The sequence below is a fragment of the Artibeus jamaicensis genome, unplaced genomic scaffold (genome assembly GCF_021234435.1).
Source record: "Artibeus jamaicensis isolate MK-2021 breed Jamaican fruit bat unplaced genomic scaffold, CSHL_Jam_final contig_233, whole genome shotgun sequence".
NCBI lineage: Eukaryota > Metazoa > Chordata > Mammalia > Chiroptera > Phyllostomidae > Artibeus > Artibeus jamaicensis.
In genome coordinates, this window is record NW_026521486.1 from 69461650 (window position 1) to 69533738 (window position 72089).

The following is a 72089-nucleotide window of genomic DNA, read 5'->3' on the forward strand; positions in this document are numbered from 1 at the left end:
TTTAATCATCTATTTTTTTTAAAGAAAATTTGTCAACGTATTTACTTATCTTACAAAATAAATATTTTACAAAAATTCAACACAACCCTGTAAAAAATAACTATTGGGATTTTAGTTTTAGAAAATATGTCTAGATCAACTGAAAAATGCTATTATTTACTTTTATATTATATATATATACATACATATATATACATATATATATAAAGTAGGGAACTTTTAAATTACTTTTCTCAATCTAAATCTAGGCCAGGTGTCACGAGAAAGCTGAAAGCTGGTGAGAACTTTGCAGAATGGCTTGTACAGTGACGGCAAGGCGGTGATATGCAGGAAGCCAGGAACCTGAGTTTGCCACGTGTCCTCTGGGCAGCATTCTTGTCAGGACTAATGAGATGTATGTACAGCAGCACACCTCACGAGGTGATTTTGTACAGGTATATGTATATACCTTCACCATTATTTTATATTTGAACCTAACAAAAGTTATCAGTCCCAATTTGTATCAGTCCAACCCAAATGTGTACTGATATATAAGGGGTGCTCACTGTACTTTTTATTGTTTTTTTCCTTGTTTGTCTGTCTGTTTGTTTGTTTAGTAAGAGTGCAAATAACAAATCCCAATGAGTCTCCATCACCTAATGTCACCAGAATTTAGGGTCTGCACTTTGACCCGTGATATGCAAGAAGCTAGACTGCCCCAGAACAGAGTCGGGGACTGAAAACCTACCTCTGTCATCCAGCAGGTGTGATCAGAGACAGGCAATTGCTTGGCTGAGTTTTTGTTTCATTTACTTTAAAAACGTTTTATTAGCTACCCTTTTATTTGTAAGTAAAAGAAGTCGAGCTCCAAATATAACGGAAGTAGAGCTCTATAAAATAAAGAATATTTGCTTCAGTGTGGCTGCTTCTAAAGTGAAAACACTGTCTTGGGGTCCCTCTCACTCTCCCTCCTCCTAACCCTTAATTTGCTTTCCTCTCTGCTCGTATCATCATGCAAAATAATGGTGATATGAATCACATCTTCCATATGGCCAGGGGAGGGCGCTGCTGGTGGCTTCAGCCTTAAATTCATCATCAAAGAGAAGAGAGGATGTATTTTCTGTCTCCCGAAGCTGAGCTGAGTCGTTAGAGTTCCATGCCCACTTCTGAATCAGTTATGACGATCGGGGGGTGTACAGTTTGCACGGAGTCGTCACTCCTATGGCCCGAGCAGGGCACATTTTGATTTCAGGCCGAAGAACCTGCAGAATGCCGAAGTGGTTTCCCAAAGGAAAAAGGGAATGGCCAAAACATTCAAAAGTATAGGTGAGAACTGTTTTTAATAGTTCCCAGAATAGAGGGATCGTATTTAGAATAGATAAGTTCATTAATTCTGAGACCACAGGAAAAAGTCATCGGTGTACAAATGTTTGTAGGTTGTACAAGGGTAAATAGCTGGTGACGTGTATCTCCCTGACGACATCCATTTCTCATGGGAAACAGCAAAGAAATTTTTATGGTAAAGGGTTAGAAAGCCAAAGGAGGTTGTGGAAGATTTTGATACTTGTTCTGAGTTATGTGAACAAACATGAGTGGCCACAAACAGGTGAATTACTAAGAGTCACTGAAAAGTCCCATGCACTTATGAACCATAATTTTACAGGGTTGCAAAACTATTCACTTGAAGGATTTTGACTAGTAATTTTGTGTAAAAAATGACATATTTAGGCAAGGAACAGGATTATTTGGACAGCTAAAATGAAAATATTTATCTTAGTTTAATACATTGGCCACACATTGGTTTTCCTATATTCTTTGACCATTGCTATGGACCATTCAAGGGCAAATCTGTGTGCAGGGGTTGGGGGGCAATATATTTACACAAAATGAATTCCAAATGGTAAATGGCGGCTGTGGTCATGGAAGTAAAAAAAAAAAAACTCTATAAGAAGAGATTTTGTAATCTGATTGTAACTAAGAAACCTCAAACACGACACTAAAACTTCTGAACTTTAAGCTTTGTGAGTATAAAATGAACATAATCTGAATAAAAACTGTGTTTAACATCTGATCATAAAAATCAGATCGAGACCTCACTCTTTAGGAAGCAGTAATCTGATATTTCAGTAAGCAACCTAACTTTACTTTTTCTTAAATTTATAAAATCTTTCCCCCAAATTCTTGGACAGACATTTTCTTGACTAGTTCTGTTAAGGATTCAATTTAGTTAATCCTGTTTCTTTAACTCGTGTGTGAGTGTGTAACAATACAGCATCTCTTCTCTGAAGGATAAAAGTAGCCCCATACAAAAGTAATAAGTGCAATAGACTCGGGTCAGTGCAGTTCCTGGGAAGCCAGGGGATCAGATGATTGGAGAAGAGTGATTACAAGGCTGTGACCCACAGTAGCCACAAGCCATCTAGTCGTGTGCATTCATGAGGCAGCCATCATCCAGCAAGAGCTACAGTCACCCACTGGGCGAATGTGGAGGAACACGTGGCAGCGTGTAGGGAAAAACTTGGATCAGATTTGTTTTTACAGACGAATTGTCAATGCCTCATATTTCTCACAGAGCTAACCAATTGTTTTGTATAAAATATAGCTGAATACCCAATTGCTCACAGTTATGTTTTTGTCCCAATTTGTAGCTCAAAAATTACCCCTGTATAAAATTGTCATTGAATTTTCAAGTGCAGGAAAGAAACCAGAGGCATAGGCTTATATAATCAATATAACTTCTAAATGCTGCATCAAAGATTAGCAAGCCACCCAGCACACATGTAGGTTAAGACTACAAAAAGGTCTAACATGCTTGAGGAGCTACACTGCGGTTGCTGTGGAAACAGATCTGAACTTTAAGGTTTTGCACTGTGATAAATTGAAAATTTCAAGCCAGTGGTACACTGTCAGATTTTTCAGTGAATATACAGCATTAGCTATAGGAAATGAATGAAAGATAACTTGTTCCTCAGAATGACAACACTAAACATGTACAGACATGTTCACACACATACATACATACTTTTAGAAGCACAATTATATACATGTGTAAAATATATATGTATACATATGTATATACATTTTACTATTTCACTTTTCCTTCTCTCAGAATGTTTGAGCTGCCATAACAGAACACCGTAGACTGTATGGCTTATACACAGCAAACATTTATTTCTCACAGTTTTGGAGGCTGGGAAGTCCAAGATCAAGGTGCTGGCGCATTTGGTGACTGGTGAGAGCCTCCTTCCTGGTCCATAGATGTCATTTTTTGCTGTGTCCTCACATGGCAGAAGGGGTGAGGAAGCTCTCCGAGGACTCTTTTATAATGTGCCCTGACCTTGGGAATTTTCTTCAGCCATAACCTTTGTGTATATTGACAGTCTTTATTTCTATGATTAGTTTCTTATAAAAAATGCTTCTTTTTCACCTTAAAACTTAAAATAAAAATTTTAAATCTACCTTTGAATTATTTATTATTTACTTTTTCTTTCACTTCTAGATAACCCCTCGTAATGTTTCAATTCATTATATTCTCTATATAACCCGCTCTCGTTTGTTAGTTTACAATGCTTGAATTCTTACTACTGCCCCTATTATGCCACTAAAATTGCACTCATTAAGCCTTGTAATATTGCTCAGATTGCTAAATCCAAAGTCATTTTTATATCCTCTCCTTATTGGATATAGCTTTCATTAATGGTTATTATCTTTTAAAAATACTTGATTCCCTTGAAATTCGTAGTATAATATTCTGATCCTCACCTGGTTCTCCCCTCAGGTTCTTTGGAATCTCAATCATGTCTGTTTGCCTTACCCTACCCTCTTCTCCCAACAGCCACTTTTTTCTCTCACTATGTGTTATTTTGGGGGATCTCATATACTCTCATATATGGTTTCCACAGCCAAGAACTGAACCAATTACCTTCACTCTCCTTCGCCAAACTACATACTCTAGTCCCATCTCTATGCCTTCAGTGGTAAAAGAACAACTTAAAGGCCAAGATAGAATACTGAACATAGGGATGGATATATTCTTTTGAATTTGTCTCTTGGGTTTCTTTGGATATATCCCCAAAGTAGAATTGCTGAGTCATAAGGCAGTTTTATTTTTAATTTATCTTTATTGTTGATGCTCTTACAGTTGTTCTGGCTTTTTCTCCCTTTGCCCACCTTCACCCAGCCCCAACGCCTCTACCCTCAAGCCAATCCCCATGGGATAGTCTATATCTATGGGTTGTGCATAAACATTCATTGGTTAATCCCTTCACCATCCTTCAACGCTTGCCCACTGCCCTCCTTTCCAGCAGCTTTCAGTCTGCTTTATGTAGCTAAGCTTGTTATTATTTTGTTCATTAATTTATTGTGTTTACTAGATTCCACATATAAGTGAGGTCATGTAGGTTGCTTTTTTTTTTCTTTCCCCGACTGGCTTGATTCACTCAGCATAATTTCCTCCAGGCCCATCCAGGCTGCTGCAAAATGTAGGTGTTTCTTTTCTTTTAATATTGTTTAATATTCCATGTGTAAATGTATCACAGCTTTTTACGCACTCATCTACTGATGGTCATTAGGCTGACCATCCAAATGTTGGCTATTATAAATAGTGCTGTTATAAACATAGGGTTGCAAATATTTTTTGTGTGGGTGTTCCAGGATCTTGGGGGTTTATTCCCAGCAATTGGATCACTGGGTCAAAAGGCAGTTCCATCCTTCATTTTTTGAGGGGTCTCCCTGTTGTTTTCCGCAGTGGCTGCACGAGTGTGCATTCCCACCAACAGTGCACTGGGGTTCCCCTTTCTCCACAGCCTCTCCAGCACCTGTTCATTGATTTATTAGTGGTAGCCATTCTGACAGGTGTGAAGTGATATCTCATTGTAGTTTTTGTTTGCATTACTCTGAGGATTATTGACTTTGAGCATCTTTTCTTTTGTCTACTGGCCATCTGTATGCCCTCTTTGGAGAAGTATCTCTGCAGGCCCTGGGTTTCTGTAATTCTGAATCAACCAGTCATCGGATGTGGGCTGCCTAGGCCACCCCCACAGAAGATGCATAACTCTGAGTTAAGAAGCACTTCTTGTCAATGAAAACTCTGAGCCATCATCATTCATACTTCTGGTAGCTGGAGGAATGAGCTAGGTCATTTACCCTGCCAAGGACTGTTCAATTTTCTGGTGAATGACTCATTTCTCTCTTCCTCTATAAATGCTATCTTTTTAAATGTCCAACCCTCACATGAAACGGCAAACTTTCTAAAACTCCCTACGACCATCAGTTAATCCACTCATTCTGGAACACACAGGTCTTTCAAAAATCACAAATATGATTTATATAAATAACTTTCTTTTCTCCTAATTACCAACTGATTAAATCATAGACTTCTATCCCATCATATATAAAGTTCTCTTAGGTTTCCCTTCTTTGTTATGCCTTCCTGTTCCTCATGCCATTTTTTTCTTACCTTTTTCATACCCAAGGTAAAAATGACCTTGGGCTAATCACTCTTTTGCACATGTTGCCTCCACCTAGAACTGAAAATCTTCTCTTTCTTCACAAAGCACCATAAAGCTCTGTCTATTGTAAAGCCCTGTCCAGCATCCTCAGGCAAGATCAAACACAGTGTTTCTTGTGTTTGCATTGGCGTGTTCATTAGCACTGTTAAAATACTCAGTGTTGTATTTCCATAAACTGCTTAAATGATGCTCTGCCTTCCTGTCTGAATCTCTGTAACATCAGTGTTTCCCATATTTGCTGACATGTAGTAACTACTAGTTATAAGTTTACTGAATTAATAAATAAAAAATCACAACCTATTGGTTTGTTATACCATGTACATTTAAATAGCAAATGAGCAAATAGACCTAAGAGATTTTTGTAGGAGTGTGTGTCAAACACACTTTCTCTGTTTTGCTTTTGTTTGTATTCTTTCTCTTCCTCGTCACTTAGAAAGCTGGAGAATCTATTGTTTCCACCTACATTTCCTCAGATGCCTGAAAACCACTACATGTATGAGTAATATTTTTTAAGCAATGATCTAGCAGCAAATCACTATACCAGTTCATTGAAGGACTTTTCTGATATTGTTTCTTTTGTGTTATAATCCCTGATTCATTTATTCCTCCTTATAAATGCCATTTACTTATGCTCATGTATACTTTTTGTTTTGATCATTGTATAGCTGGATATCTGTGTTAATATACATTTATTTATAATATAAAAATAATAAAATATTGTACTATTAAATATACCTTTTAAAAGCTTCCTGTAAAAATCATTCAGTTTTTTACCCAAATATATTACAGCCTTGACAAGCTTCAGATGTTTTTCCTGGTACTCCCTACCTTTACACAGCAAGTATTAAAACAATTTTTATAAGAATTAACCATATTTTCACCTCTGTTCACCTTAATCATAAGAAGCCCAAAACTCAGCTTATATCTACCTTTCATCAGAAATCCCTCAGCTCTACCTTAAAAAAATGTCTACAGCTTGACTACCCCTTTAGCTCCATTGCTAAGGCTTTAAAAGATGTCACAGTAATCTTTTCCCAGGATCCTAATAAAGGTTAGGAGACCTATTAGGTCTCCTAACCAGCCATTCTACTTTCTATCTTTGACCTAGATTGTTTACTGAGTGTTAAAAAATTAATAATTGTGAATCTTCCTAAGATTTATATATTTTATAAAGCTCTGTAGTATATGTGGTGATGGAGATTCTTTTTTATGTACTAGACCAAAATTTTACATCATTTGGTCACAAGTATTACACTGAACATCTTTCAAAAACCTTGATCGGAAAAACTAGGCATTATTTCTTTGTTTTTAAATTAGAGAAGTGTGTGTACTTATGGAATGAGAAGAATTGACTGGATTTTGAAATATTTAAGGCATAAGACAGCCCAAATAATTGTTTAAATACATGTCTAGAGTTTTGTGTGCTTAGAACCAATAAAAAGCTAAAAAATTTGCTATTTCAAGAGGAGAAATACCTAGTCCAAGACTAGGAGGGGAACTAGGTGCTGAGGGGTGGTTAGACTTTATACCCTCTCGTTGTGAACTGTGTCAGAGGATAAATTATTCAAACACTCTAAGCATCAATATTCTTGTTATTTGTCATTTGTTCAATAAGCATTTATTGATATTATGGGGGAAAGTAGTACAGATCTTTAAATCAATTTATCTTATATTTTTGCTGTATTGGAACAAAATAATTACAATGTGATTGATTATCTTTAGAGCTGTAATGGGGGAAGGTCAAGGTGTTATGAGAGCAAAAGAGACAGGCATATAACAGGTGTAAAGGTCAATACAGCACTGCTGAAAGATTTGCAAGAGGAAAAGACACTTACGAAGAGAGTTTTACTTTGATAAAGGTACACGATGTGACACAGCAGTCACCTGGGATCTTGTTGGAACCTAGATTTAATTTAGGAGGCTGGGGTGGGGCCCTAATATCTAATAAGCTTACACATAATGTCAATACTACTGCACCATTAACCATACTTTGAGCACCAAGTATTTAAGTCATATTCAGGGGGTTGAACTTTATAGATGTTCCCACATAGACTCAATAATAATAAGTTTAAATAAGAATGTAACTTCATCTAATGTATGTTTTCACAAGATCCTTCTCATGCTTTTTGAAGATTGCATTAGAAAATGAAAGGTTTTAGGTAGGGAGATATATTAAGAGGCAATATATTGCTCTAACTTATTTAAGTGTCTACGAGATGATTGTGGAGTAAACTTGGAAAGTCACAGTGGGGATAACAAGGTAAATTTATTACCTAGAATCAAGAGGAGATGATAATTAAATAGAATGCATGTAGAGAGGAAGGGAGGTGTTAGGTGTGGTGTCCAATTGTATGGTTAGAGCAAATTCATGGAGAATGGTGAAAATAATGATGTTGGTAATGAAACAACTAGATTTTAGCATATGCATGATCCTAAACCTCCATAACCAAGATCCTCTTGTGTCTCCATTTTATGGATGAGGACACTGAAGTATAGGTTAAGAAATTTAGAATTAGTAGAGTGCGTAGCATAAAACTAATAACCATTGTAGAAATGGTTATTATTGTTCTTATTATTAATATTTAAATGAGGCTAGAGTTGAAAAATGAATAACTGATGGAATTCTTTCATGAAAAGACCTTTTTTTTTGATGTTGTGGGTGGCAGAGTCACTCCCTGTAGGAGGAAGGTGAGGGTTGAGTATGGAACGCATGAATGTGATGAAACAGTCAATGAGCAAATAGGACATTTACACAACAGGAGACAATGTTTGCAAGCTCTGTCACCAATAAGGAGTTCATGCCCAAAATATATAAGAAATTCCTACAACAACAACAGCAAATGATAATAATAATAATACCCCAATTTTAAAATGGGTAAGAACTTGAGTAGATATTTCTCCAAAGTAGACATACAAATGCCCACCTGGTGTATGAAAAGATGTTCATCAGTCATCATCAGGGAAATGCAAATCACAACCAAAATGAGATATTATCTCATACCTGTTAGAATAGGCAGTTTTAGAATTGTTCATTTTCATGATTCAAGTATTTAGGCTTTCTAATTTGCTCTGTGCTCATTTAGTCCACAGATGGAGTTCAGTAGGGAAAACTATTTTACTATTACTGCACCAGAAGAAAGCCCAATTATACCTTCGAGCTAAAATATTTTACTTCCTGTTTCTGACAAACTGTTGGGGATGTTTACTTATTAGGTAACACAGTGAAACCGTGACAGGATTGGTTCCTCCAAACCAGCTTCTCGTTTTTGTTACATCTCATTTTAGTGTTTTCTTTTTTCATCCCCCACCTAAAGCAGACTGCAAATGTGTGCCATAAGTTTATTTTCCATTCAGAAAAATAATTTTATTTTATTACTTACTTTCTGTTGAACTCATCATCTCTCCTCTTTCCCTGCAAAGAGTGATAAGAAAAAGTCTTTCCCGAGATTAGAGTTGAATCCACAAAGGGTACCCTGTTTCCTAACGTGACATGAGATGCAAATTATTAAAAAAGCAAAATATATGGATATGTAGCTCTTTGGATGATGCATTACATGCAGTTTCATTTCCTGCATTTGGATATCATGGATATCCTTTCTTGGATATCATGGATATTCATGTTTTTTCCTCAACTGTCCTCCATAAATATTAACCTTTTCTAGTACAAAGCAAGTGTCCTTGCCTTCTTGCAGAATCTTTTTTTGCATCATAAGTTTATCTATATTGCAAAAGTAAAAGACAAACCCTCTCACATAAATTACAGGAAATTAATGACATGGATAAATGATTCACCCACTTTAAACAACTGGTTGCTATAATTGTGATTCCTTTGTTCATAAATTATTCTGGACAATTTACAAAATGAAAAATAGGTTTTGTTGTATTTTCTCACATCTGATAATTTGACAAGTCATTTCTTAACATTAATAATGTTACGTATCATATAGTTTTATTTGAAATATATGCATGGAAATTAATGTACAGGTAATATTTTTCTCTGTATCTTATATGTAAGCCTGACTATAAAAATGTTATTTACACAAAATAATATTGTTTTAATAATTTTTATTTCTAAAATGTGTTACAGATGTTCTACATAATGTTAGAATATTAAGACTATAAATGCCTGCTTCTACACTGAATATTGTAAGATACATAGTTTTGAGCTATGAAATTACAATAATATTTATTAGATCGACTGCTTTTTATGAATTGTAATTTAATATGTAATCACTACATTAAAAACAAAGTTAAAAGTAAGAGCAAAATGAGATAAAAAATACTCTGTGTGGATGCTCTGTCTGTATTCAGAATTGAATGACTCTCTTATTGCACCTCACTTGGTGTGTGCTCAGTCAACAAGCTCCTGTGGTTCACATCAGTCAGGTCCCACTCACCCAGCACTGCACAGTGGAGGATACCAAGGAGGACACTGTTTTCACCTTTAGAGAGCTAACCTTCTTTTTGGGAAAGCAAAGAAACAAGAAATGATGAGAAAACGCATATTCTCAAGGATTTAGCATTTAGTAAAAATGCACTAGCAATTGAGAAAGAGAAAGCTTGATGTGAAATGGAATTGTAAAAGTCAACTAAGGGCAACGATGGAGATTGTGTAAGATTTCCTACCCTGATTTTTAAATCTCTTATCTCCTCAGCCTATCCACATTTTACTTATTCTTCACTGTAAAGTCGACTCCAATTTTTTATTTGAAATCAATCTTGATTAAGTTTGCTACTTTGTTTACCTGAGCTTATCATTTTATAACCATTTTAGTATTTATTGTCCCTGATATGCTTATTTCTTGTTTGAAAATCCCATTATATCTTTTCTTCATATTATCCTTGAAAATTCCCTGAAGTGACATTTCTATATACTTATATGTGTGAGGATTGTAACACTTTTCCTAAGTAGCTCTCCAGGAAGTCTGTGTCTGCTCATACTTCCACCCATCAGCGGTCATTGCCTTCAACATTTACAGTATGTTTGCCAACAGTGGACATAAACCGTGGTTAATACTTGACCGTTGTATAGGAAAATGGTACTTCATTGTTATTTCCTCTGCAATTCATTGATAATTAATAAGATTAAATAATCAGCAGATCTGTATATTGCTCATTTATATTTTTGCTGTGTGAAAGGCTTTTTTGTGTCTTTTACACATCTTTTTGAAAAGTGTACTTGGTTCTTTATTAATTTATTTAATAAATAAGTATTTACTTGACTTATTATTTCTATAGTTCCTTATATTTTTCAGTTCATTAATAATGACTGGCCTTTAAATTTTAGCCTTATGTTAACAATTGCTATAATTTTAGTTGTTTTTCTTGGGAAAGGAAAAGGACTGTTGTTCTTAGATATACTTTTACTTTTCTTGTCTTTCTTTGATAGTTGACCCACATGACCAGCGATTATTATATATTAGGTACTAAACAAATATTTGTTGAACAATTATCCTACTTCTTACATTGGTTAACTGAAGCTCAGATTCAATTGAAATGAAGCTTTTTTCCTGTTGTTTTGTGGAAAAATTGGCCTACAGAGTAAAAATTGCTTTCAGTCATCTGCAATCATCATAATTAATGAAATACAGTGACTTACCATTTTGGGTACACCATAAATTATTATTAAGTTCTTATTAAGTAAAAATAGACTTATTCTGTACAAAAAGAAGAAAATGACGTGATAGTTTAATTCATAAGGTGGTGTTTTTCAAATATGTTTTTTACAATTTTTGATCCTTCTAATTCAAGGTGGAGTCAGTAGTCTCCTCTGCCCTTGAACTTAGTCTGGTCCTTGTGGTATTCTCAAAGAATAGAAAGTGGTGGATAGCTGCTGTGTGACTCATCTAAGGATGGGCTGAAAGTCATGCAGCTTCAACCAACTTCTCTTGGAACATTTACTCTGGAAACCTTCAGCTTCCATGTACGAAGTATAACTACACAGGATGACAGAAAGAGAGAAGGAGAGAGAATGGCTAAAGGAATCTTAGATTTTGTCTTTCCAGTCTAAATGTCAGACATACCAGCAGAGAAACCCCTGAAATTACCCCAGCTCCAGTCACCATCTGACTGCAGCCACATGAGAAAGACCCTAAATGAGAAAGACTTACAGCCCAGTCAACTCACATATTCATAAGCAAAATAAATGATATAGGTCAAGATGATTCTATAAGGTGGTTTGTTATTGAAATGAAATAATTCAAACATTTCATTATATTTCCCCCTGAAAAATATTGTGTCTGAAAATGTCCTAACATTTTCTTACTTGTGTCAGAAGTATCTCAAAGTTAGACTTATACTAGCCTGCAAGGAGGAAGCCCATTTAGATTAGATGTACTTCAATACAGCTTTAATTTTTTTTACATTTTAGCTCTGACTGGTGTGGCTCAGTTGGTTGGGCATCACCCTGCAAAGTGAAAAGTCATTGGTTCGATTCCCAGTCAGGGGACATGCCTGGGCATGTTCAGTCCGTGTTCAAGGGCACTTAACAAGGCACGGACTATTAATGTTTCTCTCTTGCATCAGTGTTTCTCTCCCTCACTTTCCCTCTCCATTCCCCTCTCTCTAAAAAAAAAATCTTTTAAAAAAGTTTTATATTTTATACTAAATGAAGATCACATGGAGGGTTAGCAACAGGGGAGTGGGAGGAGGAGAAGGGGGGAGAAGGTACAGAAAATAAGTAGCATAGACGGTAGGTAGAAAATAGATGGGGGGCAAGAATAGTAGGGGAAATATAGAATCTAAAGAACTTGAGACACGTGGTCATAAACTAAAGGGGGGGAATGGTGGGGGAGGGGTGTGCAGGGTGGAGGGGAATGAAGGGGGGAATAGAACAACTGGAATGGCATAATTAATAAAATATATTTTAAAAAGAAATTAAAAATCTTTACAATTTTTTGAAAACAATAACTATCGTTTTTACATTTTTAACACTTGGTCTCTTTCAAATAAGAAATTCATTTAAACTAAACGAATAGCAGCTTATTTTATTTTCAAGCTAAAAACACATTCATTACAAAGGAATGGTTTTTAGGTTGACATTTATGGAGAAATAGAAATAAACATGGTGAATATATAGCTTTTTTGTTATAAAAAGTCTTTATTTTCCTTCTTCTTTAATATACATTCAAAGGTATCAAGAAAAAATACATTCAGCAGAAAAATTCAAATTTAATACTTACATCAGATTCAGGTATAACAAACCAATAAAAGAGCATAAGGAATTACCCCACTCTCTCAGTTTCCCCATTATCATGATTTGGGAAATTGATAGAGCATTTAGTTTAGATTGTGACTTTGCTCCTGGTATTGCACAGTATCCAACTACACAGGTCAAAGAGTTTTATGAGTGTCTCTCTAACAAATGTGTCCCTGCTTTTTGCGGTTGCATTTTGTTTGGCATAAAAACATGACCTTTCATGCCTCAATATAAATGAAGAATGAATAGAAGTTACTCATACATTAATCGTCCTGGCTCCGCTTAGTGAATCTTACCATGAATCCATTGCCAACTATAATTCATGAGGGAGAAACTTATGAAATAAATGCAGCTAGGAAACTTGAAAATAAAGAACAATAATTTTTAAAAGATGAGCACATATACTTTTCTTTATTTCCTTCTTGTTACATCCATCTTATCCAGCTTCTGCAATAAAAACATTTAAAGATTGAATTAGGTTTTATGAACCTGTAAGAGAATTTGAAAAGAAAGGTATTAAAAAAAATCTAAATATTTTTGGAAAGAAGGATCAGATGATTCAAAGTTCACTGATAAAATGAGAGGCATAAAAAATCCAGATAAGAATTTTGAAAAATTGATAAGGGCAAAGTAGAATATGAAATATTGTAAGTAATAATATGGAAAAGGGAATGAATTTCATGAGGAAATCAATATTTTAGGAAATCTTCTCATCCCTCAATTTTCATCTCTTCTATCAATTCAAAGCAAAATGGATAAGATCAGTGTCTACATCTGCCATGCAGGTACACTCCTCCCTCATTTGACACAGGATCTCCACCACTCCCCAGATGATCCATACACATTTTTGCTGCTGAGAAATCATCAGTATGCTTTCGTTCTGGGCCAAACACCTCTTGGTTCCTTTAAGCTCTGCATTTCAGATTCCAGCCCATGCACCAACTCCTCTGACAAATTTTTGTCCATCACTCCAAGACCTGAATTTTCACACAATTTTTAGTTATATCATGTAACTGGGTTTTGCATAGATAATTTTATAATTTATGAGAACTCTCTAAGCTTTAACTTTCATATCTGTAAAACAGAATATATAAGACATACTTCATAGAGGTCATGTGACAAAAGAAAAAGATAATATAAATATATAAATACAATAAGTTCTAATCGATATAATTTTGTCATAATATTATTTATATTTTCAGTATACACCCTACTTAAGCAAATATAATTCAGACCATTGACTATTTGCTGTGTTTCCAACATAGTTTTCATGGACTGTGTTCAATGATATGTCGCCATTCTTTTCCATGTTCAATTTTGTGTTCCTTATGTATAATGGGTCTTTATGGGTCTATTTTGAGTTCTGTTCCTCTTATCCCTCTACATTGTACCAGGGAAATATGATGCAAAAAACCAGCAAGCTGAAACTCAAAGTCGTGCTGCAGCTATATCATAACAGAGCAGTTTCCTCTGCATGCAATTTTTTCTCCATTTCTACAAACAAATCTTACTGTTCAGTCTTTTTCCTCGCTCAATTTTAAAATAAGTAGGATATTGGATATTCATGTTAGCTCCACAGAATTCTACTTGAATTATTCATAGATAAATTTAGGCTCTAGCTCATATTACTTTTTCTTTCTTGGAAGGCTGGTAACTGATGCAGGGCCAGGCAGCCTCGTCCAGCGGAAAAACCCCGCATTCGGGAATCACGTGGGGGTGCATTTCCTGACTGTGTTGCTCACTGGTCATATAACCTCAGAAGAACTACTCAGAATCTCTTTGCCTTGCTTAACACATTATTATAAAAAAATAAACATTTGATCATATCTGATAAAAGTCATTGATCTTTATTCTAATGACAATCCTCTAGTAAATTCTCAAAAACACGACATGCAGATTCTATGATGCATTTTGTTTCTGCGGAGGCATGGGCCTCTTTTGCTATAGTTTACTGTTATACCTGGAGGCTTATGAAGTCCCCTCTCTGGAAAATTTCACTGTCTTAGGTCTTGCACATAACACATCAGGTTGTCCTACCTAATCAAATGAAAAATTGGGGGCTCTACTATAAGCTTTTGACTTAATGATTGTATAGGTTAGCTACTGCCAGCTAACAAATACTCCAAAATGTAGTGGCTCAAAAAAAATAACAGTTATTCTAAGTCCTCTGGCTATGGGTGTTCCACGTTATCTGTACTCAAGGTGTCATTGTGTGCTGCAGTCACCTCAAGACGTGAACAAGGGATTGATACACTTCCAAGATCACTTATAAGCTAGTGACAGGGTTCATATCTTCATGGGCTAGTAGACTGAAGGTCTCAGTTCCTCACTGCCTATGACTGAACGCCACCCCTACTTTGCACCTTTTTTGGGGGCAGCAGAGCTTGCTAACAAAAATGCAAGAGAGAATGCACAAGCAGTATTTGAGTTCTTTTGAAACCTAATATCAGGAGTGACATCCCATTTATTTTGCTATATTCTATTTTATAGTGTCAAGTCACTGGGTGCAGCCCACACAAGGGTATGACTCTGACAAGGTGGGAGTCACTGGGAATCATTTCCGAAGCTGCCTACAACAGAGATATTCTCTTAACATTTAACTTTCTGAGGTTAGTTCAGTTTAACAGCAGTTACGAAGGTGTATATGTGTCAGGAAGTAGACCAGAATAAAATGATGAATAATATAATGTCTGCCTTATAAGAGTTCATAATCTATTTTGGAAACCAATGAGTCTGATTCTATCACATACAAACTACTATGGGAAAATAGATTCTCAGTCCTGCCTGTGATATCAGGAGAAGCTTTCAGAGCATTTTTAGTTAATTTTTGACACATGAAAGATGGAGAAGAGATAGCATATCAAGCAGAGGAAAACAGCTATGCAAATGTACTAGGACATGACACCACATACTATATTACAGTCCATGTTCACAGCAGTGACCATGCTGAGCCTTTCAGGAGGTGTTGCAGCATAACTGATTTCTCCCACGTGTGCAGAAAACACTCTGCGCTAGAGCAACATGAGGTATTTGTTCTCTTCTGCTCACGCTCCTTTGGCTCCCGCGAGCTCTCCTGCTCTTCCGGGGGCATTCCTAGAGGGTTACTCTGTAGAACCTATTGCTCAAAATCATTGCAATGTCCAAACTTAGGCTCCCAGAGAAATTGGCAATAATCACCAATTATTTTCCCACGCAAACCCCAAACTATTTGTAGAGATGAAATGCTGTTATGAGGCATTCAAATTAAGGTTTAATAATGTTAAACAATTTCCCTATAGGAATGTTTACATTGGCACCAATTATAAAACTGTTCTTGTGTTGTCAGGACAGTGTTTTGATGAAAGAAAAAACATTGGAAATAAAAAATTCACCAAAAACATGTATAGAACCCCATGGGCAATTTAAACATTCTCTTCTTATGGCTCCTATAACACAATTCTTTATTGATTTATGTCCTTCATTTCTGGGTGCTCATTTATTTCCAGGTCATTTATAAATCAGTGGATGCTAGTGTCTGGAGTGAAGCCAACTACCAAACATTTATTTAATCTTAGAATTTAGGAAATAAATCTAGATATATTAAATGCATGCCAGTGGACAGAGGAGTCTCCCACTTCCTAGGAGTCATTAGGGTTTTCCACATGAATGTGACTCTTTTTTTTATGCAGATCTGCTTGGTCTGGACAGTTTGGGGTTTTGTGTCTGTTTGCTCCACCGTCCATGTGGTTCCAGAATTCCATAGTATCAATGATGTCTCTACCCCTCTGTAATTTAATAGCTAGAGGACTGCTGGGGCTATGAGCAAAAGCAGAAATTCAAAGCACTGGCAGCAAATAGGGATATTTATCATCACAAAAATACTGAGCATTAACTAGTGCTTTCTATTTTAAAAAAAAGAATACAAATTTCCTATGAGCGCTCTGCAAATTATTGTATCTCCAGAACTAGAAGGTACAACACAATATAAAGGAATACACTTGATCATTAATCAGTTTGAAAATTGTTGCTCGTAGTTTTATCTGTTCTAACACTAAAGCAGACCAATTGTATGGCCCCTCCAATTATCAAAACTTCTGTCATTATAGTGTACAATTTTAGTGATTTTACTAAAACATAATCACAAAAGTATAAAGAGACAGACAAATAAAGCAATTTAACTTGGATATGAGGCAGATAACATTTGGGGACACAGACTAAGGAGGCAGAATGTCTTAGTGCAAATTCAGATCTGCCACTTAGCTGAATGATTTTGGACAAATTACCTAGCCACACGTGTTTTTCAATATCCTTCCTCTTTTGCAAAGTGGGGAGAAATGAAACTCATCACAGATAATTTGATGTGAACCAAAGGAGCTAACACTTGAAAAATGAAAGAAAGAGCATCCAGGACACAGAGAGTTATATGCTTAAAAGATTAAAAATAAAATATTTCCTTAGTAGATCATGATAACTCTTTTTGAAATCATGAAGGTAATTGTTAAGATGACATAAAACAATTTTGATTTATACTTTAGAGGTCCCTGGGGCATTATGATCTTGGCTGCAGTAATTTCTTTACTAGGAATTTATATGTCAGCAGTAGTAGCTAAAGTGGGCAATTATCTACATTAACGCTACCACTAATGTTTATCATTGCTGTCCTGCTAAAACAGAATTGAGGAATCCATTCAAAGAGATATAAATTTTCATAGTCACCAAATCAATAATTTATATGTAAATAAAAAGTGACATTTTATAGATTTTTCTTAAATCCTCATTTGGATCTTTTTTAATAAATTACTTTTATAAAATAAATAAATACCTGTTGGCAAATGTAAATCTTGTTCAAAATATTACAGATGTAACACCTAGCTAAGTTTTCCTCCGAGGAATTCTCATGTCATTATTTACACAGATTATTAATCTTTTCTATGGTTTCTATTATGGCCTAAAGTATGATACAGGCACTCTCTGTTCAAAGTAAACGATGAGAGTTTGTTTCAGAGAACCAGCGTGGGCACACAGCAATCACTGTTTGTAAACCAAAAGCTCCATGAAGACTCATTGCATCTCCAGTGCACACTGCGCTGTCTAGCTTATAGTAGGAACTCACTAAGTGTGTGGGAAATTGATTAATGAATGTTTTTTCTGTTCTTATCCGAGGCTCAAATTTTCCAAAGAAATTCTTGTTTCCCTGGGTGACCAGAAAGATTATTTCATTTTATTAGTTACTGCCATCTCATCTTTCATGTCTACCACGGTCATGTTCAATTCATAGTGCCACTTTCTTTCAACCCAGCCTGTGCATTTGCATGGGCTCTTGCCTTTCTGACAGGTCATATCATTATTCCCCTGCTTCCAACTACTTTACGCCTCTGAAATCTAATCTTTTTATTGACAACTCTTAGTTATCAGTGATAATGATAGAAAGGCACTGATAAATACATTAAATTGAGATGCAAACTGGCTTCTTAAACAATTGCTTTAACCAAAAATCATATTTGAGAAAATGGCCGAGGCTTCTTCTCTCTCCTAGTTTGTCACTCATTTATCAAGAAATGCTGTGAAGAAATAGCTGGGAGTGAGAGACAAGAAAAAGGAAGGCTGAAATTAATAATTTATTGAAATATTAAGATATTGACTTACATTATTTTGCAAAAAGATTTTTTGCAAAAATAATTAAAATTCTTTTCACTCGTCTTTTTATCTATCTTTTTATTTTGCAACTCATGTAAAGTTGCAAAAATAAAAGAAATTGGTCATTGAACTTCAAAGATGCTTCATATGGACTATGATTCAAGTTATGTATTCTATATAACACCCACATCTCACCCTGCATCCAAACACAGTAAGTCAATAAAAGCAGATGAGTACTAAAGGGCTAATGCATTTCCTGCCTCTGAGAATAGTGCTATCATGTCAAAAACAAATTTATCAAAACCTTAAATGTTCTGAGTATTTTTGGAACTCAAAGAGATATTTACATTGATATCGATTATTTTAGGTAAATACTCCAAAGGGGGAGTGATGGATCATGTAGTAGTTCCACTTTTAATTGTTTCTGCAACACCCATAATGTTTTTCATAATGCAGCTGTACTGACTTACACTCCCACCACAGTATACAAGAATTCCGATTTCTCCACTTCTTTGTTATATTTAGGATTTTAAAAATACTCTGCATCTTCATTGGTGTGAGGTGATATCTCGTGTTTTTGATTTGCATTTTCCTCATTATTAGTGATGTTGAGCATCTTTTGTTATACCTGTTGATGCTCTGTCTTCTTTAAAGAAATGCCCATTCAAGTTCTTTGTCCATTTTTAATCCAAATACGTGTTTTTTAATGTTGAAGTATGGGACATTTCTTATATTTGGGGAGTATCAAACCTTTAAACAGATATATGATTTGCAAGTATGCCCTCCCATTATGTAGGCTGTTTTTTCACTCTGTTAATTGCCTTCTGTGCTGTGCAGAAGATTTTTAGTTCAATGTTGTCCACTTGTCTATTTTTGCTTTTGTTGCTTGTGAGTTTGGTGTCATAGCAAAAATATTCTTTGCCAAAATCAATGTTATGAAGTCTTTCCCTTAAGTTTTTGCTTAGGAGTTTTATAATTTTAGGATTTGCATTTAAATGTTTAATCACTTTTGAGTTAATTTTTGTGTATGGTTTGAAATAAGGTTATAATTTTATCCTTTCACATGTGGATATCCAGTTTTCCTAATGCCATTTGTTGAAGAGAGGATCATAGAACATAGACAAGTGTAATTTATCCCTGAAGCCCAAGGATGGTTCAACATACACAAGTCAATTAATGTGATACATCCTTTAACAGTAGGAAGGATAAAAATCACATGGTTATCTCAATAAATACAAAAAAAGAATTTAACAAAATACAATACACTTTGATGAAAAAGACTCTAAACAAGTTAAGAATAGGATAATTTATATGAACATGATAAAAACAGATTTGAAAAACCTGAGCTAACATCATAATCAACAGGAAAAAGCTAAAAAATTCTCTAAGATCATGAGCAAGGCAAGGGTGCCCCACTCTCAACACTTCTCCTCAACAAAGTACTGGAACTCCTTGCTAGAGAAATTAGACAAGAAAAAGAAATAAAAAGCATCCATAATGGGGAAAAAATAAATAAAATTATCTCTGTTAGAAGGTGACATAATTTTATGTATAGAAAACCCTAAAGATTCCCCACCAATACTTTGAGAACTAATAAACAGATTCAGTAAAGCTTTAGGATAAAAAATAACATAAAAAGATTACTTACATTGCTATACATTAACAATAAACTATATGCAAAATAAATTAAGGAAACAGTCCCCTTTATAATAGTGTCAAATACAGTAAAATACTGAGGAATAAACTTAACCAAGGAGGTTAAACACTTGTACATTGAAAACCACAAAACACTGAAAAAGAAAATGTGAAAAACAGAGAAATGTGAAAGGATGTCTTGTGTTCATAGGTGGAGAGACTTAGTATTGTCACTACCCATACTACCCAAACTTAACTAATTCAGTTATAAAAATCTCAATGACATTTTTTATATAAATGAAAAAATCCTAAAATTTATTTGGGTATACCCTGAGTAGCCCAAGCCATCTTGATAAAGAACAAAGCCAGAGGCATCACATTTTCTGATTTCAAAATATATTACAAGCCATAGTAATTGCAACAGTAAGGTATTAGCATAAAACAGACACCTAGACCAAGATAGAACAACATAACTGGAGGTATCATGCTGCCTGACATCTAACTATAGTACAAGGATATGATAATCAAAACAGCCTGGTTCTTGCATAAAAACAGACATATAGATCCATGGAACAGAATAGAGAGCCCAGAAATAAACCTGCGCCCCTATGGTTAATTCATATTTGACAAAAGTAGCAATAACATGCAGTAAAGACAGTCTATTCAATAAATGGTGTGGGAAAATTGGACAGATACATGCAAAAAAATGAAACCAGACTACTTTCTCATACTATTTATAAGAATATACTCAAAGTGGATTAAAAACTTAAATGTAAGACTCAAAACTATAAAACTCCTAGTAGAAAAACATAGGCAGTAAAATCTTTGACATTTCTTTTAGTATTACTTTTGTGATACATTTCCTCAGGCAAGGAAAACAAGTGAAAAAATAAACAAATGAGACTATATCAAACTAAAAAGTTTTTGCACAGCACAGAAAACCATCAACAAAATGAAAAGACAAGTCACCAAATGGAAGGACATATTCTGTGTAATGCATCTAATAAGAGGTTAATATCCAAAATTTATAAAGAACTCATACAACTCAACACCAAAAAATCAAAAATTCCAATTAAAAAATGAGCAGACTACTTGAATAGACAAACTCTAAAGAAGACATAAAAATGGCCAATATACATATGAAAAAAAAAGCTCAATATAACCAATCAGATAAATGCAAATTAAAGCCACAGTCAGTTGGGATATTACCTTACACCTGTCAGAATGGCTATTATCAATAAATCAACGGATAACAAATAACAAGTGCTGGCAAGGGTGTGGTGAAAAGAAAACCCTTGTGCACTATTGCTGGAACTGCAGACTGGTGCAGCCACCATGGAAAACAATATGGAGGAATACTTTGTAAATTATATGATTGTCTCACTACTATGCCATACATGTAAAACAAATATAAAATATTGAGTATAAATTGTGATTTTTTTAAAATTAAAAATGAAATGACCTGATTAGTGTGGTTTAGTTGGTTAGGCATCATCCTGCAAAGCAAAAGGTCACTGGTTCAACTCCCAGTCAGGGCACATGCCTGGATTGCAGGTTTGGTTCCAGGTCAGGGCACAGACAAAAGGCTACCAATTGATGTTCCTCTGTCACATCAATGTTTTCTCCTTCTCTTTCTCCATTTCTTCCCCCATAAAAATAAATAAATAAAATATTATAAAAAATAAATATAAAAAAGAAGACTCATAGACCAATGGGACAGAGTAGAGAACCCATAAATGAGCCCAAGTATATATTGTCAACTGGAAAGGGTACCAAGGATACACAATGGGAAAATGAGAGTCACCTCCACAAAGGGTTTTGGAAGACTGGCCATCCACATGTAAAGTTACTTCTACGTGACCTGTTCCAAGCTGCATAGCTGGTCATTTCAAAAGTAAAGTTACTTTAATTTGCAGAGATATCAATGACATTTACCTCTTAAATCATCTTTACAACATCTTAATTTCCATCCCAGAAAGAATGGTATGATAATGTCTGTTTTGCACATTTATTTGAAAATTTTAAGCTGAAAATTTAATAATTTAGATTATTGATCCATTGCAAAATATTCCGGCAAAATGTAAATGTCAAAGAGACTGTTTTAAAGAATCATGACCCTATGTAAGCTTGAATTATTGCCCAATGTGAACTTCTAAAATGAATCCAAAAGTGAGTTATCTTTTCTCCAGTACATGCTGTAGTAATTTACACTTTAATGTTTAGGATCATGATGTATTATCTGCTCACAATTACTCCATATTTTTGCATATTTATCATTCATGACTGTTGATACTTGCCATGCATCTAGGACCCACTCAAACACTACCTCTCTTAATGATTCTGGGCACAAATTACATTGATACTACTCAGAAATATTTCATTATTTAAAAGGTCCTTGAATGTCATACCTGACCAACTAGAACATTAATTCCATGAAAGCATCATCTGTTTTTTACCTTTCCACACCTTCCACAATATCCATCACTTCCTTTACTTTCAATATGTTTCACCTATTAATGAACTTAAGGATATGGGAGAGTTATGACCTCCAAATTGAATCTGAAGCTGCTGTTTACCACCAAGTATATTAAAATTTGCCATATCTGATTACTGAAATGCATCAACCTGGAGAAATCAAGAAATCCAGGGAAAATACAAAAAGAGTACATCCCAACCAGGAGATAGTGAGAGAGTGAAGAACCATTTTCAGACTGAAATTTAGAACCCAATGTAAAGTTGAATTTAAAGATAGGGCCAGGAAGGTGAAAGTATGTCATGAAACCTGGTTTTAAGAAGGCAGTGGATCATTAAACTAATCATGTAGACAAAAAACAGCTCAAAATATTTCTTGTATGGAAGGGCTATTGTACAACGACAGTACAGTTCTAAAACTTAGTTCAAAACAGTCCATATTGACCACTGAAACCATCCTATATTCAGCATTTCTCAGTGCCGTGAAGTTCTATATTTTCTAATGAGAAGCTAACAGTGACAATTAGGAGATGGAACTAATACTGCTGAATGCCTTCTATATGCCGAACACTTTCCGCATGTCACTTCCATTCATTTTCTTAGTAGTTTATGTTATAGGTTATATTAACTCAATTTGACAGAACAGGAAACTGAGTTTCAAACAAGTGAAGTGATTTTTCAAAACTAGTAAATTAGTGTATCTGCAATGGCAAATCTTGTTCAACTCCAAAGTACATTTTATTCCCACTACACCAGGTTGTCTATCTGAAGGATGTTATCTCAGAGATTAAGGTACGCTTATGTTTTTGTTTATAGTCAGACATGCATACACTCCACAAACCATAGATGTTTCATGTCTCGATTTACACATTGCTGTGTTTGCATGATTGTTTTAAGCTGAGGCTGAATCTCTCATTTTATTTTTTAATTTAATCTTTAGTATATGTTTTTCCATTACCATCCTGAATCCCTAATTTTAAATCTTTGGCCTGGCATTCCTGTTTTCAACACTGATTCTACCTGTTCTACGTGTTGTACTGTACCACAGGGTATCTGACAGCAGACTCATCTCCTAAGGAAAGTCTTAACTTTTCTGTTTAGCATTTATACCAATTAATATCAATACAAAGAAGACAAAGGTATGTGTAGTAGTTAATGTAAAATAAGCTGATATGGGAATTAATATAACCTGAACATACTGGACATCTTTGTAGCTAAATATTTTTGTGCAAGAAGAGGGAGCAAGTTGAACAACCAACTTATTCTTCCATCTCCTTTGCTTATGCAAGGGCCTTTCATTGTTACCCAAGTGATTTTGTATAAAGTTTTAAGTAGTCAGCCATCATCTAGGAATTCCCCAGCCCTCACTTCATCTAACAGATATGTGATGAACATGTCACAAAATGAACCTGTCTCAGAAAATGAAGTAGTAAACAAAGATTAAAATTGGTTAAAAATGCTACCATAGTATTTCAATAATGTTGATCCATTTCCTTCCCCCAGGGTCCAGAGGTTATAATTACTTACAAAAACAATAAAAATAAATGTCATTTTTTAGAACCTTAGGGACGTGGCTAAATCTTTACAAAGCAAATGTTTCTAGACAAAATTTTGAGCACAATGAACTTTTTGGAAAAATAATTTTATCCAGTTCCTGTTTCTAGGTTCTTACCCAAGGGAAGGGTAAGAATCCTGCTACCAATGTGTTCACCTTGGAAAAAGAAGAGTGGAGTTTGCTAACAGACGCTGTTACAACTGCATTCTCTTCCTTGCCATCTTATGATGAGCCTGTTTTTTATAGGATAAACATATTCCAAGTGTAAACAAAGAAAAATTAAGCTGAAAGCTGCTAATGTTAAGTTTAGGTCTTGCAGAAAATATCAGCTAGTGTAGAACAGCTGCCAGAATAAGACACATATACTCATACAGATGATTTTTCTTACAAAATTGAAAGAAATTGTAATGATGAATCATAAGCTCTTCTATAAATAAATTATGACTGCAAATTGCCAGATACAGAAATATTCTCATTAAAGTCCATTGTCTTTGAAGACAAAATTGTCTCATGTATTCTTTCAGTAGACTCAAACCAATTTAGGACAATTAAAGCCTGCATTATCAAGCATGCTTGATATGCATTGAAAACACATTAAAAGGGAAACAGGTGCTGTTCCAATCTAATGGTATCAATCACTGTCTATCAACTATAAGAAGCATGCTATTTTGTTGTGGAAACAAGTTAAAGTGTCTCACTGACTGAATGTCAATTTCCAATCAGCCAAGGACAATGTAGTATCAGCCTGTGCCAACCAGTTTATTTACTCACCCATTCATTTATTTAGTCTATCTTCTGCATTTCTGCTGCACCTATTATGTGCAAGGTAATTGGCCAAGCATGAAACCCAAAGTTGATTAAAAACAATGTCATTTATGTTCATGCATATTCTCCATGGGAACAGAAATGACAAGTACTCAATTAAGGTGATTTAAGACTTAAATTGGATTGCACATTCAAGGTCTATCCAAAAAAAGTCCAGCCACTGTTAATATAACAAGAACGGTTTGTGTGACATCAGTGCAACCTGGCAGCCAAGGAGAATGCACTGGAATGCTCATGGGTAAACAATGACAATTTCACTGCACCAGTCGTGGGGTGGTAGACTGAACTGAGTATGTGTACTGTGTGGCCATCGTACCCAGAATGACTGAGCAAGTAGAGCAACAAATCTACATCGAATTTTGCATTAAGCTTGAACATTTCTCCATGGAAACTATTGGGATGATTCAGAAGGCCACAGCTATAAGCAACTAGTGATTAGCACCTTCATCACGACAACATGCCAGCTCATGCATCACATCTTGTGAGAATTTTTTGGCTAAACATCAAATCATCCAGGTGACTCAGCCCTACTACAGCCCAGATTTGGCATGCTGTAACTTCTGGCTTTTCCCAAAACTAAAATCACTTTTGAAAGGGAAGAGATTCAGACAGGCAATGAGATTCAGGAAAATACAACAGGGCAGCTGATAAAGACTAGAAGAACTGTGTGACGTCCCAAGGTGCCAACTTTGAAAGGGACTAAGGAATCATTGTCCTAAGTACAATGTTTCTTATATCTTGTGTCTTCTTCAATAAATGTCTCTTTTTCATAGTACATGGCTGAGTACCTTCTGGACAGACCTCATATAGTGCCTAGGGGCTGAAAGAAAGGGAAACTTAATTTTAGATTGGAGAGGTCATGATGCGGACCCCAGCTCGTGGGGTCCGCGACATTGGGAATGGAGAAGAGACATTCACATGGACTACCAAGTCCTGTGGAGGAAAATTGACAGCATGGCTTTTTCTTACAGGGGGAGCCAAAAGCTTCAGCCTCCACCATGACAGGCCTTTATTGGGTTTCTCAGCACATTACATGATGGTCCTCATTTACTATGCACTGGTTGGCTTTAGGTGATTACCTTTTTACAGAAAAACAAATGAGCCAATCACAGCAAAGGATGCTGCTAATCACATCACAGAAGAGGGATATTTGCAAATGAAAAGGGAAAAGTAGTCGAAATGGTTACACTCATCCTTGGAAGGTTTAGCATGGATTTTAGGAAGTTACTTTGCAGTAAATGTTTTCTGCTTCAGTTCAGGGTGATGGAGTTTTAGCAAAAGCAAGTCTCATAGTGGCCTAGATACAGTGCAGGCCTGATTCCCCTCAGGAGAACCTATCCATGGGCATGATGGGTCCTGTGCATCTCCGAGTGGGAACTGGGCCCACACCACGTAGAACCATCTCCTGCAAGGTTAGAAAAATTTGTAGAAAATTGACATGATGTGAAATGGAGACCAAAGATTACTAGAGTTAGATATTAAAGAACAACATTTCAGGTGAAATGAAGAGTGAGAAATAAAGCAAATCAGGAGCAATAGTGATGAAATTGGTCTAGAACGTTGGAATAGAAAAGACAATTATGGTGGATATACTGTAAAAAGCAGAACCATATCAGAAGTTTAAAATCAAATAAATCTCTCTAAATCTATTTGGTGATATTGGGGCACAATTAAGTATGTGTAAGTGGACTAATAGTGCAATCAGAGTGTGCAGGAATATATTAGAAGAGTTATGCATATTGTAATAACTGTGATAACCTTTAAAATACTAGAAACAGTTTATAACTTCTATATTATTGTCTGGATAAGTGGGGTGTGATAGTAAAAGTATGCAATTAACCTGAAAAAACAAAGGAAAAAGAATAAAATTTAAAAAAATGAAGCCAATGAAATGTAAATCTAATATATATTACAATTGTGGGATGATTTTAAAATACTTTAATACATATACTATAAAAATGTTTTAAAAACCAGAAAATTAATGAGCTTAGATCCCACCCCAGAATTTTAAAAAATAGCAAAGTAAACCTGAGAGTGTTGAAGAAAGAAAATTATACAGATAATAATTATTTTTTAGATCAGAATGAATTTTTAATAGTTTATTTTTTATTGTGTTTTTCCATTACCACTTATAGCCCTTACACCCTCATCTGCATCCACCCACCCCCTCCCTTCTGCAATCACCACACTGCTACTGTCCATGTCCACGAGTCCTTTTTCTTTCCTGAATCCCTCCACCCCCCCCAAACCCTATATACAATAAAAAGGATCAACAAAATCTCATTTTGAAATGTCTGGTAAAAATGAGGTCATTTTACCATGAGTGGGTAGTAAAAATGTGAGATAAGAATCAAGTAACCAAAGTGAGAAAAGACAAACCCTGCTAGAGGTGCTCCAGTGTGAGGCAAACCAACAAACCAAAAGATTGTATAAACAACTTCAAGCCAAAAATTGGAAAATGTAAATAAAATTAACTAAAAATATAATTTACCAAAACTGACACAGGTAAAAAAGCAAAACCTGAAATTTCCAAAACTATTAAGTAAATTTAATATGTATAAGCAAATAAAACTCTTCACAAATGCACCTCTTAATCAGATGTTTCTATCAGTCAGTTCCACCAAGTATTTAAGGAAGACATATGTATTGTACGTAATATGTAAAAGTATGCAAAGACTAGAAGAAGTATGAACATTTTGTGATTCATTATATGAATCCATTTTAATCTTGACTCAAAATATAAGAATAATTCAAGTAAATTACAAGCCAGTATTTTCCCATAAACCCTAGACAAAATATAAGCACAACATATGCAGCAGTAAAGGCAAATTATATTACCTCAGGGTGAGCTGTGTTTATCACAGGAATTCAAGGTTATTGTTTAAACTTCAACTAATAAAGTTATTATTTTATGTAGAAAAGACATATGATAAAATTCATAATCAATGCATGATAAAATTCCCTTGTAAACTAGAAGTACTATGTAACTTTCTCAGCCTGATAAAAGGTATATGTGTAAGAAACTTGAAACATAAGTATTAACTAAATGTTAATATTTTCTTAGAGACTGGTCACAAGTTAAGGGTTTCTACTTACACCATTGCAATTTAATGTTAATGAAGAATCTAGTAGTCTAACAGCCAAGAAGAAGAAATATATACACGCACATACACACACTTAACACGTTCAAGTTCACCAAGTATATAAGATTTTAAACCAATATCTAAAAATTAACTGTATGTCTATATATAAGCTCAATGAGTTAGAACTAAAAGAAAAATCACTATTTAAAATAGCATTAAAATACCACATACCTAGGAATAAATTTATTCAGAGATTATGAAATATTTATATTAAAGTATATGAACTTTATTGGCATTAAAGAAGACTCAGTAAAGGGAGAGTTATTTTCTATCAGTGAATCGATGTACTTAGTATTTAAGTGATGTTAGTTTTTTTCCAAATTGCTTTATAACAACAGAATTTACGACACAACTATTATGAAACTGAACAAGCTCTGTGTGTCTGTGTAGGAATTTATAAATGCGTAAGAAACATTAAAGATGAAAATCAACTTAATAGTGGTTTAGTCAAATTTCCCTAGAAAGTAATTTGAAGAAAAAATTAAGTACTACTATAATTCTTCATTATAAGTTTGCATCTCAGAGAAGAAAAATGTTATTTGAAGCAGAAAAATAATAAAAAGCAAATATGATGCATTCTGAAGCTGGCCACAGCTTCACAAGAAGACATAGCTAGTTACTCAGCCAACAGAATATCTCTGAATGTGCTGTTTAAAAACACCATGCTTTCAAAGGTCCATGCAGTGGAGAACTGAGAAGGAACTTCCCAACATATTTCTCCCATTGGTCATTGGTCAAACTTAGTGCCATGAAAATATAGCCTGGTCCTTTTGACAACTAGTGGGAAAGCATTATCTTGTGCCCTACTAAATGATACCTACATCAGAATCTAGCCAGTGGGAGAAGCCAGGGACTCCAGATGTGGACCTCCGGTGGTGGACTTAGGTGCCCCACACAAGTCAGTCACCTGCAACAAAGTAAAGTTGAAGCAATCCTCTCAGGGGCCAAGGAACAGATGTGACTGATAGAATCCAAGAGAGAGTGTAAGTTAAACACAGTTCAACAACATGAGAGGAACTTTACCAGATATCAAGACTTCGTACTAAGCCTAGTCATTAGGATCCTATGGTAATGGGACAGGCCTTTCGTCCAAAGGACCAAAAACAAGGTCCTAAAATAAAACCAGAGAGATATTGGTGCAATTTATGATAAGGTAACTTTTGTGGTGTTATAATCCACATATTATAATACGGGTACAAATTACAATAGTACTTACTTTATTTTTTAAGCTGAATTTGTCAAATTGACTTTGTTAAATTGTGTTTGAATGTTATATTTAATTAAAAAAATAAAACAAATACAAATGCTCCTGTCAAAGTTATGCACTGACATTTGCATCAGAACCACTTCTGAATTTTAGAAATCAACTTGTCTAGTGTACTATACTGATTTAGTATAGTATATCAAAATTACTGTGGGATTTTGATTAGGTGTGTACTGATTCTATAGATTAGTTAAGGAAGAAGAGACATTTTAATGACATTGAGTCATCCAATCCACCAACCCTGTATATCTCTCCATTCATTTGGTTCATTTTAAATTTTTTTTGTCAATGTTTCACATTTTTACCATGCAGATTCTATTTGGATTTCATAAGATGTATACCTATTTCTTGGACCACTCAGGCTTCTGTAACCAAACTCCACAAGGTGGGTAGTTTATAAACAACATGAACTTATTTCCCACAGTTCCAGAGGCTGGGAAGTCCACTGTCAAGGTGCCAGCGCAGTCGTTTGTGGTGAGAGCGGTCTTCCTGGCTCCTCGGCAGCACCTTCTCACCTTGTCTTCCCATGGTCAAAGGCACAAACAAGGTTCTGGGGCCTTTTTTGTTTTCTTCTTCTTTTTATTAAATAACACACTAATATCATTCATAAAGATTCTGCCTTCATGACCTAATCACCTTCCAAATTCTCTACATCCTAATTTCATCACCTTCAGGGTTAGGATTTGAATATACAAAACTTAGACGGAAACAAACATCCAGATCATTGTACTAAGTATTTTATTTCTTTGTGTAGTACATGGTATTATTATTATTTCTGAAATATTGAATTCCAATTTTTCATTGCTGTATGAGATAGGCAACTAATATTTGTGTTTTGAACTTATGGCCTGTGACCTTGCTACATTCACTTCTTTTGGGAGCTTGTTTGTTTTTGTTTTTTGTAAATTCTTTGAGATTTTCTAAATAGACATGTCATTTATGAATAGTAACACATTTCTTTATGTTCTAATTTGTTTCAATGAATCCTTGAAAAAACAATTTTCATTGGGTGTCTGAACATGTTCATTTCAATATTAGATTAAAAGAAATGAAAAGTATCTTTTAGGGATTTCCTAAAGAGTGTTTAATTTGACATGAATATCAAATGCTAACCATAAAGGGCTACTCTGTGAAGACCCAAGCAGAGTGTCTTCCCTTGGCCAGTTAAGAACCTCCATGAAAATAGAGGTCACAAAACTTTTGGGAAAAATATTTAATAGACCAGCAGCCTGCCTTTGCTTTTGGGTCATGTTATCTTGATAGTTTCTGTTATTTTTTTATTTGCTTTGCTTACAGATCCTTATAATTTCAAGCACATCAGTTATTTCCTTACTGACAGGACTCATCAGGAGATGAAAGTAGGTTAGGTGACCGACGATCTGGTTTGCTGCAGACATTCCCTAACGTAGCCCTGATAGTCCCACATCTTGAAAAAATTCTCATCGCCATACTAACTAGCATTTCATCATCCTTGAAATAGGATGATATGTATTTTAAGAAAATACAGTTCCCACTATGACAAATCACACTAAATATTTCTATAAATGTTAATGCTAATATTTACGGTTTAATGAATATGAAATTCCACTCATCAATTTTTCCTGTTCTATCACTTTCCAAGTCAGTTCATTTAATTTTTAGAGCCCTTCCCTTGTAAACTGGTATATTGCAATATCTAATTATAAAAGTACGTAAAATATCCAGTGAATCCTCTATGTGGCAACCTAGAAAATTTAAATTTTTCTTCACAGAATCTCTGTGCATGGACATTGCTCTGAAAATCTCCATACAAGTTATCAGAGGACTAGCTGGCATTCAGACAAATGTATCTGCCATTTGTCACATCTCATTGAGAAATGAGCTTCATTAGAGGGGAGGGAATCTAAGGGGAAAAGGGGGGAGGGATTTGGAGGAACAAATAGGAAGGACACAAGAACGAGAACTAAGGGGGGTGAAAATGGGAGGGAGGTGGGGAGCAAGGGGCGGGATGGGCTGGGATGGGAGAAATAGACAGAAAACCGTACTTGAAAAATAATTAAATAAAATTTTAAAAAAAGAAATGAGCTTCATTAAACCCTACCGACTTTGCCTTCTAAAATTTTCCATCTTCTTCGCCTCTTCCCACCTCCTGTGAGAAACAGCTAAACAATATGTTCACTCCTGAGGTTCCTAAAAACTCAGCAAGAAGTTAAAATCTAAGGTTTTCTGTAGTTCTAATTCTGATTTAGGCGATGGAAAAGTTTTCTTTTTCTTTTTCATACAGATTACTCCTCACCACAGGATATAGAAGGTCCTTTTGTTTATCTGACATTATTAAACATAGTGAAAAATAAGTAGGAAAAAGATTCTATAAATGATTGTGAAGAATATGGAAAGGAAGCCATGGTATATTATGAAGTGGAAAAAAGGAGGAGGTTATAAAGCAGTATGTGAATTGCCATCATGTTCTATAATACATATAAGTGTTCCTGAGTCTGTGACAAAATGCACTTCAGTAGTAACATTGTTGCTAGATGATGCGACATAAGGGGAGAATTTTACTAACTTCATTTTGCCTTCCTATTTTTAAATGTCTATAATCACACATAGTTCTATATAAAAATAATAAAAATTGTCCAAGTTATTAAATTGTCAAACTTATTAGTTTCTGCATATTTGCTTGGCCAAGGTCAAAGCCATACCGGGTGATCCAAGTGCACTGGACGGTAAGTCAGCTGACTTGATTCAAATTGCATCTCTCATTCTTACTGTGTAAGAGACATTCAATCCTGTGCCTTGGGTTTTTCGTTGGCAGAATGAAAATAAAGCAGTCTCCTATAGTTTCTAGATTAGGAAGAGTTTACATATGCCAAACACTCTGAGATTTCAACTGCTATATAAACACCTAACATTGTTTTGAAATAATTATTATTTTGAGGTTTTTACGCTAGACTAGTTTTTCTTAGATTAAGATTTTAAGCATACCACAGGTTGGTTTGTGCACTGGAAAGAAAAACAAAGTCTATGTTAAAGGCAGAAAACTTTGTGTAACTAGGCTTTACTTAAATCCTTAGTGGAACATAATATGCTCGATATAAAGTATAAATGTATTCCTTTGTTTTTTAAATCCTAAGGATATTTTCAAAACTTTTTTCTAGTATTTATATACATTTTACAGCAACATGTGAATGAATAAATGTCTTCCAGAGCCATATGGTTTTAAAACAAAAATAAGTCAGAACAATTTAGACTTTTTATACAATTTCAGGTTAGCAAAAAAAAGTATGAAAATTTGAAGCATATTTTCAAATTTCTTCAAAATTGTTATCTTAAAAGATAGCTATCACTTCTTCCACAGCCGTGTTGCCTGGTACTATGGGCTGAGACTCACATAGCTCTGCCATTTGTATAACTTTTATGTGTTCAATTCTAAGTGACTATGAATGTATTATGTAACAAACATTGGTTTGTAAGTGTTTAGAAAAAGTGTTGGTTATACCTGGAATATGTCAATATTGTGTCTAGTTAAGCTTTTAATATTCTAGACCTATGGAAAAAATTTCCTGCTTTCTGATTTTATGCTTTTTTCTCCTAATTATTAATTGCTTGAAAACATGCACTTGCATCCGCAGGCACTAGAGTCCTTTACTGAGTTTATGAACAAAAAGGAACAGAATAACATATGACTGTCATTGATTAAGTTACAGGTCTAAAACAGTCAGATTTTCCCCGTCTAATTAAGGCAAAAACATCTTTGTAGTCTCTTGACGTGGCACTTCATAAATCAGAGCTAGTTCTCCGTCCCATCATTCACCTTTCTGCAGAGCATATATGTAACCCTAACTGTGTTAGCTGCAATGTAGGTTCTACTTACTGGTCTGGGACTAAATCTAAATCCCTTCTGCAAAGGAGGCCTTTGAGGATGCCAAAACTCCTAGGAGGCTGTTTATATACTTTCTAAGCCATGCTCACTACAAGCCCTATTCAGCAGTATTTTATCAGATTCCCACCAACTGACCAAACTGGGTTTCTTGATGTTTACACAAGCTTAAATCAACTCAATACACTAAGTAAATATTCTTTCCACCTTGTAAACAGTTCTTTCTGATTAAGATCATATTCTTAACATGATGTGAAGGTGATAAATGTTATTTTTCTATAGAGTAAAATGGTGAATTGTTCCCCTACCCACCTCTATCTTTAACTATACAGCAGAATCTTTATGATGCAAAGTAGCTGTTCCCACTGTCCTGAAACCCTTCACCTGCACTAATTTTTACCCTTTAATAATGTGCCATTTGATTCACCTCATGCTTAAAATAGAGATGCAATGAAAAGGAACAAACATGGTTACAGCTAATTATCCTACTTGGGCATTTAAGCATAAAGAGACTTCGTGACTTAAGGGAATAAAAAAAAGTACTAATGAAATCTTTGAATCACAGCCTAATTTTACTTGTTCAGAAATTTTCATCGTTTATAGAAAGTTTCTTGAATGTCACACTCTATTCGAAAAGGAAGGCCTTCTTATTTTTCTCAGACACATTCCAGATTCCATTTCTTTGCAATGTTGTGCCTTTACTCCTCTTCACATTAGAACGCATGGCCCCCAATAGCATCAGCAGGCCAGGTGTGCAAAAGTGGTCAGCAGTTCATGACGCAAAAAGGATGCGCATTGATACCTGCATTCCCTGCATCTAGAACAGTGCCTGGCGCTTAGCAGAATAAACGAATTCATCGTAGTTCATTTGAGTTGTAAAATCCAATAGTGCCTCCTGTACTCCGGGGATATTACAAACTGTTCAAACTCAACATACATATTTTCTGTATGGCTGAACTCTGCTTAAAGCTATTCGGTACGCTTAGCTTTTCATCAACATGTGCTCACACATTTTAGTTGTAATTTTTATTTAAGTTTTTCCTTAGATTGTGCCTGCTCAGTTTATTCATTGGCAACTCCACAGGTAATACTGGTTTTATAAATTAATCATATTTTCATAAAGTTTTAAATGGTTTTAATAGATTCTTCTGAATCATAGCACTTCAACTCTCAAGTTTGACCTTCTATAACTATCTAAAAATTATTTTTGAGAGTTCTCAAAATCTTTTTTCTAAGCAGTTTTGGTAAAATTTTACAGCTCAGTGGAATCTCAGAGTCACAGACAGTTTTCTTGTTAAACTTTCAGAATGAGGCTTATCCATATTATTAGTATTCCATCTGCAAAAGGAGCTCTACACCTAACATTTATTTCTTTAAATAGAAACTAAATTTCTATATAAAGCAAGAACAGGTAAGATATGCATTCTGGTCTTGAGTCTTGGAAATTTTGTGCTTATTCAATGGTATTTTCAATGACAGAATATTTTTACATTTTCCTAACACCCTGTCCTACACATCCTAATAAAATAGAAAACATGCTTCCTAGAAAGAGCTGTTTGAAACATGGCTAGCAAATGGAAGAGTTTATTTTCAATTTAAAGTATCTTCTATCAGATGTTTGCTACATGAAGGCAGCCAGGTTTCAAACCTCAGGTTTAGGAAGCAATTGTTCTTACTCACCCTTCGAATTACAACACATGAAGATACAGTCTTCTTAGACATTGGGATACCATTTAATTATGTGGTCTTCACCTTGGCCTCCTGATATGGGCATGTGGTATCATGAAATAAAAACTGTGTTACATACTGTAAGTGTATCACTGTAAGTGATACAAAGATGGCTTTCCTTAGGCGATATCCTGTAAACGGAGGCCATAGAAAGAGAGAATATGTATGCAGCAGGGGATATAGAGAATGCCAGCAAAGTGCCAGACAGTCCAGGGAAGACAAAAGAGGAACCTAATGGTCACCATCGTGGAGTCATCTGAACCTAGTGGTGAGGAATGAGTTGGGAACACGTACTGTGGCAGGCGTGCTCGATGAATCTCATGTTTAAGAGAAGGAACTGTTGTAAAAAATCACAGGGGCGTTTTTTTCACAGGTAGAGTCACGAACCACGTTCAGGAAAAATAACAAGCAACACAGTTTAAAGAAAACATAGCACAAGAGGAGTTGAAAAATAAAGTAACTAACATGCAAAATAATGTTCTTTTTGTAAATCAAGTGATAAAAATAAAAACATTATATATAAATATCTCAATGTGGAATATATATACACACGTGAGTGCAGAAAACGTGGTAGAGAGAAAAGAAAGGCTTCATCTGAATAGGTCAGCTGATTAAACGGTATGTGGAAAAACTTTGGTTCACAAGCCTGTTCAAAAAGCTCATTCTGTCCAAAGCAAAGGGAATGATGGGATGCAACAAAGGAAAATGAGAGATCTGAAAATAGCCTGGTACTTGGCCAGAGAGTGGAGCAACGCATGGAAATGTGGAAAAGAGAGAAGAAAGGGAAGGACAGAACAGTCTAGAGCAGCAATTTTCAACCAGAGGGCCACAAATATTTTTAAAACATGAAATATCTGAGTATTGATTTAGGGGCACTGACCTCTTTTCCCTTAGACTGTCAAATAAAAAAATGGAAACAGCCAACACAACAATAGCCGCCCAGTATGAATGAATCAAAATCATGCCTATTTTTGTCAGATTGGCAAAATATATAATATTTTTGGTATGTCACAGAATTTTAGTTATTAGTTTATGTGCGCCATGAGATGAAAAGGTTGAAAAGCGCTTATCTAGAGTAATACCATCAATTCTACACACACTAAACCATCCAGTACAGTCAGAATTAGATAAGATTTATCAGGAAAAATTTCTTTGCAAATGACAATATTAAAAATCTGGCCCTGGTGCCCCATGAATTAATAAGGTCTGTCGATCTCAAACATTGGTTCTTCTCACAAATTATTTAAATGAACCCAAAACAATCAAGTTAAAGAGAAAGGGGAAATGTCTCACCATCCAGAAAAAGAGGGTGTGATACTCTTGCACTTTTTTGTTAGTAAATAAAGTTGTTACTGAGAAAAATGCAGCTGCAACTGTCAATTAATTAAACGGAAGGAAGGTACACCTTCCCTGAAGCTTCTACTAAATGAGACAATAAGTATTTCACAGACCAGAAGGGCTCTCATTTGAAGCCCAACAAAATATAACCAGAGACAGTGAAATTAAGAACAATCTGACAATAACCAGAGGGGTGGGAGGAGGGGATAAAAGGGGAAAAGGGGAAGGGTTTTCAGGAACATGTATAAAGGACACATGGACAAAACCAAAGTGGGGCAGGATTGAGAGTGGGAGGTGGGGATGGCTGGAGTGTGGGGAGGTGGTGAGGGGAACATGAAGACAGCTGTACTGAACAACAATTTTAAAAAGTAAAAAAAAATAATAAAGCCCAGCTCCAAATTTTTATCTATATACAAGTATATTTATAATAATGATGTCTGACTCAGCTCTCCAGCCAAGTGCTTCCCACAGTCAGTAAAGAGGAGTGCCTAAAGGTTGGGGCAGTCCCCACACACCGTCACCACCTAAATTAGTGAGAAATATCTCTCAGCTTAAAATAAGGTGCCAAAGGGGAAAAATCCTCAGAACTTCACAATTCAGGGTACAGTTCTGGGACTGCGTATACTATCAAATGTTCAATTAATAGAAAATAAAAATGAAATATTTCACACATGTAAATATGTGCTCAATTTTATACAAATGTTAGGTTTCTGGTAAGGGCTTATTTAAAAGCACAATAAAAATTTAGAAAAAAAACCCCAAACACCTCACTTGCATCATCTTGTTCAGCGGAAGCAGTAGTTAGCTTTTAATTTATGCTAACCATATCTGTGAATCCCTAAACACGTGAATACAGGAAACCTTCACTAACTAAAGACGGGAGTAACGGAAACACTGCCATAAGTACAAATAACTCCAAATCATACAGTAATTTTAGAAGAAACAACTTTCCCAACTACTCTATGTTTTAGAGGCAATGATATAAATTGTCGAACCCATGTAAATTAATATCATGTGATATCCACACATGACATTAATATATCTTTTCACCTGATATTTATTTTGTTTAAGAAATTTCTTAAAATGAGTACCAAACAGTATCTTTTATATGTTGCACAGAGCTGTGTCTCTCTGAGGAACTGCTATAGATCCACTAGTGGGATTACGACACTATGAGAGAGTGAGTATTATTGATTTCATGAATGAGACATTAAAAACATAACTGTACATGAACAACAATAAAAGTGTGAAAAATATACAGGTAATAGTTGCACTTTTAATATTTAAAATAATGTATTTTCTTTTCTTTAAATAATCGTTTAATTAGTGAAATTAAATTTGAGGAGTGTGCTAGTCCAAGGAAAGGACAATAAGGAATACATAAGCTGCTGTGTATCAGAAAGGATAACCAAGTAACAAATATCTTCAAAGAGTTTTCAATAATCAGTGCTTCTGCAAACATAAGAAAAGCCCTTGGTTTCTTCACTTGAAGATTGAGAAGATTGAAGATTGGAAATAAAATCTGACTTTAAGACAGTCTGCAGGTTAAAATGAACACTCTGATGCCAAACCACCTAAGTTTAAACCCTGGTTCTGCCAGTTACCTCTGTGTGTCCTTGGGCACAGTGCCCTGTGAAGCCACACTGGGGTCTGAGATAGAAGAAAAAGGTTTCCTTATGTACACTTATCACCTATATTTTGAGCCAGTGAAGAAAGCTAATGCAAACGGTTATATACACACATTTTATACATATGAATATATACATATATATGTATATAAACATATGTATATACATGAGCATAAGTGCTTATGAGGTCTGTCCAGAAAGCACCCAGACTTTTAATATTAAAAAATAGAGACACTTATTGAAGAAGATACAAGAAACATTGTACATAGGACAATGGCACCTCAGTCCCCTTCAAAGTAGGCACCTTGGGATCTCACCCAGTTGTCCCAGCATTATGAGCTTTTTGAGGAAATCTGATGCATTGGTAGGCATTTGAATTAAGGCATTAGCAACTGCAACATGATGTCCCTTCCAGTCTGGTAGCTAAAGCTGTGGAACACATTTTGTGATGACGTATTTCATGCCAAAATCCTGCATCAAAATCTCAGACACAGGAATTGTGGCAATCCTCAGGTCAGCTTCTAGTTCTCCCAGTGTCAGTCGCTGATCTTTGCTGACTGCAGCCCACACACATTCAACATTCTCAGGTGTTCTGCTTGTTGCAGGCCTCCTACAATGTGGATCACTTCCCACAGATTCTTGACCATCTTTCAGGCACTTGTGCCACCCTTTTATTCAAGCTGCACTCATTGTATCATCCCTGAGCCTTCTGAATCATCCAAAGAATTTCCACGGAGGTATGTTCAAGCTTAATGCAAAATCTGATGCAGATTCATTGCTCTACTTGCTCAGTCATTTTGAATGTGATGGCCACACAGTGCACATGTTCACTCAAGGGAGTCTACCACCCCCACTGACTAGTACAGTGAAGACATCACTGTTCACACATGCACCTTCCAGTCCACTCTTCTTGGCTGCTAGGTTACATCGTTATCACCAAACTGTTCTCATTATAATAATAATGGGGGGACTTTTTCCAGACGGACCTTGTATACTTGTGGGTATGGATAGATATGGATGGATGGATAGATGATAGATAAATGGATAGATAGATGATAGATAGATAGATAGATGATAGATAGATAGATGATAAATAATAAATAGATAGAGATAGAAATATCTTTCATTGCCAAGTCTGTTTGCACACCCCTGTCAGCCTCATAAACACATAGGGTAAAGGCTCATGACCATTCATACTCAGAGAGAGTGAGGTGATTGGAAACAACTGCTCTCGTTGCACAAAGAGGCTGGGTTATAAACCAAGTGAACAGCAATCTGACTTTATTTAAAATTTTGAGACTGCTTGTTATGAATTTATTTAATTCTGATGTGAACACATTGCATGAAATATTATTAACTTTGATTATTGAGCTTTTTGACATCCTTAGACTTTGCACTGACGTCAGGTTTCTTACTTGACTCACCCTCCGCTCACTCCAACTCAGGCAAGTTACTAACCTGTCAGTGCCTTACTGTCCTCATCTAAAGTTGAGTTATTTCTTATAAATAACTGAGAATGATATCTACCAGCACGTGATTAAGTACATAAAAGTCATATTATTATGTTATTACCATTAACCTTTTTAATGATTGCTATAATTTTTAGAAAACTTGATTTTCTCATTTAATATCTTCCTGGGATTCTTGATGGAATGGCAATATGACCTGAGGTGGAACTCACTCAGGGCAAAGATTAGGATACACTGGTTATAAAGAGACAATATACTTCTGAGCCTGATGATAACATGTCTAGGAAACAAATCATAAGACACTGAATTTTCACAGATGTCTTTTTAATATTTTTATGTATATATGATGTGCTAATTATTAATATTATTATAACCAAACAAAAAAAACACAGAAGTTTGGCTGCCTGATGCCACGAAAGCCAAACTGGTGAGGCAGTTGCTCATGCAAAAGGAAAGGGGTTTTATTAGGGTGCTGTGTGATGTAAGTGAATGGCAGACTCCTGTCTCAAAGTCCATGTCCTCAGCAAGACCAAGACAAAAGCCAGTGTCCAGAGTTCCTGCTCCAATTTAAATGTACACCCCTTTGGAGCTCACGTGTGTCTGCTAAGTGGTCATAGTCCCTATCCAGGTAGCTCAGTTTGTTCCCAGCGGCTGTTCAATTCAGGCCCCCCCTGGAGCCCACATGGAGTGTGGAGCCCACATGACAGTGGACCATGGGGCTATCGGGGCTACACGGTAGCATGCTTCCAGGCAAGAGACCATGCAAATGCATGGGCCAGTGCATCACCTAGTAGGCAAAAAACAAGAAGAAGCTCTCTCCTGGAGGCCATAGGTCATGCAGCTGCTAAGGCCTCTTGCCCCTGGAAAGCATCGGTAAGTATGACCTACATGAGTATAGGTCACAAACAGGAGTGAGCCAGAGCCAGAGAGAGCCCCTTAGTTCTCCTGGAACTATATTAGCTTGAGTGTGGGATGGGCCAGGTGCTTCTTCAAAATGACCAATCAGTTTCCCAAGTTTTTTATGCTTCAGGTTGGTCCACCTCCCAATGAATCTCTTCTTTTCCCAGACTAGACTGATAGTATCTTTGGTCCAGAACCAGCCCTTACACCTTTTTGACCACTATGATGAATGCACCCCCCCTATACCACCAAAATCTAGTGCAGGAGGGCAGGAGGGCTTCTTCCGCTACCCAATGGTCTTGTAAACTTTTTGCACTCCCAGTGTAAGAACCTGCCTCTGCTGCCATCTTGGCCAATGGAGGAGACTCCCTAGTGCTCTGGACAGACTGTCTACCAGTAACACTGTCATGTAAAGATGTTATGAGAAAAAGTGTAAAAACGAGAAAATGACACACTAAAAGGAGGTGGTCAAAGTCTGGCATCTCTGCGTGCTAGCTCCTTCCCCTCCCCCCAAGCAAGCCTGGCTCAGTGATGTCAGAGCCTGGCTATGCCTCTGTACAGGAATTAAAATTAGCGGGGAAAGCAGTTCCTGTGCATTTATGACATGATGATCAGGATGACAAGAACACTTAGTGTGATATCGACGAGATATTATTTTCTAAATGTATTATTCCTAGGAATTTAGACAAAAATAAAAGTGTTATTTAAATTTTCTGGCATATCTTACTTCTTTATTTTCTGAACTTTTAATAGCAGAGTTTCTTTTCATGAATACTCTAATCAGCTTGGAGATTTCAGACACAGCAGAGAGTTCCCAAAAATGGCAATACCTGAGTAGATTAAAACAACCAATATCTGCCTCTGGAAGCAGGAGAAACTTCTGTTTTTCACAAACAGTTCTGGTGCAAATTGGGTATTCACATCAAGAGCCCTAGAGAAAGAAAAGTTGTCATGTTTCGCCTCCACGTTGGCACTTACACCAGTCTGAGTCTTCCTTCTCTGGCTCTTCTCTCAGTAATTAGTTCATTTGAATATATGAAAAATGTATGAACTAACCTTGTGAATGACTGAATAAATGAATGACCCATTGACAGAAAGACGTAAAATGTCTGATATATTTTCTTATTCTTGACACCCTCAGTTAACTTTCCATGGCAATAAAACTTGCTCAATGGAAAGACAATTTTTGGACTGACAAAAATAAAATTAGCCTAAAATGTCGCTGGAACATTTCTTAACTGGGAAAAAATATGCCAACTCGTGGGAACATTTTTTTCTGTCAAAATATTGTTAAAAGAAATGACAGAACCAACCAATAATAAATCATTGTACAATTTATTTATTTCTTTATTTATTGTTCAAGTAGTTTTCTGTCTTTTACTCCCATGCCAGCCCACCTCCCCAGTGCTCCCCACCTCCATCCCATTCCCCCCGCCTTAGTTTTTGTCCATGAAAACACTGTACCATTTTAAATGATAAAATAAAAGTTCTAAATATATAAATGGGCACTGAAGATGGTTACAAAAAAACAAGTACTTTTAAATATTTAATTATAATAGTCATTTATATTAGTCTGACTCAGTACAGATTATAAAGGACATGTACCCTAGTGAGAATGTCTAGTTTTGTTTCTTACACTTTGAGGCAGATAATGACTTGAGGTTTTTAAAACATATGATATTACCTTGTATCAGTCATGTCTGCTAAATGGTTACTTCATGGACATTGGCAAATAAAACGTATTTTATCCTCTAAATGCATTCAAAGTTTGTATATATAAATATGTGTGTATACACACACATGCAAACTTTCCATGTGGCACACATATAATGAGAATAAATCTAAGATAATCATAGAGTAGGAATAAATACAAAACAACCATCTGTCTTCAATTAATTTATAGTCCAAAGGAGGAGACACCCAGGTAATTCCAAGCCTACCTGGTATGTGTTGTGATGGCACCTAGTAAACACCTGGTCTTGGAATGGGAGGGTAAGGAAGGTTCTCTTGGTGTATGTGGGAGCTAGAAGAATAATAACAAATGAAAATCTAATCATGATCCTGGTTAATAAATGAATAAGAGTCTCCCTAAAAATCTCCAAGTGTGTTTAATATGCCAATTTTGCTGCCTGTTTTGACTATGGGTTCTTTTAATAGTGACTGCCCCAGGGCACCTGTCTGAGCTACAGGTCATGGCCCAAGTGAAGCCATTTCCCGGACTCCACTGTGGCGCCTGAACTGGCACGGCAGGGCAACCTCTAGAACAGCAAGAAAAGAAATCAGTCACATTGGTGCTATTTAAAAGGGAAAGTAAACCATCAGCAGTTTCAGCTGAATTGAAAGGCTACCTAGAGATACCCTTGAAGCCTTGGTGTGCACATGTCTAAAGGGACCCCTTTCCTCCCAAACAAAACTTCAGGGATTTTACAGATGATACTTTTTAAACTATGCATCTGAGGAGCCATTATTTTGTATATGAACTATGTTTAACTGCTCACCTGGAACTGATGAACTAAGGTGAACTAAGACCTGTGAGACACCTCCATCTGGTTTCCATCACTTTTCTAAGTAAGATTTTATTATAACGTTGCTACCCCCATTCATTCCTCTATGTATTTTCTAGTTACCTAGCACTGAATTCAGTAGTTGCAACAGGGACCTAAAATATTTCCCATCTGGTCCATTTAAAAAAAAGTTCATAGACACTCTGGCTTAAAGTATTCTTACCATATATATTTCAAATTAATTTAATAAAAACTATTGCTTAAGATAATTTCCAGTATATATTATTATTGTTAGCCACTTGACACCATAATAAAAAATAACAACTTTTTAGTAGCAAGATTCCTCTCTTTTCTAAGCTGGAAAACAGTGAATTAAGTCTTCATATCTCTTAACTGCAGTTTTTATATTAGTATTAATAGTCTAATATTCTATCGAAAATTATAATCCTCATTAGACACATTCTCAGTGAATTTGTTACTGACATGAACTTCTGATATTCTAGCTAAAGCCATGTCTTACTGGAAACTGGCCATAGCCATTATGTATTGATAGCATGCAAAACTAGAACCCTGTGGGCTATGTTCATTAAAATAAGATTAATATTTGCTGCCTTAGATCTTGCCAGAAGGATACATGTGAAATATAGCCATTAATTCCATTAGTGAGTAGGTCATTTAATTATTGTAGCAGCTGAGAAGAGTTCATTACATTTGGACATTTTTTAGCAGATCATTTTTTCTTAGACAAGTTGTCTCTAAAGGGAACCTAGTAAAACACTTTAAATACTAGGAATACAAACCGAGTAAAAGTTCGAGGGCGAAGTCAGCCAGTGCTTCTACAGAGCTGACCCGTTTCCCCCCAACACGAAGCAAGCTCCTCCCGCTTGGACATCAGTGTCTCCGCCCCTCCCCTCCCACACGCACAGGGGTCAGCGAGGTAACCGCTCCCAGTTTCTGAGGCAGTCTGCAGTAGTACAAGTCACTGTTTTATCACTGTAGTGAGCTTAAAGATGGGCCTTGTCTAAGAAACGTCAGGCTGACCCATAGTGGAGCTATACCAACTTGAAGAATGCAAGATGAAAGGCAAAGCTGGTGGGCATTCATCAGTCCAGCCTTCACCCAATTGCTTCGCACACTTATTTAATAAAGAGGAAAACAGCTTCTTCTGTTACTTGTAGCAACAGAAAACACTTATTTTTTTTTTAGTTACTCTACGTGGTAACTAGTTAATCCTGGTTGTTTATATTAAACTGGCTCTAAACTGATGAAATATTTTAAGGCAGTCATGTTATTAAGTTCTTAGACTTCAATATCTCAGGAATAATATTAACACTCTGCAAACAGTGTCACCTTATATTTTCACAATAATTTAATAAAATTAGTATTTTATTGATGAGTACCAATATACATATGAATAACATTATACATATGAAGAAATGAGTTACCTTCTTTCATTTTTCTCTCATAAACTCTTTCCATCCAGGAGATGTCTAAAAAATCTCTGACTCTCTTTTCTTTTTCAAACCCTAGGCATCCTTTAAGGCTTAGAGTTCAACCCTCTGCAGTCTTGAAAAAGTCATGGCAATGACATCAATTCTTCCTTTTGGGGACACCTGGGGACCTGTAGTTTGTACTAAACAATTTGTCACTGAATCGCAATTCATCCTATGGTTTCTAATTGCTTCATGTGTATTAGTCTAGTTTCTCCAAGAGTATAGCAAACATTTCACTTACTATTATCTTACTTCATTTTATTATTGTCTTTGAAGCATTTTGCAATTTAACAGAAGAGTTGAATGAAATTTAAGACATACATCAAATGGTTTTAGGTGGCAAAGAGAAAGTTGCAGGTGGTTCAATCTCTCTTTGTTAGAGTAACTATGTTTATGCATCATTATTTTCCATTTTTGTTTTCAATCAGATATGTTTGGTCTTCCTCTGGACTCTCAGGAATTAGTTACAAAACATATCATTGTGCTTCTTAGTGTTAGGAAGAGAGGATAATTGTCGAGTTTTGTTTCGTGATGCCAAGAAAACCGATTGTGTGCAACATGTAAGAGAAACACTTTCCTCATAAGAATAAATAGAGTTGTCATTTAATAATTAATCATAGTATTATATGCATGATGTCTCATGGCCCCAAAAGATACTGCATATGTTTTTTTCTTGCATTTATACTTTGTTGTTGCTTAACATTGCTAACATTCAGAGAAAAGAAAACCACAACTACAATTAGTGAGTACCTCACATTTATTATTGAAGAAACAAAAGATAACAAGTGTTGGTGCAATCTAGAGAAACCGGAATCCTTGCACACTGCTGGTGGGCACGTAAAATGGTGCAGCCAGTATGGAACACAGTATAGGTTTCCTCAAAATAAGTCAAATTAGAGTTTCCATATGATCTAGCCATATGATCACTTCTGGGTATTTATCCAAAAAATTGGCTTCAGGATCTCAAAGAGATCACTTCACACTCCTAACTGCAGCGTGTTCACAATACTTAAGATATAGAAGCAACTTAAGTGTCCACTGACAGATGAATGGATAAAGAAAATATGATATATGCATGTAATAGAACATTAATCAACTTCAAAAACAAGAAAGTCCTACAATTTGTGACAACATTAATGGATTTGGAAGACATTATGCTAAGTATAATGTCAGTTGAAGAAGGACAACACTGCATGATTTGACTTCTACGTGGTACATAAAATAATCAAACTCGTAGAATAGAGAGTAGAGTAGTTGTTGCCATAAGCTGGGTGGAGGGAAAATAGGACCTTGGTTGGGTTTTTTGCAGTTATACAAGATGAATAACGTTTAGGTATCTGCTTCAAAACAGTGTCTGTAGTCAACAACGCAATGGTGTGCATGCTAAAACTTAAAAGGATAAGTCTCACACTAAGTGTTCTCAGTCCTTTAAAGATGATGGATATATTGATTACCTTGATTTTGGAGATGATATAACAGGTGTACCCCTATGTCCAAACTCATCAAAATGTATACATGAAATACATATAATTGTTGTATATTTGGAATACCTTAGTAAAGTTAGAGAAAAGGATGTAAATGAATTCATTGTCTTAAGATTACAGGCCTTTCTCTTTTTGAATTCTCAATCTTAGTAGCACTGGCAGTACTTGAATTGTTTATCTAAAGGCTAATGAACAGAAGGAATGAGGGAACTGTCAAAGGCATAGTTTTCACTTATAAAAAGTAACACTGACAGACTCCACTAAAATAAGTCCCTTTATGTGCAACAGAAAAGTTTCTAGGGACACTTGACCTGATTTCTAAAAACTTGGCTTCAAATAGAAAACACTTTGATTATGTGCATTTCTATTTCTATTTTAGACTCACAATAATGTTTCTATAATTTTAACTTCCATATTAGGGTTCTTAGAAATTTCCATGCACATTAGCTATCTTGTTTCTGGCATAACAAGTAGGATTTAGTTAAATAAAACAGTTGTTTTAATCATTTGTTTTAGATATTTAATACACAGGAACTATATTTAAATCCCATGGTGCCACACACTTAGTGCATTGGGAACATTAGAGGAAATACCTGTCTAGTAATGGAAGGGATTCCCACGTAATATTCCTAACACATTCTCATCTGAACTCTGTTCGACAATGTCCATGTTTAATCTCTATGTTTTCTATAAAAGAAAGAATTTTATTAGAGAGAGAGAGAGAGAAACATCGATGTGAGAAGGAAACATCAGTCTGTTGCCTCCCCATGTGTCCTCACCAGAGATCAAACCCACAACCTTTTGGTGCACAAGAGGGTGTTTCAACAAAGGAAGCCACTCAGCCAGGAAAAGAAAGAGTTTTAGTATATAAATTAAGCTTTTAAAATATAAATTTAAAAGATAATATTGATAATACTAATTATCAATAGGAGCAAGCATTCTCATTGACAGATATCACAAATTTTAAAATTTCTGGATTATAGTTCATTTTCATTGTTTAGCCTTTCATTTGTTAAATAGAAAATGAAGTCCAAAGTGAGTAGAAGGAAGGAAATAATAAAGATCATGTTACCGAACAAGAGGAGGTGGTCCGAGGGAGGGGCAATACAATATTTGGCCCACCTAGGGATGCCCAAAACTGCTGTACAACAGGGGCCCCTCCCAAAAACCAAAATACTAAAATCTACTGGGCCCTTCTGTCCGCCGCCAATTGGAAACACATCTCTTAATGCCAGAGATTTGTGAAAAGGAAACAAAATGTTTATTTAATGCTATTCAGGCCTAATGCCACCACTAAAATATCAAAGTCCTTTAGGTTGTGCACCTACACCCACACAGCGCTCCCTTCTCCCACTGTCCCAACTCCGGGTACCGTAAATCAGGAAAAGAGCACACGTCTGTGTTGCAGGCCGCTGGCACCGTCAGCTGTGTCACTGTGCAGGCAGGATCTCGAGTTAATCCAAAGTACTGTGGTACCCTCTCATGGTCCACTGGCAAGAGTCCTTTGTACCCAGTTCCAGTCAAAGTCTCTGTTGCTTTTCAGGCCCCGCGGCCAAAGGGGGCACCCCAAAGCCGCATGGGCCTCTTCTACCAAAGCTGCAGGAGTCCGCACTCCACCAAAAGCATGTGGCTGTCTTCTTCACCTGGCTGCAGGGATCTCCATTTTGGCAAAGCTGCGTGGTTTTTCCCTTTCACCTGGGAAAGAGGGGGTCCGCACTCCGCCAAAACCACGTGGCTCCCTCTTTCACCTCACCAACAGGGGGTCCTCACTCTGCTGAAACCGCGTGGCTCTCTCTCTCATCTGGCCAAGCGGGGACCCTTCATGTCCTGGAGCCAGTCTTTTCCAAGTTCCCACACAGGCCTTCTCACTCCGGAGCCCAGACCCTAGTTTCCATCTTGAGTTCCCCAAGTTCCATCCTCAGTCCCTAAGCCCTTCTCACTCAGGAGTCCAGACTTTAGTTACATCCTCCTGAGTCCCAGTCCACTCACTCAGGAGAGCAGCCCTTAGTTACATTCTGAGTCTCTCCTAGTTCCCATCTTGAGTCCCTGCTAGTTCCATCCTGAGTCCCCCTAGTTCCATCTCTCTGGCCCCAAGCTGCTTTCTTCTTGGCTCCAAACTTGGCCACTGCTATTTAACATATCTATGAAACCAGTTAAAGGTTATAGATATGTTAAATAACCATTCCTCCAGAAGTTAGCTCCAAAACTGTTGCTATGCAAAATAGCTCTCAATGGCCTGGCTCCATTCATCCCTTCCCCCTGGGGGGGGGGGGGGGGGCGGTGAGGACATCTTATATGTCTCTCCAATATTTCTATACACTTTGAATTCTGGACACCTTTCTAAATCTTTTTTTGGGGGGGCCCCTCTGGCTGCACCCTGTATCAATCAGAGCAGAAATAAATGAAATAGAGTCTGAAAAAAGAATGAATCAAATAGCTGGCCAAAAAGATAAAGAAGATTGAAAAACTTTTATTTTAACCAAACTCATCAAGAAACAAAGAGATAGAACCCAAATAAATAAAATCAGAAATGAAAGAGGAGAAATAACAACTGAAACCAAAAAAATACAAAGGATTGTAAGAAAATATTATGAACAACTATATTCCAAAAAACAGGACAACATAGATGAAATGAATAAATTCCTAGAAACATACAATCTTCCAAAACTAAATCCGGAAAAGTCAGAGAATTTGAATAGAAGGATCACACCTAGTGAAAGTGAAGCAATGATCAAAACACTCCCAACCAAATCTCTGGACCAAGTGGCTTCACATGGGGAATTTTACCAGCATTCCAAGAAGAACTATCACCACTTCTTCTCAAACCATCTCATAAAATTCAAAGAGGAAGGAAGGCTCCCAAACTCCTTTTACAAAGCCAGCTTTATTCTAATTTCCAAACTAGATAAAGACACTGCAGAGAAAGAAAATGACAGGCCAATATCCCTGATGAAAAGAGATGCTTAGACCCTCAACAAAATGTTAGCAAACCAAACATAGCAATGCATCAAAAAGATCACACACCATGATCAAGTGGGATCTATTCCAGGAATGCAAGAATGGTACGACATTTGCAAATCAATGTATGTAAATGACCACATAAATAAAATGAAGGATAAAAACCACATAATACCAATAGATGCAGAAAAAGCACTCAATAAGATCCAAAACCCATTCATGATGAATACTGTCAGCAAAGTGGAATGGAGGGAACATGCCTAAACATAATAAAAGCTGTATATGGCAAACCCACTACAGCATCATACTCAATGGGCAAAACCTACAAGTGTTTCCTTTAAGACTGGACCAGGAAAAGATGTCTGCTTTCACCTCTTATATTCAGCATAGTACTGGGAATCCTAGCCACATCAATCAGACAAGAAGAAGGAATAAAAGGCATCCAAAGTGGAAAGGAAGAATTAAAATTGTCATTATTTTCATGACATGATACTGTACATAAATAATCCCAAATATTTCCCCCAAAATTATTAGAACTGATCAATGAATTTAGCAAAGTAGAAGGATACAAAATTAATATTCAGAAATTAATTTCATTTTTATATGCCAGTAATGAACTAACAGGGAAGTTAGAAAACAATCCCATCCACAACTGCTACAAAAAGAATAAAGTACTGATGAAAACACCTAACCAAGAAAGTAAAAGACCTGTACTTGAAAAATTGTAAGACACTAAGAAAAGAAATAGAAGAAGATATAAATAAGTGGAAGCACATACTGCGTTTATGGATAGGATGAATTAACATCATTAAAATGCCCATACTACCCAAAGCAAACTATAATTCAGTGCAATTTCTATCAAGATTCCCATGATATATTTCACAGAACTAGAACGAATATTTCAAAAATTTACATGGAACCACAAAAAGCCCCACATAGCAGCAGTGATCCTGAGAAAGAAGAACAAAGTTGGAAGAATCCCACTACATAATATCAAACTATATTATGAGGCCAAAGTAACCAAAACAACATGGTACTGGCATAAAAATAGACGTGTAGATCAATGGAACAGAAGAGAGAGCCTAGAAATAAACCCATCCCTTCATAGTCAACTAATATTCAACAAAGGAAGGAGACACATACAGTGGGCTAAAGATAGTCTATTCAACAAATGGTTTGGGGGAAATTGCACAGATGCATGAAGAAAAATGAAACTAGACCACTTTGTTACAACACACATAAGAATAAATTCAAAATGGATCAAAGACTTAAATATTAAACCCAAAACCATAAAAATCATAGAATAAAACATAGGCAACAAAATTTTGAGCATTGTTCATAGCAATATTTTATTGGATATATCTCCCCAGGCAAGAGAAACAAAAGAAAACATAAACAAATGCGACTGCATCAGATTAAAAAGTCTTTGCACAGCAAAGGAAATCATTAACAAAACAAAAAGACAACACACAGAATGGAAGAACGTATTCATCAATACATCTGAGAAGGGGTTACTATCCAAAATGTACAAAGAACTTACAGAACTCAAAACCAAAAAAACAAACATCCCAATTAAAAAAATGGACAAAGGACTGAATAGACACTTCTCCTAAGAGGGCATACAGATGGCCAACAGACATATGAAAAAATGCTCAATGTAACTAACCATCCAGGAATGCAAATAAAAACCTCAATGAGATACCATCTTACACCTGTCAGAATGGCTATTATCAATAAATAAACAAACAACAAGTGTTGGTGAAGATGTGGAGAAAAGGGAACCCTTTGCACTGTTGGTGGGAATGCGAATTGGCACAGCCACTGTGGAAAGCACTATGGGATACCTAAAAACTTTAAAAATGGACCTGTCTTTTGATCCAGATATCCCTCTTCTGGGAATATATCTGAAGGAACCCAAACCACTAACTTGAAAGAACATAAGTACCCCTATGTTCATTGCAGCATTATTTACAATTGCTAAAATATAAAAGTAGCTCAAGTGTCCATTAGTAGATGACTGGATAAAACAACTATGGACATTTGCACAATGGAATACCACTCAGCTGTACAAAAGAAGATAATGTTATCCTTTGCAACAGTATGGATGGACCTGAAGAACATTATGGTAAGTGAAATAAGCCAATCAGAGAAAGACAAATATGATATGATTTCACTCTTTTGTGGAATAAAATGAACAAACGGAACTAACAAAAAAAGGGGGAAGACTCATAGATGGAGAGCAGGAGGAGACTGAGGGATAAGGTTAGGGGGCAGAAGAATAAAGCAAAAAGGAAAAAGGACTCATTATGGACGTGAACAACAGTGTAGTGATTGCGGGGGGGGGGAGGTTTAAGCAGACTAAATGGTAATGAAAAAAATACAATGTGAATTAAATTAAAAAAATAAAAAATTGTGTTATTTTAAAAAATAGCAGATGCTTCAATTCCAATACCACAATGACAGCTATATTTTCCATATGTTCTTTTTGAAATGAAATTACTTAAAAACACAACAAAACATTTTGGAGAAGGGTAGTGAGTCAGAGCCTACTCATATGTAAGAATATTTGATAATATAAATTTTTATTTTGTATTCTTTTTTTACTTTACTCAAGATTTTCTATTTTCTGTCACATCATGATACATTTTTGTTGGTTGTTGAAGACTATGAACACACACTAAAATATTCTTGAAATATAAAACTAGATTAATTAATGGCTCTTTCATGGTTTGAAAATAAATAATACACATTATTCAGAAAGTCTACATCTTATAATTAAATTTTTAACAACAATAAGAGACTGTAAAGTGATTTTATTATGATACAAAATGTATAAATTTGTAAGAAACTGTAATTTTATTGAAAATTTGCATTCCTTTTAGGCAAATATCTTTAGTTACAAGTTATTTAAACCAATAAGAATCCATACTATTTAATTTGCAAGTGAAAAGCAAAGAATCAGTTCAAACTTGTACACACACGATCAAATTATCTGCTTATAAAAGTGAATAGATTCTGGTAGAAGAATATTGTAATTTTCAATATCAGTCTAGTGGAAATTATAGCACTTTAACTTGTACCTATAAAACTCTGTAGCTTGTCATTAGCAAATACAGGGTCTGGCAGAAGTAAGGTCTGCTTGAGTGTGGTTGGTAGGATAATAATATGGGTGTAATAATTTATAGTTTTAATTTGAACATTTCACCTAAAATGTCATATTGTATGCTTGAGTGTGCTATTGTTTTGTTATATAATTACATGCTTATGATTTTGTAATAAAAAAGGGGCATTATTTGTGCCAGACCTTGTATATTAGTTTCTATGATTGTACAATGTCTAGATTAATGTTATTCATGTTTTATTGCCATTTACCAAAAAGTAAAAAGTTTTAGATGTTTGACCAATTATTGAGTATTTCCAATGTCCAAAACACCAAAACATGTATTACATAATATAAAATAAAATTAATTTGTAGGAAGTCTATTCTTTAACTGTCAATATTAAAGTGAAAAAGAATCTTGTTTATAGCCACAAATAACTCTAATGTAAGAAGACTAACAAGAGAGAAAATAACTGCATGAGCCGACACAGTGTGTCCTACTCAAAGATTTTTAGTGTAGTTATGCGTGTTCTCACAAATGTATTTTCTCTTGTCCCTACTAGATAATGACAGACTTGTTGGGTATCAATGTCCTCAAATAAATCCATCCATTACTGTTTCACAGTCCCCAGGAATGATGGGGAAAGGATTCTATCTCTGTTATGACACTAACATTGACAGAGTGAAATTTTACTTTGCCTTTTTTTCTCCGTTCCCAAGTCACACATAGGATACCCACACTACACACATTAACCACAATGATCTGTAATTTAGGGAAAAGAGAGTTGACTGCAGTCTAGTATGTTTCAGGCAGTGTGTTAAGCAATTTATCTGCTTTATCTCATTAAGAGTCAAAACATCTCAGTGAGATACATATATTACAGATGACAAAATTGAATCAGGGAAGGATAATTGCTTAGTTAGGTAGGCTACCTACAGAGAGACTAGAAGTAAATGCTTGACTCAGTCTGAAAACCTCTTTCAAAACTTGAGTCTCACAGTAAGAAAATATGGAAAAAGAAAAACACAGCTGCATAGGATACTATGAACAAGTAATCAGTGAGATTGCTGGTTATTTTCTTTGAGGACTATAGATCTTAATTTAGTTCTGCTCTCTTCACTTATCTTTACACTGCATACTCATCTTTATCCTATGATGGTAAGTATTGAATATAACATTGCTGCCTTATCAAAAATCTCATGATGGGCTTATTATATTTTTGGAGGTTGATTTGGTTTTTATAATTTAAATGTTTCATGATGTCAAAAAAATCTTAAAAACTCCCTTTTCTTAGATTCTTTGTTATGAGAATCTATAATATCTGTTTCTGTACCTCCTCACACAGAACCACAGGCCACCAGGATCTTAGTAAAAGATTTCTCAGTTAAAAGACTAGAATTTTTATTTGAACTAAATATAATATCTCATTGAATGAATATATTTAACAGGATAAAGGAGAATATTTCTCTTCCTTCTGGACAAGAGAGAACATTGATGCATATATTTTTATTTGAAATTACTTTTATGCCATCTTAGAAATAAATTAACCAATTTTCTGCTATTGACATAAAGGCCATTTCCAATTATTTATTATACCTAATAGTGTTATGATGATATTTAAACACATATCTTTGAATAGTAAGAATGATTCCTAGAAGGAAATACATTGGACTAATATTTTGACATCATTCTACACAACTGGATTGGTACGGGATATTTTTGTTTTAAGTTTGCCATTTGATATACCATAATAGTAATGCAATGTTTTTTATTTATATTTACTCTATTAATAGATTTTAAATGCTTATTTGCTATTTGCATTCCTTTGAAGAATGTTCTTCTTTCAACCAATATTTGCCATTGTCTCCTGATGCTGGAGACATTGGCGGGTCCAGATAAATACAAAATTTGTACCCTTTAGGAGCTTAACTTGTGGTCTGTGTGTCTGTTGATGGTTCTTTACTAAAAGTGTTCAAAGCACTGAGTATATAGTAATGAACAAGACCAAAAAGGTCTTTGCCCCAAGAAGAGAAAGGAAAGATATTAAAAACAGAGTTATTATGTCCCTTAACAGTATTAGTTCTGTGCGGAATTTAGAGTAATATGGTAGAGCACACTCAGGAAGAGGTGAGATTTGGAGGGGGAAAGACTGCTTCATTTAAAGAGGTCTGATAAGGTAGCACTTAAGTTGAGGCCTCAGAGATAAAAGAAAGGTAGTCGTGCTAAAATCTACCTGGGGGGACTTCAAGCTTGATTGGGAAACAATCACAAAAGATTCTGAGATAGGAGTGAATTTTCTGTACTGGAGGGTTAGAAACACAGCCAGTGAGGCTCAAGTATGAAGAACTAGGTTGTGAATGGGAGGATGTGGGGTAATGGAGGGGGGTTAAAAATGAAATCAGATCACGTACGTTCCTGTGGGCCAATGTAAGAAATCAGATTTCTATTTTAAATAATAGCAGGAAGCTATTGGAAAATACTAAGTAGAAAAATCATGAGAAAGGGGCTTGTAAATTGCTAGAAAATGGAGTAAAATGATTAGAAACCTTAATGAAGTAGCAGATTGGTGAACAAAATGAAGACATAAAGTTTAAGATACAAGATTACTCAAAATGCTTTGACAGGTCACATATTTACAGTGTGCCCATCAGTGGTTACTTAAGGTCAAGGTGGAATTCATTGTATTTGAGGAGGGCAAGGAACTTTGCTGGAACATGGGAAGTAACATTGAAGTAAGATGTGATATTTGGCCTAGAAGGGGAGAAAAGGTGGACGTAGGTGTGAGTGATGTCTTAACAACAGATGATGACCATGAAGGTGGTTAAGTGTGTCAGAAGTAATTAGAGTAAGGATTCATTAAGCGATGGTGAAGATGGGTGAGGGACCAATTAGAAATACCAATATAAAGTGTGAGTTAGGAGAATACTGCCTTACCTGCCATTTCTTCAGTGAGGGGATGTCAGTTGAACAAGCAGCGTCAAGTCGCTATGGCTGTAGGGCTCATGTATTCAGGGACCCAGCACATTTTATTTACGTCTCGGAGCAGAGGTGTGTTCTGTGATGAGACTGACGAATGAAGGGAACACATTTAACTAGGGGCAAAAATGATTTCTGAGGTACTTTAAGAGGGTTTGCGATTGATGAGATCAGTAGAGGAGGTTCCAGAGGTGTGAAGGAATGAGTTTATGAAAATGGGGTATAGTCACCTTTGATCAGGTTCACATGCCATCAGGTACAAGACAAAAACAAATATTATTTTATAATGATCCCAGGAATCTCATCTCATGGTGAAAACAATCACAGTTCTTAGTACCAAAAGGATTCAGGGTTTTGCTCATGTACTATTTATCTATTTTTAGAAACTCATAGAAGCATTTGACCAGATACTGTTGAGTGCTAGAATTATAAAGCAAATAAAAATTATCCTTTTCCTCAAGAGGTTTACTATCTAGTCCAAAGAAACAGAACTTATTTTTTAATATGTATGTAGAGTAACTGTATAAATTCATAAAATATTAATTAGCTTTATTTGCCTTAAAATAAAAATTCTCATTTTTAATTGTTCAAGAACTCCATACTAAAAAAAAAAAAAGCTTTGCTAAGCAATACAGAAGTCTAGGCTAAATTTCGTACCACGTAAAGCATAGAGAAGTCAATGAGGTTTACATTTATGAAAGATCATAAACAAGAGGCCTTTGCATAATGTAGATTCGTCTATGCCAAATCTGAAATGCACCTGGATCAGGGTCCAAGTCCTTCTGACCATCCCTGCCTCTTACCATGCAATGTCCCATTACATTATTTAAGCATGGTTTGGTCTCCATTCAGAACACACTGAGGAAGATGTTTGCTTAAAATGTATGCTGGACGTGTCAGAAGTAGTCAGATGTTGTCAGGCGCTCAGTTTATGACAGATCCAGGTCATAGACATGAAGCTTGGCAAGTGCCCTAGAAATTATAGCTGGGCTGAAGCCTACAGCAATGGCTCTTAACTCAGGCCAACCTTCCGAACATGCTTGCAAAAATAAAAATGACAGTTACCTAACACAGGAATGCAAAAAGCAATTCTTCCACTAATGAAATGCCAAGAAGCAGTGTTAGTCTTAGATTTTTTTATGAATCAGTTTTATTTTTTTCCAGAGAACCTAAACCAGTTACTATTAATAAAAATCCATGTTACATTATTGTAATGCTTTTCTTTGAAGTTTCATCAACCTTAACTCTAAAGCCCTGGCACACTTTAATTCAACAAAATCTCACCCCAAAGATATGTGACACTAATGTCACTCCTTGTTGCACTTCATGCATTGATTTAGTAGTCTCTGGATTCTAAGTGGAACTGTGCTGCCTTGTCTGTACCCTGCCTGTGAGAGGGAAGGCAGGCAAAGGCTACCATTACTGAGAAGAAGACTCTGTATCTCTGCGCTCACTCATTTGTAATCATTGTTCCATGTTTGGGCCAAACAAGAGATACTTCTTAGATATTTGATTCCAGTGGTAATAAAGATCCCTGGCTGGTGTAGCTCAGTGGATTGAGTGCGGTCTGCGAACTAAGGGGTCACCGATTTGATTCACAGTCAGGGCACATGCCCGGGTTGCAGGCCAGATCCCCAGCAGAGGACACCTGAGAGGCAACCACACATTGATGTCTATCCCCTCTCTTTCTCTCTCCATTCCTTCTCTCTAAAAATAAATAAATAAAATCTTTTTAAAAAAGATCCCAGTATAAATCTAACACTCAAACTGGAAAAAATCTTTAATAAATCAATGAAGGAGTTTAGGTTTCATCTTAGAATGTCTGACACATAAACCTGTGCTTAATCAGTAGATTAAACTTCCTCCTTTAGATAAATGTTTACATAAACTTATTACGGCATCCCTTAAAAGTTCTTTATAATTTGTGCAAAGTTAAAAAAGAAACCCACAAAAAACATAGAAATTTTCCAAATGATTTTGCTATTTTTGAAAATTACTAACATTTTCACCTTTTGTATAATTAATTGTCATATATTTATTATCAGTCTACTTGACTTCCAAAATTTGTATATTCTTTCTAGGAAATAGGTGCCAGTACATTATTTTTTCATGCTACTATAAAAAATGAACTTTTCTTTTTCTCTCCTGATGTTACAGAATGGTTTCTATGGACAGACTTGAATATTTTGTAATCATTCCACTCCAAAACTCCTTAGTTAAAAAAATAAAGTATGTTTTAGTAAAAATGCACAGTCCTTATAGGCAATTAGTGTTTAATTGTGTGGATAAATATGAAATAGTTCTAATATTTCAGCCCTGGTAACCCAGAATTTCTCATTCTTCAATTTTTGGCTGCAGAATTATAACTTTCCTATGGATAGTATCCTTAGTGAGAGAAATAAGTTCATTATATAAATGGTATTTTTACTCAGGGGAACAATTTAAATAAGTACAATGGTTTTCTCATTGATAATGTTGAAGAGAGCAAATTCTGTCTTGATTCTGAAACATTTTATGTCAACACAAAAATATAAACTTTGCTCCAATCTACTTCAAAATGAAGAACCTTCCAAAGAGAAATATTTCCATAAAACTCTACCTTTTTAATCCAACTATATAAGGACAATGATATGAGAAAATTTTTTAATAAAAAAGTAAAACAAGGGTCTTATAATTCTGGCCAAGATGGGAAAACCGCCATTACCACTGACAACTAGAAAACTGAACAAAATGAATAACCCTTCTGACATTGGTCAAAAATGCAGCTCCTATCCTTGAGATAAGAAATACAAATGAGATGTCCAGTATAATCACCTTGTCTTTCTGCCTGGAACCACAATGAAGGCAGAAGGAATCCAAGCAGAGAGTAGATATGTCCCTGAATTTAGGAGATAGCGAATCGAGTGGGGGGGTGGGCGGGGCTGGGGCAACTATTATGCTGAAAAGGGTAATATACACAGAAAGAGATTCAGAAATTTGAACAGGATTTGCTTTAGGTCTCTATTTTTTCCCCCACATTTCTTTTCATTGTTGTTCAAGTACAATTGTTGGGTCTTAGGATGAACACTAAACTATCCATGCCCAAGGTTAAGCTCAACAAGGCTAAGCAAAGAAGTACCATGGAATTGTAAACTGAACAACTTCCAAAGCACTCACAGGATAAGAGATACTCAGATTCAACCAGGCACAGTGCAGGAACTTTACTGAGGATCAAGCTTTCATCAGGGACTCAGAAAGTTATGAGTAAGTAACAAAGGTTAAGGGGTGTTGGGGGCTTCAGCTGTTCTCTACATGTACTAATGAAGGTTAAAATCCTCAGAAAAGCAAACTAATCCACAAGTAACTTAAATTATTAAAAAAATAAAACAAAATGTCCCAAAGTACCCCAAATTTTTCAATAAAAAGGCAGAAAAATGTATCTGAACAACAATAAAAGAGAACTGTAAAAATAAATAAAAATAAAAAGCAATAAATCCAGACATTAGAAAACTTAATATTTGCAGTATCTAACATCTAATGGAATTATATCAGACATGACAAAAAGCAAGAAAATGTGATCAATAACCAGGAAAACAATCAATAGAAACAAACTCAGAAATCACAAAGATAGTAAAAGTAACAGAAAGGTACTTTTAAAAACTACCACAAATATACCCAAGGACTTAAACAAAATTTTAAATATAACATAATGAAAAGCAGAATATATGAAAAAAGAACCAAATGGAACTTCTAGAGATGAAAAATGCATTACGTAGAAAGAAATTTACTGAATGAATTTAATATCAAATTAGAAAATGTAGAAAATAATAAAAGACTATTCAAACTTCATAGATAAAATACTTATAAAATCAACAATATCAATTTTCTAAAAAAAGTTAAAAATTGGATTGCCTATAACCCAACAATTGTACCTCTGGGTTTATATTAGAAGAAACATGAAACACTAATTAAAAACGATGAATGCATCCCTGATGCTCAATGCAACATTATTTACAATAACAGTCAATATATAGAAGCAACCCTAGTACCCATCAATAAGCAAGTGGATAAAAAAGCTGTGGTACACATATACAATGGAATATTATTTGGCCCTAAAAAGGAATGAAATCATACCATTTGTGACAGCATGGACGGACCTAGAGGGTGTCATGTTCACAGAAATACCATGTGATTTCACTTACATGTAATCTAAAGAACAAAATTAATGAACAAACAAAGTGGAAACAAACTCTTAGACAGAGGGAGTGATCTGGTGGATGCCAGAGGGGAGGCTTCTTGGGAGACTGAATTAAACAGATGAAGAAACTAAAAAGTATGAATTAGTAGTTACAAAATAGTCATGGGAATATAAAGTACAGCATAGGAAATATAGTCAATAGTATTTATTATAATAACTATGTATGGTGTCAGGTGAGTACTTGAAATATGGGATGGGGGAACATTTTGTAAAGTATATGATTATCTACTATATGATGTATACCTGAATTTAAAGAAAAATAATATTTAAAGTAAACTATAATTAAAAATTTAAATTAAAAATACAAATAAATTAACAGCATCTAGGTGACATGTAAAACAATACCAAGCAGTTTAAAAGCCATGTAGTTGGAATTATAGAAGGAAGAAGTGGAATATTTGAAGAAACAATGAAAAATTTACATTCAGAGGAACAAGGATCAGAATTCTATTGACTTCTTTTTGGAAACAATGCAAACTAGAAGAAGATAAAATATATGTATGACGCTGAAACAAAACAAGGTGAAAGACATTTTCAGAAAATAAAAAGGTGAGATAATTGATTGCTAGCACACTTGTGCTACAAAATACTCCAAAGGAAGTCTTCTGGCTGAAGGAAAATAATTTCGCATAAAAACTCAGACTTACACAAAAGCATTAAGAGTGACAAAATGGTAAATATGTAGGTAGGTAAAAATAAAATTCTTGTTATTTGTTTCATAAATTATTTAAAGATAATAAAGCACTGTAATTTTGACTATTTACCACAAAACTTTATCATTAAATGGAAATGGGAACGTTTAGTTGGCAATATGTAAGCTTCAGTATCAGAAGCACCGAGCAAAGTCTGATTTTGTGAACTCCATCAGTGATATTTTAATTGGAGGGCAGTTAAAAGGAAAAATTAAGACACCGCAATTAATTTGCAAATCTTAAAAACCAAAATTCAAGACTTTCCACAACATGAACTCAAATTTTCTAGAGTCATTTTTCAATATCTCCTAATATGTATTCAATAATAGAGAATTCAAGAAAGCTGGAATGCCTTCTGCATTGTTTCATTTCAATTATAATTTCTAGCACTTCCTGATGCTCTCACCACCTAGAATGACTTTGTCATTAATTCACCATACTTAATCATCTCTGCTCAGTCCACTTATACCCATGATTTGAAGTCGGTCACAGATGTGACTTCTTCCATAGAGCCTTTCTTCTCTTTGACAAAAAAGCCCCTTTCTTTGAACCCCACAATTTGTCATAAGAAACTCTATAGCATATGATCTGTGTTTATATTACTTATGTACTTAGCGCATCTTCATTGGTTAGCTGTAAGTTTGCCTACTGTGGTATCATCTATCTCATGTGAACTGAAAGAAAGGGACTACCTGTACTGAGTATTTATTGTGTGTCTTTTTTTAAAGATTTTATTTATTTATCTTTAGAGAGGAAAAGAAGGAGAGAAGGAGAGAAACATCAATGTATGGTTGCCTCTCGTGAGTCCCCAGCCAGGAACTAGCCTGCAACCCAGTCATGTGCCCTGACTGGGAATCGAATCGTGATCATGTGTTTCGAAGGCCCACACTCAATCCACTGAGATACCCCAGCCAGGGCTTATTGTGTCTTTATGAAACTAATAATTTGAAAATTAATAATTTTCACCAAAACCCAAAGAAACAAATACTAATATTTCTGTTTCACACATCATGAAATAAAACCTGTGTAACTTGTTCAAAATTACATGAAAACTAAGAGCAGAGCCATAAGAACAATCCATGATTCTGTGATAACAAAGTACACACTAGTTTCACTAAATATTGCATATAGTTAATTGGTAAAAATAAATATCTAACTGAACAGTTTATATCAGTAAGTTGTTAAAGTATTAAGTAAAAGAAAGAAAGGGAAAAGAAAAGAAGGAAAGGAAGGGAAGGGAAGGGAAGGGAAGGGAAGGGAAGGGAAGGGAAGGGAAGGGAAGGGAAGGGAAGGGAAGGGAAGGAAGGAAGGAAGGAAGGAAGGAAGGAAGGAAAGGAAGGGAAGGGAAGGGAAGGGAAGGAAGGAAGGAAGGAAGGAAGGAAGGAAGGAAGGGAAGGGAAGGGAAGGAAGGAAGGAAGGGAAGGGAAGGGAAGGGAAGGGAAGGGAAGGGAAGGAAAGGGAAGGGAAGGGAAGGGAAGGGAAGGGAGAGAGAAAGAGGGAAGAAGGGAGGAAGGGCAAAAGAGTTCTGTTAGAAGGGAACAAAGATACTAACACATATTTGAAGCAGAAATTTCAAGCATTTGTGGGGTAGAACATTTCAAATAGAACACCCAAAGGAGCTCTAAACGATAAATCAAAGTACATTTCAGCTCAATACTGACAATATCATTTAAGGACAAGCACAGATACTACTAAAAAATGATTGTTTTAAAGGGACAAAATTGCTGTTGATTGGGATTTATTAGAGTTAGTGAAAGTAACCTGAATAAATCATGCCTTAACATGATATTGCCAACTCCTAAAGCAATCTTGTGAATACCTGAACAAGGAACTAACTATATTTTTTTCAGGTAGATCAAGTATTTCAAGATATGCTACAAATGCATATAATTAAAGAGATTTATATACTAAGAATTAAAAATGATGATTATAAGACAGTTTTTATTATATATATAAAAGTCCAGAAGTACATTAATTAATGCCTCAGTTACCCCAAAAGTGTCCGGAAGGCTTTTGTGCTATGAAACCTCAAAGGATATCAGGCAGTCTTCCTCAGTGAAAGTGGTTTTTGTTATAAAAGACCACAACTGCTACCTGATTCTTTAAAAATATGATTAGGAGCAAGTGCCACATAAGTTCTTAATATATTCACAAGTTTTATATATAATAGATATATATACACACATATATAATCTCCAGCCATATAATTTGGAAAATAGAGACATTTATTGAAGAAGATGCAAGATACAAGAAACATTATACCTAGGACAAGGACACTTAAGTCCCCTTCAAAATAGGCACCTTGGGACCTCACACAGTTCTCCCAATTGCCATCAGCTGTCCCGTCCTGTTTTCCTGAATCTCACTGATGGTCTGAAATCTCTTCCCTTTCAGAGGTGATTTTAGTTTTGGGGAAAGACAGAAGTCACAGGGCACCAAAACTGGGCTGTAGAAGGGCTGAGTGACCTAGGTGATTTGCTTTTTTACCAAAAACTGTGCACAAGATGTAATGCATTAACAGGCACTTTGTCATGATAAAGCTGCCAATTACCAGTTGCCCGTAGCTACAGCCTTCTGAATCATCCAAATAGTTTCCACAGAGGAATGTTTAGGCTTAATGCAAGTCTGATACAGATTTGTTACTCTACTCAGCTCAGTCATTTTGAATGTGACAGCCACACAGTTCACAAGCTCACTCAATGACATCTACAGTCCCCACTGCCTAGTACAGTCAAGTCACCGCTGTTTATGCATGTGCATTCCAGTCCATTGTCCCTGGCTGCCAGGTTACATCAGTGTCGTACAAATCATTCTTGTATTAACAATGGCTGGACATTTTCCAGACAGGCTTTTACATGCATGTGTGAATGTAGGAGAGATCTAATCATACATATGTCTGAGTCTTGTAACAGAAAAAAATAAAATATTAGGGATTATACCTACATATATTTCAATATATAGCTTATTCTGATGGATATATAATGGCCAAATAAAAAGACTTACATAGTGTATTAACATGTAAGTAGAATGATTAGAAGACACTAACTTCCATTGGGTTACATTATATCTCACATGTGCACATGTGACCACTAGCCATGCTTTGTAAAAATGACACATTAAATGTGGAAGTAGATGGACCTAATATCTAAAGGATATGTACATCTTGTGAAACTACACATTAAAATACACTACTAAAAACATTAACAGAATTTTTCCACTATGCAATTTTAGAATATTGAATTTTATTTTTTTAAATGTATTTACTAAGGCTCTCTTCTAAATACACATGAAAGTTGTTCATAATAACAATTAACATTGAAAATAATGATGACCTTCTATAACAGAAAACAATTACTATGATAATCTGTGGAAGCTAACTTCAAGCAGCTTAATAGCAAAGGCAATATTATAGAGACTAAATAACAGTGGTAATGAACAATTTTCCCACAAATGATGTTTATTTCATGACAACCTAGTTAATAAATAGTGTCAGTTGCAAATCAAGGAAAAAATAAACAAGCATATTAGCTAAAATAAATAGGCAGAACACCTTTTTAAATATTTGAGAAAATATTCCTAAGCATCACAGATATTAATAAATATTTGTAGAAATTTACTTCAGTGAAGTAAAGAGATAACATATAAATGCAGTGTTGAGTTGTGATCATAATGCTAGTTGATATACTTTGTGTCATGTAACAAATATAATCTAATGTATTCCATGGACATTATCCCAAGTAAAAGGGCAAAAAGATGACTACATTGCTAATAAGGTACCTAAAAGATTACTTTTTCTCCAGAATTGTTTTATTAAACATGTGTCCCAGAGGGGACTGAAAAGCTTAGCATTTGGGTCAAAGTGTTCCTTTTGATGTTTCACTGTGGCACTGGACAGTAACGTTTGATAAATTCCAGGGAAACAAAGAAAAACAGTAATTCAGATTCTACTCTATCTCTATAACCTTAAGTTTTGTTCTCACTTACAGCATACACATTTGGGGAATTCTTATCAGAAAGTTAAAATTCCTGAATCAACAGGGCAATTCAAACGCGAAGTTGTTTAACCCATCAGCGAGGTCTGTGTTACAGAGGAAGGTAGAATGGTAGGAACCTCTTCCAATTCATTCTGTTAGACGTCAGAGCAGTCACACGATTTCTGGTTTCATGACCCCTGGTTACTGGAGCCCACAGAACCCAATACAAAAGCAGTTCCTTTCAGCCCCCAGCCCCAGCTCTGCTGTGTATGCACAAGATTTCCTCCAACGTGATACATAAGAGATGAATACTGTCAGTAATTATGAAATTACAAATATTCTCTAAAAAAGCATGAAAATGTCTTAGAAAGGAGGACCTGTTTCTTAAAAGGTAGATTCAATTTAACGTAATTGAACATGTACATTGCACAGTTGAGGATGAGAAGTTCATAGGTGGGCTAAGAAGTGCTCACCACAGATGCAGGAGGAGACACTGGGACAAAATTAAAATGTGGAGGAAACTTTTGATTTGGAATATTTTAACTATCTATCTACAGCTTATATGTGTAACAGCAATGTGGGAAAGCCCAGGATTAATGCTACAAATATTATGGAGTTTGGTTCTAAAGCTTCAAAATTCTTCAGTATATTTTAATAGTTCAATTATATGTGAAGTGCTACAATTTGTATAGTAGGTGTCAGAGTTGAATCAATAAATTAATGTTAAAAATATTATCCAGGACATACATAAAACTTCTTAAAATTCCTTTAAATCAATGTTCCAGGTCACATGAAATAAAGTTACTGGGATAAACTTCAGTTGGCTTTGTGGTTTTCTATGCCTAAATTGCATCAGGGTTCTACGTGAAATCTTATCTGGTTCTTCCTCTGGATGGGGAAAAATAAAAAGAACACAGCTTTCTTGAGTTAATGGAAAGGAAAAATGACTAAGAAAGCAACCCAGGAGGGAGCATGTTAGGCTTTAGAGATGAGAAGAGTAAACAACCAAAGCATCACCATCTCCAGTTACAGGAAACACAGCCTATTGTCAAAGGGTCTAGGGATGATTTCAGATCATCTGAATAATGTAAATCTTTGCATTAAGTAAATATAGCCCACTTATTAGTCAGTTCTCTTACTCCATCCTTTGAGTTATTTGATACACATAATCTCAGGTATTGAGATGTGGTTAGAACAGCCATATAATCCTGGATTTTCTGAACCAGTGTCAAATTAAACTTTTCTGTCATGTCGTTGATTTGTGTATCCTAGATACACAAATTGGACTCAGGAAATAATGTTCCCTTGTACCTGACATCAATATACATTTAAAAAATTCCTACCTTAATCAGGTGGGGAAAGGAGAGAGATTTTTTTCAGCTTAAAAACAAACTTATTTATTTTTTTAAAGAATGCATTTATTTATTTTTAGAGAGAGGCAAAGGGAAGGAGAAAGAGTGGGAGAGAAATATCAATGTGTGGTTGCCTCTCACATGTCCCCTACTGGGGACCTGGCCCACAACCCAGGCATGTGCCCTGATTGGGAATCAAACCAGTGACCCTTTTCTTTCCATGCCCACGCTCAATCCCCTGAGCTACACCAACCAGGTATTTTTTATTTTTTATTATTTCTTAAATTTTTGTTCAATTACAGTTGTCCCACTTTCTTCCCATTGCTCTCCCCTGCCCCACCTCCCCCCATCTCCCACTCCCTTAGTCAATCCCCACCCCGTTGTCTGTGCCCATGAGTCCTCTATTCATGTTCCTTGACTTGCCCCTTCCCCTTCTTTTCCCCGTTATACCCCTTTCTCCTCCCCTCTGGTTACTGTCAGTGTGTTCTTCATTTCCATGTCTCTGGTTCTATTTTGCTCATTTGTATGTTTTAAAGAAAGGATTCACGCAGGCTTTGAAATATCAGAGATCAGAATAATGAAGAGGTTAGCAGAAAAATGTGGATTATTTTTAGATAAAGGATATTTGAAGACCATAGATTAAGCTTAGACTCATCTGTGATATTTCCTGGAGTGAAACTGCTATAGCTACTCACCTAAATTACTCGAATGATCTTATTTATCACCATTGGAGCAGTTAAAAAGACCCCAAAATTACCATAGAACTGAGGGCTGACATCATAAAGAAGCACCTGCTTTTGTCTCTCCTATTCTTTTGTTATGCTGTGTGCGTTTTCTCAGCATTCCCCCCACTACATTGTGAGTTTCCTCAGGGTAGAGATATATTTTTCAATATCTTTGTGTTCTAGAACCTGACATAGAACAGGTATTTAATAGACCCAGGTTTGCTGTATCTGTGAGTCAATGATTCAATGCTATTCCCAAAATAAGAAAAGTAAATAAAATACTAATTACAGGAGTTTTAGATAACAGGCTCAACTACTCTGATAAAAAAATAAAATCTTGTTTTATTTTAAAGTGGAATGCAATTCATTTCTCTAGCTTGTAGGTAGGAAGCCACAGACTCAGAATGGTTACCTAGCAACTGCTTACCCCTAACAAGGAAAGGTCTTGGAGACAGACCCAAAAGCACAGAATTTATTTACTACTTCAGGTACAGTCGGTTCTTGATTATTTAATTCAACTTCATGATATGCTTTATGACTACCTATCGACCAGTTGACATGCCTCCTAGGAAAACAGAGCAAGCAGTAGTCTTCATTTACCATATTCAGTCAAGCCTTTGAATTTCTCTTTGCCACACTCAATGCTAAAGAGATAAAGCTGAGTCATCGTTCTCAAGGAAGGGGTGAGGAGAGAGGTGTGTGGAACCTGCTTTTGTGGAACCAGGTCAAGGTATGGAGAAAAGCCACATGGAGCAAAGAACACCATTCCTGATGATACTTGGAGTTCATTGCACCCAATGTAATTGTATTATTCACTTTCCATCTTAAAATCTGAAGAAGGTTGCACTGTGTACCACTTCATAACCTTCAGACTGGATATATCTGACATGTTTTCTGAAGTCCGTTCACCATTGGCACCGTGAATTTTTTTAATGATTTTTCAACAATCTCAATTCAGTATACTTTACAAACAAAAATGTGTAATTCTACACTTTTCGAAAGATTGCAAGTTTTGGCAACGCTGGCTGATGACAGCTGGGGCTCCCTAGTAGCCACTTGCTTGAGACAGAAGAGATGGTCTCCAATCTCCCCCAGCCTCCATCACTCCTAACCGCTCAAATGACTGTCCCTTCGGCACTCGTTATGAATACAAAAAGGCACGGTGGGATGCAGGGAGTGTAGTGCTGGAGCCAGCTGGTCCTGCTTCAAGAGAAAAGTATGCACATCTCTTTCCATTTCAAGTTCCATGGCATCCGGCTGGTAGTTTGAATTTAGCTGTGGTGGAAATATTTACACAACAAAAATCTGCAGACGTTATCAGCCATGTTCTCCACCTAACATCAGGGACCAGGGCTAAACATCCACCAGGGCATCACTGGATTGAGGTGAAGTGAAGAGCAGCTACAATTCACAAACCCAGTTCAGTTACATATGATACCTGCCTTTTAAAATAAAATCATGGCCCACTGACACACACAAACACACTGAATCTATCATGACTGACCTCTACATTTATTTCTCCCATCCAAGTACTAACCAGGCCCGACCCTGCTTAGCTTCCGAGATCAGATGAGACCGGGCACGTTCAGGGTGGTATGGCTGTAGACTTATTCCTAAACATAATAGCAAACAATCCATTCAGCCATACTGAACAATTTGCCATTTCTAAGATGGGACACTTTTTCCTCTTTGTTTCTTTGTAAATATTATTTCCTTTTTCTGGACCTTTGCATTTTCTCCACCAGGCTGATGCCTGTCTGTCCTCTAAGATTCAATTTAGGTATCCTACCTTCTGCTGAGTTAACTCTTTAATGGCCCTCAAGGCATATTTCTATGCTCCATGTGTGTGCTTCTGAACAGTAAGCACACTCCTGTAATAGTTTTCCAATGTTTGGCAATTGCCTGTTTGATTTTCTTTTTCCTCTAGTGTACTTTCGGCTACTTAAGAATACAGCTTTGCTTTAAATATCATTCCAGAAAGATGCATTATCTGGTATCCAGTACGTATTCAATAAATGTTTCTTAATTTTAATAAATATTTAGTATCCAGGAATGTAAGTTCTTTGTATTTTGAGACATTTCATACCTGCTTGTAATAGTCGTGAGTACTTTCTGTCTAGACTAAAAATGTGTCCCAATCCTAAACATCAGAGAAAAAGCATGATGAGGGGGAAGAAAAGCAGAGAAGATAGTCAGCATGGCTCACCCAGAGCACAAAGCTCCAGGTAACTGAATGAATCAAGACTCTAGTCCAAGGCCACAAACAACAGTGCAATCATCTTTCCACTGGGTTCCAGCTGCTGCCCTTGGTGTTTAATTTTATGACTCAAACTTGACCTCCCTACTGCTAAAAATTCCAGCACAGGTATTTACCTCATTCTTAAAGGCACAGAGATTCAGGAAATATCCTGGCTATCTCATTTTATTATTTAACACCTTAAATCTCTAGTTGTACAATGTGAGTCCATTACTACCTTTCCTGGAGTTCCTAAGAAACATCCTCTATCATCTTATCCTTGAGATTTATTGGTATCATTTCATGTACTAAGTGCCCTTTTTGTTTTATATCAGATGCAGATGTTCAATGGGGCATCTTCCCAGCTGCAATCAACGTGCATGATGCCACAGCTCCTGACTGGCCTTGAAACGCTTTCCTGTCTGCAAACAGGAAAACAGTTTAAGGTTTCTTGTGGTGACACATTTCAAGTGATGCCACTTAATTCATCCAACTCCTCTCAACATTGTAATTTTTTTCCTATTGATTTTTATAAGTAGACTCTGGAATGTGGGAAGCTGAGAAGGGATCCTAAAAAAATTAAATTAAAACCATCATGGTGCAATATAGTGCCAGCAGTCTATTTCACTATGAGTATTAAAATGAAATGTTAAAGAAAAACCTAAATGCGTTGGCCATGAAAAGTTAGAGGACCCTGCTGGGTGGTAAGGTTGTTTACTGTGATATTGTGGCTTTCATATTCAGTTTCTCTTTTTAAGTGCTCTTATGTAGACAAAAATTTTCTTGGCATTACTGACATATAATTATTATAATCTATAAAAGTTATAGAATGTTTTCATGATAATTCTCATATGAATTTTCTTATGCTAAATTAATAAAAATCGCTCCAAATAAATTGAGTATGATAAATGTCTTTTCTCCAAGGTCTTTATCAACTTCTCAAATAATGATTTAAATGCTTTTACTTATAATAAAAATATACGCTCTCTCTTCATAAAAATATTTTTTAAATTTTGTTTCTATATGATTGCTTTTTATCATTGCTCTTTTTATCATTTAGTATCTACTGATTGAATACCATACAACAAAGCCAAGGTTTTTGTCACTCACCATTGAATTTGGCTCAGCTTTTACTATCCTCCTCTCCCCAACTTCTAAGACAATCACACCAGGACCAGCTGGAAACTTTAGTGTTAGTGGGTGGATTATGAACTTGAGGTGACTCTTAAATGGTCTTCCTCACAAAAATCAAAATACGCAGCACGCAAGTGATTTTTTTAATTCCCCTGTTTTGTAGAACTGTGTTTACTTTGTCTTCTTATTATAAAATGTCATTTTTTAGGTAGATTAAAACAACCTGGTGTTAGGGAAATCAAGTAGATGGACTTTTAGGTTTATGCTATTTTTTTTAAAGATACTATTTTAAAGAATTTTAAGCAGCATTTGCACCACAGGGTGGCCAGGACATATCCGGAAGGTGGAATGAAGTAAGTGTTTTTGCAAAGTGACAGTTGTAAGTGAGTGAGACATAAGATGATGAATCACTTGGTCATCATATTGATCTGAATTCTTGGAGGACATAGATCATCAATTTGAAGGAGAAAGGCAATGCTTTTCCGAAAATGGATGGTGTTCGCATCCCTAACGTGCTCCTTGAAATAAATGGGGCATAAATGAGGTTTCTTTACCCTGAAATACTCTCACCTTCATTCTTGACAGATTTCTTAATTCTTGAGACTTCCAGATTATCCTTTTAGATCAGGATATCTTTAAGAAACTAGGGGGGTTTTCACTGGATATAGCATCAGAGGGTTCAGATTTGAAAATAAGCTGTACCTCTTACTAATTTATTAGCCTTAAATTACTCAAAGCAAGGATGTCGCCCTGAGTATTGATTACCCCATTTGTAAAATAATGTCTGTTGAAGAAAATCTTCACAGATCTCAAAAATCACATAACAGAAAACAGTGGTATGCAACCTCAAACCAAATTCCATTCCATTTTCTCAGTAGAGCTGGGTCTCTGCTTTAGGGACCAGTGGGAATGTTCTAGGAAAACATCTAGTAATTTCTGAAAATTTTTGCTCTCGATATTATTACATTTTGTTGTTGTATGATAAGGCATTAAATACATAGTTTAGATTTCACTAAAAATTTCTACTCAGTTCTGTGCCAGAGGAAGTTGGCAGACATACACATAAATACACAAAATTTTGAAATTCATCTTTGCTACTTAATATAAGATTTTCATCTTAACTAAATAATCTTGGCCATCTCACTTAACTCCTCTGAGCTTCATTTTTTTATAAAGCAGAGAGAACAATCCCGACTCTGATTACATCATAAGGTTATGAAAAAGTAAATAAAAATGTAGTTATTATATAAGCTAGGAATGACCTGTGCATGTGAGAAGAAGCCAAGAGTCTCTCAGAAACAGCGAATTGCTGTGACAGTGACCAGAGGGGAGGGAATTTCAGGGGGAAAAGGGGAAGGATTCTCAGGAACAAGTATAAAGGACACATGGACAACAACTAAGGGGGGTGGAAATGGGAGGGAGGTGGGGAGCACGGGGCAGGGTGGGCTGGGATGGGAGAAAACTGTACTTGAACAACAATTAAATAAAAAATAAAAAGAAAGAAACAACTAATTGCTTTAGCGTCAGTGCTCAGAAGAGGGGATGATTATGAGGGGACATTCACGCCTTCATCTACCCACCACTGATACTTTTCAAATGCTGTATCAAGGTGGGGGATGCTGACACCCATTAAACACATCCCCTAATTTCAAGATATGCATGGTCCAGAGAGAGTTGTAGACTTACTTAGATCGTCATGGCTCACAGATATACTTTTTGCTAATGTGGTTTATTTGAAGTTTGAGTTAGAAAGTCTTTTGCTATACTCTCCAGTTAGCCACATGCTCAACCTCCACCTTTCTTCTTACATCTTCTTGATTAAAGTTAGTACATGTACTTGTGGCCAAAAGGCCATGCAATGTAGGTACTCCTTCCCTTATCCAAATGAATACTGTGGTATACATGACTTATTGACGTTGCAATTTGACTGTAAAGCTACTTTCAAGAATCTTTGTTACAGGACAAGCTGTTGGAATAACATTCACATCATTCACTCATATTTACATATTTGTCCCAAAAGAGTTTAAAAATTGTTTTGCCTCTATATTGTAAATATTCCTAAATATTTATTTAATTTTCTGTATTTCATTATAATTTTGCCAAAATACTGCCCTGCCATACAGAACATTCTCTTACATATTTCCGAGGTCTCTAATTGTCTCAGACTCAACAAAGTAATTGAGTTCTTTATCACTAGACTACTCCAGTCTTCAGTAATAACTTTCTTTCCTGAATTCCTGTAGCATTCCTAATGCCTATGCCACAAACTTGGGACTGTAACCACTTATGAAAACACTTCTTTAGCACTGGCTGGTGTGGCTCAGTGGACTGAATGCTGGCCTGCAAACCAAAGGTCACTGGTTCCATTTCCAGTCTGTGCAGGCCAGGCCCCTAGTGTAACAGGGCACAGCCAGGAGGGAGGCCCCAGAAAAGGATTTGGGATGGGGTCCAGAGCTCAGGGTGTCCAGGAAATATTAAGATGTCCTCACCCCCCCCACACACAGGTGTCAGTTGGGGAAAGGGACAAATGGAGCAATGCCATTGAGAGCTGTTTTGCATACCAACAGTTTTGCAGCTAACCTCTGGAATGGTCATTTAACATGTCTCTAACCATTAACTGGTTTCATAGACATGTTAAATAGCTGTGGTCTTGCTTTGAACTGGGGAGAAGGGAGTGGCTTCTACTCAGGATGTAACTGGGGGCTTGTCCCCTGAGTTACAGCACCTGCGTCAGAGCTTAGAGTTGATTGGCTCCACACCATGGGGCCACACTTGCCCAGACTCACTATGGCAGCCCAGTAAAGCTGGGAGGGTGCAGGAGTCCTGGCAGGTGTAACCGATTGTGGGAGGAGTGGGAAATGGGGCTGCAAAGGAGGACTGGCGCAAGGATTTAAACGCAGACGCAACAGCCATTGAAGAGAGCCACTCAGTATTGGGCAGAGTTAGAACCCTGTCTTGCCCAGGTGAAAGGGAGAGCCATGCACTTTGCCCGAATGGGGACCTCTGCAGCCAGGTGAAGGAGGAAGCCACATGCTTTTGGAAGAGTGTGGACCCCTGCACCTCTGGTAGAACAGGCCCTCGGCTTGGGATGCTCCCTTTGGCCG